At 37.9% G+C, this 72,089-nt stretch overlaps 4 protein-coding genes across 6 annotated transcripts in view; 3 read left to right on the plus strand and 1 right to left on the minus strand.

Annotated features, from left to right (window-relative positions):
• The first annotated feature begins 2,064 nt into the window (after positions 1-2,064).
• mapk11 (mitogen-activated protein kinase 11) lies at positions 2,065-14,745 on the plus strand. 2 transcript variants are annotated; one of them, XM_027006816.3, is made up of 12 exons: positions 2,065-2,344; positions 4,963-5,092; positions 5,884-5,942; positions 6,244-6,355; positions 6,519-6,551; positions 6,963-7,010; positions 7,122-7,236; positions 10,165-10,236; positions 11,393-11,472; positions 12,062-12,140; positions 12,333-12,506; positions 12,726-14,745. In XM_027006816.3, exons 1-12 carry the CDS (start codon positions 2,232-2,234, stop codon positions 12,797-12,799), a joined length of 1,089 nt encoding a protein of 362 aa, XP_026862617.1. In that variant the 5' UTR covers positions 2,065-2,231; the 3' UTR covers positions 12,800-14,745. The 2 variants fall into 2 exon arrangements, with proteins under 2 accessions (XP_026862617.1, XP_026862618.1); XM_027006817.3 differs by having other exon boundaries at positions 6,522-6,551; positions 12,726-14,744.
• Positions 14,746-15,186: 441 nt separating this feature from the next.
• Positions 15,187-23,793, plus strand: mapk12b (mitogen-activated protein kinase 12b). 2 transcript variants are annotated; one of them, XM_027006815.3, is made up of 12 exons: positions 15,187-15,705; positions 16,590-16,719; positions 16,852-16,910; positions 17,029-17,140; positions 17,294-17,323; positions 17,622-17,669; positions 18,159-18,273; positions 18,771-18,842; positions 20,702-20,781; positions 20,874-20,952; positions 21,154-21,327; positions 21,541-23,793. In XM_027006815.3, the coding sequence occupies exons 1-12, from the start codon at positions 15,587-15,589 to the stop codon at positions 21,615-21,617; spliced, it is 1,095 nt and encodes a 364-aa protein (XP_026862616.2). In that variant the 5' UTR covers positions 15,187-15,586; the 3' UTR covers positions 21,618-23,793. The 2 variants fall into 2 exon arrangements, with proteins under 2 accessions (XP_026862616.2, XP_081568828.1); XM_081712702.1 differs by lacking the exon at positions 18,771-18,842.
• Positions 23,794-38,737: 14,944 nt separating this feature from the next.
• Positions 38,738-53,113, minus strand: zc3hc1 (zinc finger, C3HC-type containing 1). Its single transcript, XM_035523787.2, has 10 exons — positions 52,876-53,113; positions 50,761-50,863; positions 50,394-50,544; positions 50,215-50,298; positions 49,999-50,126; positions 47,880-48,016; positions 44,290-44,533; positions 44,003-44,191; positions 41,912-42,124; positions 38,738-39,103 (listed from the first exon to the last, which is right to left on the minus strand). The coding sequence occupies exons 1-10, from the start codon at positions 53,007-53,009 to the stop codon at positions 39,005-39,007; spliced, it is 1,482 nt and encodes a 493-aa protein (XP_035379680.1). The 5' UTR covers positions 53,010-53,113; the 3' UTR covers positions 38,738-39,004.
• A 4,218-nt stretch (positions 53,114-57,331) lies between these two features.
• The window catches only part of LOC113592158 (tubby-related protein 4-like), a 31,864-nt gene continuing 17,106 nt past the window's right edge, over positions 57,332-72,089 (plus strand). Inside the window, exons 1-2 of the mRNA XM_027032921.3 lie at positions 57,332-58,389; positions 64,988-65,400. Of these exons, the coding sequence (XP_026888722.2) occupies positions 65,149-65,400 (252 nt within the window). The 5' untranslated portion in view covers positions 57,332-58,389; positions 64,988-65,148. The remainder of the gene's footprint in view (positions 58,390-64,987; positions 65,401-72,089) is intronic.

The following is a 72,089-nucleotide window of genomic DNA, read 5'->3' on the forward strand; positions in this document are numbered from 1 at the left end:
TTTATTAAAGAACCTCCTACATCTGCATTCTGCCTCTAAACCTTGTCCCTGTAAATACGTTTCAATCAGAAATAATATATCTGGAGATGTCCTAGTTGTTCTCCAAAAAGCATGTCAATCTATAGTTGACTTATGTTACAACTAACATATTTAACCACATTCTTAGAGTTGGAGAAAGACTGCTACTAATTGACAAAACAGTGCATTTTGCTGCAAATAAAAAATCCAACCTAGCCTTCTTTAAGAACTCAGTCTAGTCACCATGTAATCTCATTAAGCAAATGTTTTGAATATTTTTGCACTGTGCTCCTCCTCGCATTATTCCCTTCAATTATTAGAAATATAAAATAACTTGTAAAAACAATTGAAATATAACACTTGAATTGCCTTGACATATTAGAATGGCCATAGTAAGTTGCTTTGTGCTACTTTTGAATGGATTTTAATAGGAGATACCATTTTCTTTTGCATAACCATGAAAATATGTGATTGTTTGCATTGGTTTGCACCAGAAAATATTTTTTTTCCAATTGTCAGATAATTTTAAAATAATGCATATTAATTTGGGAGTTCTATTTATTTGTTTTAAGTTTCTGATATTTTAATACATTTATCAAATTTTTTTATATAAAGATAGTAATAGCTTTTTGATGTACAATGTTAATCAAGCATAACCACTCTTCATTGTGTTTACAGGATTAGCCACTAGGAGTTGCTGCCTCCTCTGATGGTCAAACATAGACTTAGTGTGGGAAATCTGTACTAAAGGGCACATAAATTAATGTCCTTTACAGAAGTTCCTCTGGCTTTAAAATGACCTAATGGAGCCAAGCTTCAGAATGGATTTCAATCAAAGATATATCACTAAATAGAACACTAAATATTTGAATGCTGAATCTAAAACCAATACATCTCAATCTTACATTGTGTATATTCTTTTAAGCATCATTCAATTGAATTATGGTTTAAGTTTGAAACTTAAGTTTGTTTTAAATTTTAGCCTGTTTAACACATTTGATTGTTATGCTGTTTAAAAATATTCTTATGGGCCAATAATCTGTTTAGTTAATGCATATTAGATAGATGATACCACTTTATTATAGATAGATTGGATAATATAATCCACTGAGCACCTTTTTTAAGATGAATATTCCATTTAAATATTTAGATTTTTCAATTTTTGTACACTTATTATTTAATTATTAGAGATTTAGTTATATGTGTAGACTGAACACCCAGCTCTTTAGACCCACCTCTTTAATGACCCCTAATAACATTAACGCTCTCGATTAATCAATAATTATGCACGTATAATTTACACACCTATTTATAAAATTGTATTTGTTATTTGTATTTATTTTCTGGTTTGTATTATCTTCGTCAGGGTTCTAAGTTTATGGTATGCATAATGATTTTTCCATGGAAACAGCAAAGCACTTTTTTTTCAGTGAACAAGAGCATCTGCTAAATGCTTCAAATGTATAAATGGTATACTATATTATTCAGCAAATCCTGTGATTTATTCAGTAACTACACAAACTAATATTAAAGGCTTAAAGTGAGGAATGAGGGTCCGAGAATGAGGAATGAGGGTATAAAACCACTGGTGATTTCTTGGAGTGTATGTCATAATGTGAAATCTTTTTCTTTTTTTTTTCCACAACAGCTATATTTCACTCCTTCATTTACTTCTCGTCTAAACTATTCAGTTATAATTAAATTCTATCGGTTTGTCATTATCTGTTTATAATATTGCAACTAAGATTATCACACATTATTAAAAGACATATTTCAAAATTCAAAAATGCTAAATATCGTCTTGATCTTTTCCTTTAACTTTAAATAGTACCTAGTAAAATTTAACCGCTTTCTCAATTTAATTAATTGATCAGCCATTTGACATGTCGCTTCTAACTGAGATACATGCACTATCAACGTTAAAAGTAGATAGTGTTTATATAACTGCTTGTTCCATTTTTATAACACAGCATTTTTCACTTTCTAAGAAATGGTTATCTGAGCAAATGCAGCCCGAAATTGCAAACACCCACCACATCGTCTGTCTCACGTGCGCGCGCATACCCACAGACAGATGGTAAAACGGTGCTTCCTATTCTTCTAAATTGCGAGAAGAGAAACCCTAGGCTAATTCTCCGGAGTATCCTCCTAGTTTAAAGGCGAATATTACCACTGGATACGGTAGTTTAGTCTGGGATTATTTAGTGGAGATAATGTCTGCCAGACCGGGATTCTATCGCCAAGAGCTCAGCAAGACTGTATGGGAGGTGCCCGAACGCTACCAGAATCTCACACCGGTTGGCTCCGGGGCGTATGGCTCAGTATGGTGAGTTCAGATTAAAGATAGATGAGGCAGCTATGTGGCTCTCTTCAACACAATACGATCACTCCTAAAACAAATAAAACTATTAGCGATTAGCCCAAACGCTATAGGCTATGCCCATTGTAAGCCTATTGCTGATAGCAATTGTCCAACAAGCGGTAATGCACCGAGGTGCATTGATATCTTTTCACCGAGATGGGGTTTAACAGCCAGCTCTATAGCTTTCGTGTCAGGGTTCGACTTCTTCATGATCAAATGTAATGCACATCAGATTCCTTTAAGAAGCAGACTGGACCATGTTCGTTCGGTGTCGGTTCTGTGGTCTGAGGGGATAATCCATAGGTAAAGTGGATAACGAAAAACGGTTCCCTGGATTGATAATTACACTGGGTCAGGCCTGCTAAAACATCCCAACCTGTTTTTATCCATCCAGATCTTTCATTTAAGCCCCAGTAATCAAATACTGTACATTGGGCCATGGGTTTTCAGCCTTGATGTGAGCTCCTTTTTACATCCACTTGCAACTGGACTCACAGGTCTATGGAAACAACCAAAGAAATGACAGAAAAAACATTTAAAAAGAGCATGATCACACCCTTCCATCCAAATACAGCCTGAGTCTGTCAGTTGTGTAGGACTGCACATGAAAGATGTTGGGCTCTTTGGAATAACTTTTTACAAACAAGGTATTCTAGCCCAGGATATAGACCACAGAATCTGCTGGGTTAAATTGAACCAGTGCTCCCAATCATTGCCCATTGTCTTTCAGGAAAGTTGCCTAAACAACTAAATGAACTTTTACCATGCTGCCAATTTGCGTTTGTACCAAAGGGTGCTTTTAATGTGATTTTCCACATGGGTAACATAACCATAACAAAACATCTTCAAAAAATCGGACTACACATGTCACAAAATATTCAAGAGCACACATTTAATGAAAGGGAAACTGCATGCCGCAACACATATGATCATAATCTAGATGACTTAAAGTATATAGAGTGGTAATTTCTTGACTTTCTCTCTGGGTTCAATAAAGCGATCTATCTATTTATCCTAAAGAGGTGCAACATGTGTAAGTTATCACAGAAGAGTCATGGAGTGTTGAGACAGAAAGGGACAGTGAGCTAGGTGGTTGCAGCAGTGTTCAGGTTGCCACTGTAACAATGCGTGCACATGGTCTTTCTACAAAACTAGGCATTATCTTATATGTGTCATAATTATACCATTAGACACCTCACATCTTTGCCATTTGTTGCCATGATGAGCTGTCAAGTGATATAGCTTCTGAATATCTGGCTAGTCTTAACCAGTCTTAAAAAAATATATGTTAAAAAATTCTGTTTTGGATCTAATCATATGCCTTTTGCTTTAATGTAAAATGTTTATTTTTATAGCAAATCTTTAGCTTTTTTATTTGTACATTTATGTAGGCTTTTTAAAAAATCAATGTTCTAGTCTTAAATGTATTTCAATCTATACCTGTTATTAATACTACCAGTTTTTAGCTATATATTTAGACTATATATTTACTTATATTTTAACTATATATTTATATATTCATTACCAGATATATATTATGGTTATTATGGAAGCATTAAAGAGGGCTTCCAAAAAAATCTTTTTTAGAGCCTCCTGTGGCCTAGAGTCAGGATGATCTGTGAGAAGTCCCACCCTGTGGAGTTTAGTTCTAACATTAATAACATTTATAACATTAATAACAACTGATTCAGTTAATTAATATTCCAGTTAAGTATTATTCCAGGATTAGAGTCAGGCATGGTTGGAACTAAAATCTGTAGAGATTTTAGAGATGGCTTAGTGCTAGTGCTGGCTAGTGAGACAAAATTGTGACATGTTTCTGTCCCCCTGCAGCTCTGCTCCCTGCGGTAGATTTTCTTATTCTTGGTAAAAGTAAAGAACCTGCACCTTTTGATCTAAGCAGACATGGTGGGTCATAATGCACTAGGTACTGTGGGGCAAGACCATTCAGTGCTTTGTAGGTCTTAGAAGTATTTTATAATCGATGTGATATTTTACAGGATTGTAGGTTTCCAGCAAAATGGCAGATGCTGTATACAACATAATAATGTTACATTATTTGTCACTAGACAACACTCTTACAACAATGGTGAGAAGTTCAGTTATGGCTCTTGGCTCTTATTTCTGTGTTTATAAATATGCACACAACCAAGACCTGCCTAAGTCCAGTTATGGCAGTTGGCTTTTATTTCTGTGTTTATAAATATGCACACAACCAATACCTGCCTAAGTCCAGTTATGGCAGTTGGCTCTTATTTCTGTGTTTACGAATATGCACACAACCAAGACCTGCCTTTTGTCAAGAGTTAGTCAGTAATTGCTTGTGTTAAAGTTGAGCTGAATTGCTTAGCTTGGCCTTGTTTTACTGTTCAAAGTAAAAAAAAAAAAAAAAAGCTTAGTGAGCGCTCATGGTTTTGGTCAAGCTAAGTGGTGTCACTCTGTCCTTTTATTTTTCTTATTGATGCTTTCATGCTTTTTCATGCTAACTGCTAAATTCATGTTAGAATTTCTCATGTCTATGCACTGTAATGTCTCTATGTGCTGTCTCTAACATGACTGCTCTTCTGTTCTCTTCTCTTTAGCTCAGCATATGATGTGCTGCTCCGTCAGAAGGTTGCAGTTAAGAAACTCTCTCGTCCATTCCAGTCTCTCATCCATAGTAGGCGCTCTTATAGGGAACTGAGACTGCTCAAGCACATGAAACATGAGAATGTAAGTTGAAGCCATACTCCACACTCCCACTGTGAGTTACTCAGATGTGCATAGTACTGACTTACAGTTACAACTGCAGTTTTCAAGGCTGTTTGTGTTTATTTTTCACTAGCAGTGCTTTATATGTTACTGGAGTACATTTGTCAATAAAGAAACAGTAATTCAAAGAATTGTACCAATTTTTATTGGCCATCCAATTCCAACTGACATTTCTAAAAATAATGATAAAAAACATATAAAAAATTATTTTAAAAAGCCACACTGAGTCAACTGTTTTTACTCATTTTGGTGAGAGTCTGCTAGGGAAATATGTTAGCAGTGACTGTAGGGTAGTGTATTAAAACAATCATAGCAACCTGGATTCCATTCTACACATAAAACTCCATCAGGTTCAAATGGCACAGCTTAAGATGACTGTATTTAAGACTACTGTAGTTCCATACATTCCTGTATGTGACCCTGATATGTCAAACGTACTAATATAGTATACAGATGTGTACAGCATTTATGAAGAATGGATGTGCAATTGTTATCATTAGGTTTTATCTTCATGGCATGGCAGTATTCCAAGCATACAGAGTTCTGCCAGAGAACTGAATAACTTTATAATTAATCTAAGAAAAGCTCTATTTGGTTATTACATATGCTTGAAATATTAGACACCCTTTAATCGTCATCCAAAAGTCAATATTTTGATGTCAATACTTGTGTAATTATTTGTGTTATTATTTGTATTTGCATTTGTATCATATGTTCATCATTTGTGTTTGTGTGTGTGTGTGTTTTCTTAGGTTATTGGGTTGCTAGATGTTTTTTCACCTGCGGCATCTCTTGAAGAATTCAATGAGGTGTAGGTATCTACCTACAATTTTAGCCACAATTTTGGTTGTGTTATATTACATAAAATTTATGCAAGCCATTTCTTGTAGTAGGACTGTTTGCTAAAGAATATTAAAGAATAGCTGTCTTAGAATTAGTATCTGTATCTGGTATGTTAAAGGTATTTCAATGCTTTAACACTGGGATCAAATCTAAGCTACAAAAAGACATTTTTGACCAATGCTTATTTACAAATTATTGGTTACTGGACTATGAGGTGTGTCACCTGGCTCAGGAGTGTAAATTCTTCTCTTCCTGACCTTTTTTTGTAGCTACCTTGTCACTAATCTGATGGGAGCAGATCTCAACAACATAGTCAAGTTTCAGCGCCTTTCAGATGAACATGTGCAGTTTCTCATTTATCAGCTGCTCCGAGGCCTTAAGGTTTTTCAAGAAATGAAAGTTTATTGAGCCTTTCTCAGGAAAAACGCTTAAAAAATTGTATTATGCTCAGACATCTTTGAAATACATTTCTAACCTTTTTGGTATCTTGTCTTTGTCACCCTTCTTCCCCATGTTCCCATTCCTCTCTTCTCTTCATCCGAAGCAGTACATTCATTCTGCTGGACTGATACACAGAGTAAGTTTCTCTGCTTTTCCTCTGTTTTTCTCTTCTCGCTCAAAGCTGATCTGATGAATCATGTAGATACAAATGTACCATGTGTTTGTGTAAAACAGGTAACACATTCAGTAACTGCACAAGAATTTGTCATTAATTAATCACTGATAAAGCTATTGTCATTACATATAACAGTGGTATCAATATTTCTCTTTTAGCTATTTGACAAATAGTCCTGTAGTAGTAACGTGCTAGAGCAAGTTTTGTAATAGGAGAAGCTTCCAGTGTGATGTACAACGGAGGAAGTAGAAAACTAGGTAGAAAACTGAAAACCATGTTTACTTCTTTATGTATCATATCTCCATTACCCTGAGTGCATCTTTCTACATATGACTGTCCTGTCATGTAATATATATCATCTCTGTTTTATAGGATCTAAAGCCAAGCAATGTAGCTGTGAATGAAGACTGTGAGCTCAGGGTAATGCATTTATTATAGTTGGTAATGCTAAATAACAAAGATAAATATTAGATCTTGTATGTCCTACTACTACTATTGATTATGTAATCAGTCACTGGATTGTGTCATCAGATTCTGGACTTTGGATTGGCTAGACAGACAGATGACGAGATGACAGGGTATGTAGCAACGCGTTGGTACAGAGCACCAGAAATTATGCTCAACTGGATGCACTACAATCAAACAGGTGAGAATGCACTTACCAAAGGAGTCATTATTTATATACTTACACTTTTACTAGTATCTGATGTATCAAATTACAAACATATTTTTACGTTTTAAAATCTTTTTATGTCTGCATCTTAAGATCAGGTTTAGAGAAGCACTAAATTCTGTGTTTCTCTACGGTTCAACCCTTTCTCAACCCATATTAAATTTCAATGCATTCTCATTGCCAACACGCCATATGTTGATGCTTGGCCAGAACCCTTTGGCATTGGTACATTCATGCCGATGGTGCCCTTTTGAGACAGATTCCAACACATATGGCAGTCCCAGAGACTTCAAGCTAAATTCTACTGCATTCAGATTCAACGCTGATGACAAAATGCAACCCGATCCATTCATGTCTACAGTGAAATTTATTTAACAGCCTGTCAGGTGTTGGTTTGTTGAATGTCAAAATTCACTTGAACTCTGTCTTTATTCTACGTATGCTAAACCGGAAATGTCAATTTGCTTAGTGGTTAAGATACTTGACTTGTTATTGGAAGGTTTCTGGTTCAAACCCCACCACTGCCAAGTTGGCAATGTTGGGCCCCTGAGCAAGACCCTTAACCCTCAATTGCTCAAGCTGTACTCAGTCATAATTGTAATTTGTTTTGGATAAAAAGCGTCAGATAAATGTAAATTGTAGTTCCTTTCTCTTGGCCCAGACCAAAGCAGAAAAATGGTACATTATTGCATTTATTGGTTTGCTTAGCATCTATACTGACATAGTGACCATAAAACCTAAAGACATAAAACAAAAGTCATATGGATACTTCACATCCAGAATGAAAAACTTTATGATGTATAATTTGTAACAATAACTACATAACACCAACCAAACCTGAGCTAAACACATGGCGCTTGTGTATAGGGTGGTATTTCTACCAGTTGAAAACTGGTAAAAAGAACTGGCAAAAAAGAACAAAAACACTGCAAATCCAGTCACAAAACTAGGGAATTGTTGTTTCTAGGAGACATGAAGAAGGGATGGACAACCGAACAACTAGTAAAAATTTAGTTATATTTGTGATTACCACGGTTTTGTCATTGGCATTTGGTACACAATGAACAATTGGCCTATTCGTGGTTCGCATTCTTGTGTATTTTGTGGCAAGTTTGTAAAGAACAGATAAGACAAAATCCCATATAATCCATATCTAAACCTCACCCTGCCAGAAAAGATGTAGCTAGCTGGCTACATTCAGTGTTACTATTTCACAATCCAGTTCAACCTAATGAGATACTGTCTAATACAACTCAGTTTCTGTCTATATAGCTACATTTAGAGTGTTATTGATTTCAAACCATATTTTATATGCATGTAAAATTATCACACTTCAGATAACCAGCTGGCCATTCTAGCAGACCAGCTAACCAATCTGGTCATTGTAGCACACCAGCTAAACCATCAAATTTGAACGAAAATGTAACCTTTGCTGTAAATTAGTAACACACTCTGAATGTAGATAGCTATTTTAACAGGTATTAACACAGAAACTTAGTTGTGTTGAATGGGATTTTATCAGTGTTCTTTAAGGCTCTGTTCTGTACAACCTAGCAACAGTAAATATGCTGGAATACAGAGCATGAATAGGTCAGTTGTTCATTCTGTATCAGCCTAACCAACATTGATAAAACAGTGATAATCACAAGTATAATTTTTCATCAGCTACTTATTTACCACTGGTCTCATAGGAGTCTATCCCCTCTGCGTGTCCACCAGAAACACTTCCATTTTGTGGTGGCTGGATTTTCAGCGTTTCTGAAGTTGCATGTTTTTTTTACACCATGTTTTAGAAATGTAACATGTGGTTTCATTTGGATTAATTTGCTTTGTGTAATTGCAGTGTGTTTTTCCATTTGCATTGCGATGGGTCTTCATGGCCACTGTATAATACAGATAAGCTAGTTGGACTAAATATTAAATTAAGGCACTCCCTTATTGCTACTACTACTAGTTCTCTCATGCAGTGTTTAGGGTCGCATCTTGTGACATCATGTCCTGTGTTTGGTACATTTGGTGCCTTTGGTCCGTAGTGTGTTCATACCTCAAATGAACTGCACCAGAATTCGTTTTATAGAGGACCTAGACTGACCTGTTCAAGGGCTCTTCATCCACTTATATGGTGTGCAAGGCAGTGTTCTCAGTTGCTCTAACAAAAGGTACTAATACAGAAATTGTGGCAAGGTTTTATTAGAACCAGCTATCTAGTACACTGGAGAAATGCGGAAAATGCTGGTTTTTCGCTCTATTGATGCGTTTTGTAGTACTTTGCTTCTTTTTGAAAAATGCTAGAAATACCACCCTAGATTACAATTCTCATAAGTGTATTGAGTCCAGAGAAGTGTTCTGTTGGCATTTTTATATTGTTGAAAAATATATGCCATATAATCTGTTCAGTCAGGGTCTAACCGTAATTTTTGTGTACGGCTTTAGGTTCAGTGATAAATATGTCAGTGTGGATGCTAACCAGGACTAAATCACAAACACTTTAGCATTCAACAAACCAATGCCATACAGGCTGCTATATAAAACTGACTTTATTGGGCTTTATTTTGTCATCAGCATCGAATTTGGAGGCAGAATTTAGCTTGAAGTCTCTAAGACTGTGTCCTGTAGTTGATGACACTGTGGGATTTATATGAGCGTGGAGCAGGACAATTGCCTTATAAAACTAGTTTTCATCTGAAGGGTTATCTTAACAAAAAAAGAAAAGAAAAAATGTGGCAAGTGATAAGTGATAGGTAGATACTCAAACATTTAAAAATAATGTTAAGTAATTAGGGTTTACTGAAATCTTAAAATTGTAGTGTTTTAAAAATGTTTGATTACCGATTACAATTTACTCATATGGCCTGGATTAAAATCAAGGTGAATTTTTTTTTTTTATGTTTTTGTTTTTAGTGGATATCTGGTCTGTTGGGTGCATAATGGGAGAGCTTCTCAAAGGCAAGGTTTTGTTTCCAGGTAATGACTGTATCCTTTAGCCAGTACTAGAGCTGCACCTAGGCACCATCTTTGGGTAAGCTGCTTTCTCAGGGAAGACAAAAAGTTCATTAGAGTGGTTTAAATTATATTTCAGAATCCTATTGCAGTACGTAACATGACTATATAATAGAAAGTGATTTTCAAATATAACAAAGTTTGTTGACATATTGAAGTAAACCAAGAAGTATACTCCATATTTATTAATTTATAGATAATGAGGTTTAGGATTGGTACCTGAAATGTTGAGTCTTTGGCTAATGAAAAATATGAGACAGTTAAAAGGGAAGTTCACAATTGAGCCTAAATGGTTATGCTGGATGATTTCTAGTTACCTCAGACCATTTTTATGTCAGTACATGCAGTTTGTTGTGGGCTGAGAGCACAAATCAATGTTAACTTCCACATATTTCCCTTAACAAACAGCCTTATACAAATTATGGCAATACCTGAATATGGTGATGATACTGATATCAAGCTAATTGGAAAAAAATAGTTAAGGGTCTGCAGTAACCACTTTGATGCAGTGGACTACAGGGTAGACTGTCTTTTGTTTAACTTTTGGTTTTGTCCAATTTCGCTGACTCTATTAAGCTTGGTACAGACTTCCAGTTACCATTCTGGCAGATGAATGATTCTGGCATTCATATGATTCAACCATGCAAAAACAGTTAAAACAACTAGACACTTTAGCCTCTTCATAAATAAATGATTGAAGAATGTTGACAAAGTCATTACAAGGAACATTTTTGTCTGTAACAGCCAAGGTGTGCATGTACAGTGTTTGTGGAATGGATGTTGAAATTGAATGGAGTTCATTGGAAGTGGGGGATCTATCTTAATGAGTTTTAACAAATTATTCAAGCAATTGATATATCTGAGTTACCTAGCCATCACCATGTATGTGTATAGATATTAAAAATGTCCCTTTAAATGGAATATGGCATTTATCTTGTGAATTCAGTCCTATGTAGTGTTGAAAATGTTAGTCTTTATGGCACATTTTACATAGTATAAAAACAGGGAGAATGTATTTGACACATGTTCCTGATTCTCCATAATGTCAAGGCAGATTCTATTTCAATGACATGATGCTAGATACGAATTCATATTTCTATGATGGCGATCTTTTACACTGCCTCTTCAGATATAGATCAGCTTAAGAGAATCATGGAAGTAGTTGGCACTCCAACTCCTGATCTGCTCAAGAAGATTTCATCAGAGCATGTGAGAATGACTTTTTGTAGAGAGTATCATTTATGCAAGAATGATTGTTTAATAATCTCATAATTGCTAATTCATAAGAATTCATCAGTTCTAACATGTATAAAATGTTATGATTGGTAAAGTTATGGGCTAGGAGTTGCTTTAGTGACATTATTTACTGAAATGTTCCAGCAAAATGTTCATTGCTCATTTTTGAGCAATAATATATAATAGCAGATGATTTATATAAGTGCAATGCAAAGTTAGGAATGAGTAAACAGTCCTGGTTCAGACAATCGGTAAACAAAATGTAGAAGGAAGCCAGATCACTACTTGAATAGGGCAGAAATAGGTTAAAAACTTGAAAAGGTTCCAAATGACAATCTAAGTCATGGAATTTGTGAATGGGGATGAGAGACTTTGCAAGGACTAAGACAAAGTGTAGACTATTTGAAGGGGGAGTGAATCAAGAGACAGATGAAAGACTAATAGGGTGGGGCCTGTGATCAATATGGACTGTGATGATAAGAGCAGGAGGAACTGAGTATGGGAGTGTGACACCTCCACATGACAGCTGAACCTGAGCTAATTGTTAACTGTTTTTGTCTAGGCCCAGAAATACATTCAGTCCCTTCCATACATGCCCCAGCAGGATCTGGGGAAGATATTTAGAGGAGCCAATCCACTGGGTGAGACTGAATGGATACATTACACACAGCACTTTAATCTTTGCCTTTGAAGGCATTCCCAACAGGCCATAACAGCAGTCTGACATTTCTGATGTGATCAATATCTATTTACTGTAATCTCATACCTAATTTTAACTTAAGTGCTCTCTTAAAGTTCTCTTCTGTTCTCTTGTCTCACTCTCTCTCTGTTAGCGGTGGATTTGTTGAAGAGAATGTTGGTGTTGGACTGTGACAGGCGGATCTCTGCCAGCGAGGCCTTGTCACACCCATACTTCTCCCAGTACCACGATCCTGATGATGAACCTGAGGCATCACCCTATGACCAGACCCCAGAGAGCAAGGACCGCACCTTGGAAGAATGGAAGGGTCAGAGAAAGCAAGACAGGGACTGAGTGGTTTAAAGTTGATCACATAAACAGATGATGCTTTATAATATCATATGATGTAACTTAAATGGTTTCAGTAGCTTTGTCTTGTTTGGATCACTGTTTGAAGGTACACAAAATAATGTCAGTATTCTAAGGTATATAAAGTCTTTTTCATTATTCTGTGCATAAATTAACTATTCCTTCAATTTTTTCACAGAGCTGGTGTTTGAAGAAGTGAACAGTTTCAAAACACCTGTCAACAAAACAGACAGTCTCCCTGCTGAACAGTAAAAAGAACTATTAAGGCCTGCAAGACAGAGTATAACCAACTATCCAGGAAGGACTAATATTCTTATGTCTGTCAACCAGAACTCTAAGCATTTTGGGGGATGATTACAGAAGTGACAATGAATTCCCATTCCCTAGGCATGATGCCTTTTTTTTAAAATTGTGCGCATGTGTGTGTGTGTGTGTGTGTGTGTGTGTGTGTGTGTGTATGTGTGTGTGTGTGTGTGTGTGCGTGTATGTGTGTGTGTGTGTGTGTGTCTGCCTGCTTGTTTTCATGGATGCTGGAAAATAGCATGTGTCTAGATTTTAGGGCACATTATAAACACATACATGCACAGCCATTGCATTAACATTACAGGGAGCATGATGTGGTTTCTTCTCATAGTATTTTTATTTCAAGCCAGATAGAAATAAGTTGTAATTGGGATACAGGTGTTAGTCAAACCAAACTAAATGTGGCATGCAAGAAGGAATCTTGGAATCTGAAACACATTTGCAGGGTAGAAATGGCAGTAGGTAAACAAAACACTGGAAACACAAGATAAACAAGATCAAAGTAAATTATTTCAATGAAAGTATAAAAATATCTATGACATAACATGCAAATTGAAAGAGGATGAATGAGTGCCCTGTGTATGGGTATGGCCCAAGTTGCAAAAAGAGCAAAAAGGGGTAATGTCTTAGAAGAAGCAGTGTTTCAGTGAAATGTCCCAATCATAGTTAAAATAGTCTCAGGAAGGACAAACAGTGGCTGACTGCTGTAGCCCACAAATAGCAATACATGCTGTCCCTATATAAACACTAGAATTAAAAAACAGAAACCTCACATGCCATAACCAAATTGTATTATATCAACAAAGCTGATGTGTGATGGAGCTTTCACTGGGGAAAAAAATACAGTATATTATTTTTGTCTTCCAGCAATTATACTTGGAGTGGTTTCTTATTAGAAACTGTTTTCTTGTTAGAAATATTTCAAAACATGTATAACAGGATTCCTTAAAACACAAAAGACAAAGCCCAAATAATTACTGGTATGTCTGTATTACTTTGTGTTTCCATTCTTTTGTCAATCTTCTGCATTTACATTTTTAAGACTTAATATATAAATACAGCATGTCTAAAGTATATTAGCTCAATATTCAATATAATCCATCTTTTATTCACCATAGTGGGTGCATTATCGAAATCTTAAATACCTCAAGTGTTCAATTATGAATGACCAGACAAAAAAACCTTTGTGTTCAAATGCTGTATGTTGTTTGAAAATCTGTTTCTCCACAGCCTAAATGTCCACTTCAGAATTCAAAGGTGTGCAGTGAAAACCCATATGATGCAGAATGGGATTCCATTTTTTGTAATGCTTCATGTACCAAATGGATGGATCAGGATGCCTGCATATACAGAAATGGTTTAACTATATATTAATGCAGCAAGATCAGTTAATCTACTAGGCCCTGTCTAACATGTTATTAAAAACATCCAAAGAGCTCAGTCCTCGCTTGACCCAAATAGCATAAAACTGACTGAAATATTTGCTTTCTTAAGGATGTTTCAACATAGTTTCCATGTCTTTTTAATCACTGTAGTTGTTTCTCTTTATGGGTGGTGTTTATATATTTTACCAAATATGAAGAATGTTTTGCCTCGAAAGATATCTGATCTACACTGAATCTTTGATGTTGGTGGGGTATGTTTTGTATTTCAGAAAATATTAATGGATTTTTCTTTGCTGGTATTATGATTCACTGATTTATATACGAATATTTGTCATTTTATTACTTATATTATTTTCAATATTATAAAAAATAATTTTATTCGCCCAGTGCCCAGTGACTGCAGATCATAATAATAATCCCCACAGTAGTTATACGTGGTGCAATGCATGAGATTTAGATATATGAAATTTAGTTTTAACAAGTAAATACATAAATATGGTAGGTGGGGAGGGATTTTGAATGTATCTCCAAAATGAATGTATCTCCAAAACACGTAGGCTACACGAATTCATTTTTTTAATATTCACGGTTTTAAATAGAGGTTGGGTATGGTATCTCTAAAAGATCATATACACCAGGTTTATTTGACGCTTTGATGCAGCCGTGATAATGCAAAAGTGCTTTTGCATTACCAAATATAAGCTATTTGGGTATATAGCAATAATACGCTCGCTGAGTTTTCCATCTTCTCTACGGATCCTTGCTTTTGAAACATCGCCGTTCCGGTGTTCTGTTAGGAAAGGAGGAATTATCTCGCCTTTGTAACCAATCCAACGTGTTCGCCTGTGTTCTGTCCCACCCACCCCCTCAAAATGAAGTCAAGGGCTATTAGGCTGCAGACGCTAGTAAAGTGCCGTGAAGTGGTGTGTTAAATATATTAAACTAAAGGAAATTATTTGAAACGGATTTTGCCCCACATTCCAGATCCATCACAAATGGGGCTTGTTTGAATACTAAAATCGGATGTACTTTTTTCATAAGTGGGATGAAGTTTCATATTTGCATGAGCTACGTAAAAGTAACGACGCTCGAAATTCTATCATGGATAAATTATTATTTATTTATCATTTATTTAGTTTAGCTCTTTATTATCTAAAATGTTTTGAAAGGAATATCTAAGAATGCCAGAATGTCATAGTTTAAGATGTACATGTAAACTATAGGGGAAGTGAAACGCCCCCAGTGCCCGCAGTCATCGGTGTATGGGTGTCTGTTAGTTTGGGGTCAATAACTGTTTGAATGAATTCATGATACAGTACATAGTAAAAACCCAGACGTTCCTACGGGTAAAATGTCACTTCGTACCAGGACAGGATTCTACCGCCAAGATATAAATAAAACAGTTTGGAATGTTCCGGAAAGATATCGAGATCTAGTCCAAGTGGGCACAGGAGCGTATGGAACGGTTTGGTAAGTAAACGGATATATAATATAATGCAAATATTACTTTAAAGTGCGTGCTAGTAATTCACAGCTAACCTTTTTTAGTTTAAAGAAAAAAAAAACAAAGTTGAAGATTCTCTGCGTAATTACTCCGAATTTGCGTAATTACGTTGAACGTTAATGCTCAAGATTCTCATCGCAATTACGCAATAGATCGCCGAAGCCTTCGCTAGTTAACTGCAACTATTATGGACAATTCAAATCTGGGATTTTACTTTTAAGAGACGCTCTTTGAATTTCAGTACCCTGTAAAACTGTTTTCTGCAGTGTTTTTCCGACTGTCTTCAAGAATGTGGCGAATAACAAAGAGCCCCTTTCGATGGCATTGTTAACGTTTAACAAGCAGAAGCAGTAATTGAACACCCATTTATACACTGTTCACATTTTTCTTAGATGTTTACTTTTCAAACTTTTAACATTTCTAATGTTTATTAATAATTTAAACTTATAACATGTCTTTATTGGGTCTGATTAATTTCGCGTTTCAGACGCTGAATGAAGTTGTTCATCTCCTATTTATCAGGTCCAACAGGCCATTGAGCGTTTGAATGGCTGTATTAGTTGGGGTGGGGGTTCACTCCTTGAGGGGCCTCTTTTTCTTTCCACTGGATGGCTAACAAGTTTTTCTTCTTTCCATGCCTTACATAAACAACCAGTTATGAAACTGACATCCTACAACTGTATGAGTGGTTCCTTTGAAAAGTGTTACCTCAAATGTTCTAAACATTGGCTGCTTTGTGGCAGCAACACAACTTATATTAGTCCATGCTACATCTAATTATTTAATGGATAGTTGACCTTCTGATTTCTAGATCTTATTTGAGTTTGGAAAGTTCTTTTTCCTTTCACAGCTCTGCCACGGACCGAAAAACAGGTTTACAGGTGGCCATTAAGAAACTCCACCGTCCATTCCAGACTCGACTCTTTGCTAAGCGAGCTTACAGAGAGCTGAGACTGCTCAAGCACATGAAGCATGAAAATGTAGGTTAACAGAGTTGTATTGGCCAGAAATATTTGCAGTTGTCACAAGGGCAACTGCCACAATTTCCCAGTACTCTTATTACATGATATATCTCAATACCAAATTCTTCAACTGTATATTGACCAAAACAGGTGATAGGGCTGTTTGATGTCTTCACTGCTGAAATATCTCTGGACAGGTTTCAGGACTTGTGAGTTCATTTTATATTTAAAATTCCATGCTGAGAAAACAGTTTCTAATTATTATATTTAGTCCTCACTTTGCACAGGAATATCTTTAAGAGGTGTCTTTCTCATTCTCTCTGGCAGTTACTTGGTAATGCCATTCATGGGTACAGACCTTGGGAAACTGATGAAGATGGAAAAATTATCTGAAGACAGGGTGCAATTTCTGGTGTATCAAATACTGAGGGGGCTGAAGGTTAGACACACACACAGACACACACACATACACACACACAAGGTAATTCACTTTTGCAAACCTTTATAGAAGATTTAATTAATGTGTGCAAATGTGAAATTTATCTTTATATGTTCTCTTGCATTCTGACTTGTTGCTTTTCCTTCTTCACAGTATATTCATTCTTCTGGGATCATTCACAGAGTATGTGACCTCTGACATGTTAATTATATGCATGGGGGGCTGGGCAGTAGGATGGCCACTCCATTCAACGCCCGCACCCATTCTTTCTCTGTCCACAGCTCTTCTCTGTGTTCTTTTTTTGAGGGTGTCTTAAAGAATTTTCAGATATGAGTTTTTATATCTTGATCGAAGAAAACAAAAATAAAGTGAATGCCACTTTCACATATATGGATCTAGTAACATTTGACTTTGATTGTGATTGTGTGTATGTGAGAACAAGCATGAGTTTATAAGACTTATCTGTTTGGATCTTCGACAGGATCTCAAACCAGGAAATCTGGCTGTGAACCAAAACTGTGAGCTAAAGGTATTTAACATACATTCTGGACAAAATGTAAAAGTGTAAATTAAGTTAATCAAAAGTGCTTGTTTTTTTCCAAGATATTCTACAATAGTCAGTTTTAAGCATATACGTCAGAAAGACAATAATTTCATCATAGGAAAATATCTCAGTAGCCCCAAGTATATGATAAGTATATGATAATTATGTTGAACATTTAGTCATTTCTGATGCTTTTGACCAGCATTGTGAATGATGAAAGGGTCTGAATCAGTTGTGAAATGAAAATTTGAACACTGGGTTTAATTAATGCATGAAAAATGCATGAGTAAGTAATAATACATGACATTTTATGGATTAAAAAAAAGGAAGGCGGCAGGTTGTTTTCTGAGATATTAGGAAAATATTCCAAATGCAGTTGTTCTCTCTGTGATCTCAGCAAAAATAACCCCCAAAACTGCAGCTATATTCTGGTTATTGAGATTTATTGATAACCAGGTAATACTGTGTATGCAGATTCTAGATTTTGGGCTGGCCAGGCAAGCAGACTCTGAGATGACGGGTTATGTGGTGACTCGGTGGTACAGAGCACCTGAGGTCATACTTAACTGGATGCACTATTCACAGACAGGTGAAAGATATGTGCATGTGTACACATTACATCATGGTTTTGTTTTGTTTTTTGGTTGTTAAATATACAAATATGTGCTAATGAGAAGTGAGGAGATCATCTAAGGGACACTTTGGGCAATTATTAGTAATATTTTGGCTGGGCTCTCTGTTCCTGGCTGTCTTACTGAAAATGAAAAAAAGTGCAGAACAGAACAAGTAATAGAAAAAATATATAACAGGCAGACAGTTTTCAGTAATTACTCAGAGCTTTGAAACATTCTCCATTCTCCACTGTTTCTCTGAACTATGCATTTGACTGGTCCATCTACTAGCATTGCTATTCCCTGGGGGCAGCACTACAATATGTTGTGTACATTCCTTTTTGTATACATTTTGTTAGCACAAATTAAATTTAATGGCAGTATTTAACCATAAAGAGACTGTATAGCACAACCATTGCTTTTTAAAATAGTTTTTATTTATTTTGTTCTTGCTGTCTACATTTCTTTCATTTAGTTGATATCTGGTCTGTTGGCTGTATCATGGCAGAGATGCTTCTTGGGAGGCCACTCTTTAAAGGAAATGATCGTATCCTTTGTACATCCTGGAACACCAGTCAATGCAAACAAGTTCACATGCAACAAGTTCCTTGCTGTCTGACTCTATATATATATATATATAGTAACTGATAATATAGTATATAATATATAGTAACTGATAATCTCTCTCTCTCTCTCTCTCTCTCTCTCTCTCTCTATATATATATATATATATATATATATATATATATATATATATATATATAGAGAGAGAGAGAGAGAGAGAGAGAGAGAGAGAGAGAGAGAGAGAGAGAGAGAGAGAGAGAGAGAGAGAAAATAAGAGACCACTACAAAATTATCAGTTACTCTAGTTCATACCTCATATTCATTTACAAACAACACCTCATATTCATTTACAAACAACACAGAACTAATATTTCAAGTTAGGATGAGTCGAGAAATCAATATTTGGTGGAATAACCCTGATTTTTAATCACAGCTTTCATGCATCATGGCATGCTTTCCATCAGTCTTTCACATTGCTGTTTGGTAACTTTATGGCACTCCTGGCACAGAAATTCCAGGAGCTTGACTTTGTTTGATGGCTTACATTCCAAAGGTTGTCAATGGGGTTCAGGTCTGGAGATTGGGCTGGTCATGATAGGGTCTTGATCTGGTGGTCCCTCATCCACACTTTGATTGACCTGGCTGTGTGACATGGAGCATTGTCCTGTTGAAAAAAACAATCATCAGAGTTGGGGAACATTGTCAGAGCAGAAGGAATCAAGTTTTCTTCCAGAACAGTTTTGTAAGTGGCTTGATTCATGTGTCCTTCACAAAGACAAATCTGCTCGATTCTAGCCTTGCTGAAACACCCCAAGCTCATCACCGAACCTGCACCAAATTTCACAGTGGGTGCGAGATACATTGGCTTGTAGGCCTCTCTGGGTCTCCGTCTAACCATTACATGACAAGGTGTTGGACAAAGCTGAAAATTGCACTCATTGGAGATGACCTTACTCCAGTCTTCTACGGTCCAATCCTTATGGTCGCAAACTTCAGTCTGGCTCTTCTTTGCTTCTCACTGATGAAGGGCTTTTTTTCTAGCATGACTTCAGCCCTGCCTCCAGAAGCCTGTTTCAAACCGTCCTCGCTGTGCAATTCACCCCGGTTGCTGCATGCCATTCTTTTTGTAGGTCACTTGACGTCATCTTAAGGTTGTCAAGTGACTAGAATGAGGTCGCAATCATCACAGTCTGTAGAGAGTCATTTTCGACCTCTGTTGTTGTCCCATGTGTTTGCTGCTTGACCTTGTTCTTATGAACCACAGTTTTTGAAATTTTCAAGATAGAAACAACCTGATGCTCACTGTATCCCTCTGTCAGTAAAGCTACAATTGAACCCTTCTTTTTCTCATTAACCTTTCTTTTCAACTCTTTTGGCATGGTCTGTAGATGTATTTTGACTACCCTTACTTTTTGGGTAGTCCTAGCACTGCTTTTCCCATCCAGCTGCTTCTATAACAAGATAATAGTGATGACAGCAGCAGTGTTTTTTATACTGTTGCACATTAGAATAGGATTTTGGTTATAACCTATTCAGCATTTTATTAAGTAGAATGAGGTGTGTCTGTGAAGGAATTCAACAAACACTTGAATTGAATGGCTGCTTTATATGTGGAGATGCTGACATATATATTTCACATGACTGGAGAACATTTATTTTAGCATTTTAGTTGCAGAATTACCCATATCATACATCATCCTTGATAAACCTGCAATCTTCTGTGGCTCTCTTCTAATTATTAAATAAGTGGTTTGAATTTCTGCCAAGGTGAGCCATTATATTGGTGATATTGGCTATAACTGTGCTCCTTGTGTTCCTTGTTTCCCTGACCTTGTACATTAGATCTGGACCAGCTTAGAGAAATAATGAAAATTACAGGGACACCGTCACAGGATTTCATCATGAAGCTACAGAGTCAGGATGTGAGTGATGTAAAAACACACATGTGCACATATAGCATACAGCAGCACTCTTATTGCCACATCATATATATTCCCATCCATCACTTTCTCAGGCTAAAAACTACATTAGAAGTCTTCCAAAAGTGCCAAAGAAAGACTTGCACTCGATTTTCTTTAAAGCCAGCCCGGATGGTAAGCAGAACAGTTGTTGGACATTGGCAATAGTTAAATTGCTGACTTTCGAAAAGATTTTTTTATTTAGCTAAAAAAATTTTTTTTTAATGTTTTATAATGTTTTTGTAGTTTTATTTGTAGTATCTATCTATCTATCTATCTATCTATCTATCTATCTATCTATCTATCTATCTATCTATCTATCTATCTATCTATCAGTGGTGAGTGCTATGGAAAAGATGCTCGTGCTGGACCCTGACAGGCGTGTCAGTGCCACCATGGCGCTGGAGCTCTCAATGTTCTTTGAATTCCGAGAGCCTGAAGAAGAGATGGAGGCAATGCCCTATGACCACTCCATAGACAATGCAGACCTTCCTCTGGAGCAGTGGAAACGTAAGGGGGAGGTCAAGTAAAGGGAGCTGAAGAGGGATAAAAGATGGATATGTAGGGTAATGCTTGAATGAATAAGAACACAGAGATGAGTGTGGAAAAAGAGCCAGAGGGACGAAGGGGAAGGGGGGGGGAATGATTTACAGACTGCCAGAGTGAATTTTATTGTCACATCTATGAATATATGAATTGTCTTCTCTGTGTCTCTTTGTGCAGGTCACACCTTTACAGAGATCCTCTCCTTCCAGCCCCCCTTCATAGAGCCAAGAGATTCCAAAGGGACATCTGTTTGAATGAACACACACACACACACACACACACACACACACACACACACACACACACTCCTTTTCTCTGAGAGGTCTATGTTTGTCTTTGAAAGTACCTTTAAATTAATGCACTTCATCAGTAAGATTCTGACAAAGAAAAAGTCAAAACACTTTACATTTTTTCTTATATAGCTCAAAAAAGAAGGATCACTTGAAAAACATGAAAGTTTATAAATAAAATGTATTGAGTCAGGAAATTGGCTGACATAATCAAAATCCTAAAGTTAAATCTTTTCAAAATATTGGGTGAAATATCCCTTTCACTTTTATAGTTGTTACAGCATTATTCACTTTTTTTTCAGTTGGCCTTATTTATAAAACAAACAAGAAAGTGTTAGCAAAACAAAAAGGAAACTGGACAAAGAGATTATCTTGGACCAGGAAGATAATTGGCATAACGTGAAACTGGATTCAAACTAATGTGAAGCACTGTAGTTGAAGATCTAGTGTTTTAAGTGGGGAGGGGCATATTGTAAAGTGTATGTGATTAGCGACATGAGTGGAGTGGCTGGGAGGTGTTTGATGATCATGGTCTGTGATTGGCTCTCGTGTGGGTGCTGTCTCTGCTTTGTGTCTAGCTGGGTGCCAACTGGGATGTGATGAGGTGCAATTCATTTTAGTAGCTATCAGTCATCAAAACATGTATAAAGAGAGAAGAAAATTTATTTTACCAACTATGTTAAAAATGTAACAAGCAGACCAGAGACAACAGCCTGCAATTGCCAGAGGAAGTGGAGTCTGGATCTGTGGTGGACTTGTAAGAGGAAGAGGGGTTCACCAAGGATAAAGAGTCAGAAGGAGACAAAGGCACGACACTGTCTCAAAAGAGATACTGGATACAGTTTTAGACTATAGTATTCAACTATGTCTTAACTATGACAGAAAGTAGATGGAGAGTTCAGCCTAATGTGAGCCAGTCCCTAGTGTCCTCAATAATCCTAACATTCAGGAGGGAAACAGATATACATTCATATCATTGTCGTACAGAATTAATTTGTTTACTGAAACTGGTCATATATCAGATCTGCTTTTCATTGAATGGAAATGTATTTGCTGAATTATACAGGACTGAATGACTACCTCATGTTAGTGTCAGAAGAGCAGTTTTCATTCTTGGCCCAGAGGAGGCCGTCTGCAATATGGTGATAGCCAACAATGTCAATAAAGATCCAGAGTGCCAAGATGGCAATAACTTTCAAAGCATATCTGTCAGCTTATCATCTATAGGTAGGTAGCTAAAGAGATATCAAAAGAGCATGAGACAACTCTACAAAGTTCTATTTGAGAGGAATAGGAAAGAGCTGTGATACCATTATGTACAGGTAATGCAAGGAACAAATGTATACAGCATATATTTGTATGTATGTATGTATGTATGCAAATAGTTTTCTAAAATACATTAATATTTTACTGTACATTTTTGTGTATGTAGATGAAGTGGGCTTCAACCTGAATCTGAGCCTGAAGTCAGGAGACGTGGCCAAAACATCATAGGTCACAGAGCCAATGTGGATGTGCCAGGCCAGTGTGAAGCAAACATTACAATATGTGCTAAAATAACAGAATGGGGTAATTATTCACATCTCCCTCATTGGGCTCTACAACACATAACATCTAGCATTCTTATATGCACTTAATAGAGATATCATTCCTGAGAATAATAGATAACCAGAGAGGAATGACTTCCTAAAATGCTACATATTTTGGGATAATGTTTGCCTTTACTGTACAAATCTAAACAGGGAATGGTTTGACACACACAAAGTTTTTGATAGAGTTCTTCCACCCCAATTCCCTTTCCTCAATCTAATAGAGCATTTTTAGGGTGTCACCCTCATCATGGGTGTGAATCGTTTTATTCACTTTTTCCCCTCACTGTTCATGACTTCTTTTATACTCTTGTTCCTTACATAATATATTGTGTTTATTTTTGCATTTTTGACTCTTCTTCCACACTAAAGCTACAATATGAATATTTGGTTGCACAACCTGGGGCATCAGTGACAGCCTCCAAATGTTCTGTCCGCTTCTTGCATCAGTTTGTTTGTAGTTTCTCCCAATCTTTCACTGAAATTATTTTAAGGTCTACAGTGTTTACATGGTTCCTTATTCTAATAGCAGATTTTAGCTCTCTCCAAAGATTGAGATCATGAACTCATTGCTGGCCAGCATAAAACATTTTTTTCTTCTCAACCAATCATTTTGCATTTTTTCTTCTCAAACATTCTTGTCAGGATTTCAAGATCCTGTAACTGGATGTTTTTTTGGTCTTTATCCTGTTATAGGACCTGTTGTGTTAAACCCAAACCTAGTTCTCCTACACTTGGGAGCATTATTATTACACTTGAGATTTCATTATTCCTGCACTACATTCTAGGTATCCAGTCCCAAAGGCAGCAAAGCAGTCTAACAACATTATGAACCCTACACAATGTTTCAGTGGTGTCACCAGCCATGGTGTCATCAGTTGTTGCCTGAGGTGGAGAAAATGAGACAATTATAATGTGAGTCATGTGTTAATAGATCTATATTACATTCTAGTCCTATTTTTTCCTATGAGTGAGCCATCTCTTACAGTGGCACTGTCCAAATGTGACAACCAAGCTGCACTGCAAGATATATACATACATTCATATGTATGTGTGTGTGTGTGTGTGTGTGTGTGTGTGTGTGTGTGTATCCATTTATTTAACCATATATTTAACCATTGTAAAAATAAATAATAGATGACACTTAAGGTGACACCTATAAAAGTAAAATCACAAGAGCATTACAAATCCCATCCATTCTGTGTGTGTGCGCGCATGTGTACACAAGTACAGAGGTTTTAAAAACAGCATAAATTACTGAAAAAAGCTCAACAAAGTAAAGGTTATTTGGGAGAAAAAATTTCAGCAATGCAAGAAAATAAGTAAAAGATAAACAAACAGCAGCTAACAGGGGCTGGATATGGATACAGAGATGGGAAAAGATGAACATGAAACATAAAAGCTTAATCTTCATTCCAGCCATCAATCAAGGAATATCAAGGTAAGAACCTACAACAAACAAGAAACAAGAAAAGCTCCTGTGCTATTGTAACTAGTCACAGACTGAGCCATGGCTGATACAACTAACTGTAGGAAAATTCAGAGGAGGGGTGGGAAAACATCACAACATAGGACAGCCCAGCACAACACAGACAACAGAAGACACCATGCTCCAGCTAGAGGAAGCTTTTCTTTGCAGTAGATTGAGTTCATAGAACTCAAGCACCTTCTGCATTAGATCTGGACCAGCTTAGAGAAATAATGAAAATACAGGGACACCGTCACAGGCAATCAGCACTTAATCTTGCAGTTAGGAATATGAATACTATTTTTTATTACAAACTAATACAATGAAGGAACAAATTCTTGGAAAAGCAAGTGGTTTGACATTGAATGTCAAAAAACTAGGAAAGAATTTTAAAATATCAAAATCATACAAACACGCAAAAAATTGGTAAAAAAAAAAGTAGACTCAAAGTATACTAAACGTTATGCTAAAGCATCATAAAATGTAATTGAAGCTTCTCTAATCCATCATAAATTGCTAAACATTTTTGCACTTATACTTACAATCAGTACTTCGTTGAACACTCAATGATGTTGCTCCACTTAAGAATAAAAAAACTGGGGACAAAAAATCAGCACCATGGTTTGATCACATTTGCAGTTTAAAACAGAACACACAAAAGATGGTGCAACACTAAAGTTGTAGTCTTCCAGTTTGCATTGAAGGACAGTCTTCTTAAGTATAGAAAGGCACTTATTACTGCTTGAACAGTTTACCTCTCAAACCTAATAGAAAATTACAAAAATAATCCTAGATTCTTATTTACTACAATTACATATCTAACTAGAAGTAAAACTGACACCAAAGCTGAGATTACACCACCATGTAAAAATTAGTTCTTTTTTTTTTTCAATGAAAAAAAATAAGCACATTAGAAATAACATTCAGAGTATTAATGTGACACTGATGTCACCGTACTTACATAGAGATCAGAAGAGCCACACTAAAGACTCTCAAATCCTTTACTCCCATTTAAGAGCCTGAACTAACTCTGATTTCACACTCAAAATCTTCCACCTTCTTACTAGATTCACCACCCACACACTTAAATCATTCAAATTAACAGTAATCAGACCACTTACCAAAAAAACTAACCTTGACCCATGTCAGCTGCCAAACTACAGGACGATCACAAAGCATCTCTTTATTTCTGAGATTTTAGAAAAAGCTGTAGCTCATCAACTATTCTCTTATCTGAATCAGAACCACATGCATGAAGTCTTTCAATTAGGGTTTAGGTCTCATCATAGTACAAAGAATTACTTTTAAAGTTTAAAGTAGTTAACAATCTGTTGTTGGCTTCCAAGCAAGGTTTGTTTTCTTTGATTATATTGCTTGATGTCATTGCAGTATTTGACACCATAGATCATAACATTTTACTAGGTAGACTCCAAAAAGTTCAACATACACCAAAGTTAGTTTTGTATCCCACAAGGATCGGTTCAAGCGACCTTGCTTTTTTCTTTATATATGCTATCCATAGATGACATTACATGTAAACACTTAGTTTCAACTGCTATGCTGATGACACTCAGTTATGTGTATCAGCCAAATCAGAAGACAAATATGATCTTAAGGAATGAAGAATAGAAGGAAGGAATTGAGGAATGTGTAAAGGACATCAGACACTGGATGATGAGAATCTCTCTCACTTAATCCTTACAAAACATAAGTGCTTTTATTAAGACCACAATCAAAAAGATCCCAGTCTCTCGATTGAAGCTCATGTAAATAATATTTTTAGGACAGCATTTACATACTATCTTCACATGATGCTGAAAGCTAGCCCACACATATACTACTCCAAGACTGGACTACTGTAATACCTTACAATCTGGCTGTACCACTAATGCTTAAACAAACTCCAGCTAGTTTAAAACACAGCAGCCAGAGTTCTTACTAGAACTCCTGTGTCCAGGAAGACACTAAGGAGTGTCTTCAAGAGAGGGGACAACAAAAGCAGAAAAGATGAGAAGCCAAGATGAGAGAGAACAAAAAGAAAGCAGTGATACAGATGGAGAGATGAAACAAGAAGAGGGAGCAACAAAAGTCATGATCCAGGAGTAGAGAGAAGGGGAAAAGAGCACGACCTCCAGAGGACCTCCAGCTAAAGCTCAACAAGATAATTTATTTCCTTATTTTGCACTGGGCAAAATATTTACATATGTACCATATGAACTATTAAATTATATTCTCCAGCTGAAGAATTTTAAAAAATGTTTTTTTAAAACCTATACCATAAAAGATTTTAGGTGTTATGGAGCTGGTTTCCCAGACAGCGTTTATGCCTGGTTCTGGACTACACAGCATTCTGAAAGGAGATTTTCCATTGAATATGGTGTTATTGTTACGGTACGGCCCCTCATACCCTCAAGTCTGTGTGCGCGCGTCTGTATGTGTGCGCACATCTGTGTGTCTGTATTGCCACGCCCTCTTGTGTCGTTCACCTGATCCCTGTTGTGTGTAATTGTCATGTGTGTATATAAGTCTTGTTTTGTATTGTCAAAGTTGTCGGTGTTTGATCCAAGCAGTCTGTGTTAAGACGTGTATGTTTCATGTGTAAAGAAAACGTATGTTTATGTTCGACGTGCCTCGTCCCCACATCCTGCTTAACCCTCGTCCGTCACAGAAACACCAACCTACCAAGGATGCCTGGGAAAGGCAAAAAGAAGAAGGGAAAGAAGGGAAGTCAACGCCCTCCCACAGCATGCGCAGCGAGGTCTCCCGTGGTCTTGGGCACCCTCCTGACGCCAGGTGCGGAAGCAGGGGGGGCGTATGGAACCCTGGCGGGTGACCTGGACTGGTACAGCGACATCCAGTACTCGGAGTTGGACTCTGTGGACTCATACTGTCAAGCAGAGAGTCTTTCCCTCATCCTGGCCTCGCTCCAAGGAACTATCGGGAGGGAGGAACCCGCTGAACAATTTTGGGGGGGCCCTGCGTACGGCCCGGGATCGGACATTGCAGAGTGCTACGGGGAACAGTCAGACCAAGAGGACCGGTACTCGGAGATGGACTCTGCTGGGTCCTATGACCCATGCCTGGATGTTCATAGGGGCTACACGGATTACAGAGAGACAGAGGAGTGCAGCGACATCTGTCTGTGGTCGGAAAGGGGTTCCGATCGTGAGGAGGAAGCTCCAATGGAGGTAGGAGAGGACCCTCATAGGGATCTGCCCTCCCACAGTGATGCCAAAAGCTCACAGAGCAAGGAGCCTCCAGCACCTAAGGCACTGCCCAGGGCACGCCGCCCAGGAGCGAGCAGGTTAACCGAGCGAGTTGGCTAGCAGCGAGGTGGCATTGTCGGAGGAGGACATCCCCCCCCCCTTAAGGCAAAGAGCCCTAGAGTGCATGTGCCTAAGCCGAAGCCTTGTGAAGGCAAAAGGGCAGCGGCACCAGTACCCGCACCAGAACCAGCCATCACAGCTGGTGCGTGTCCTGATATACATGCACCGAAACCAGGACAGTCACCGCTACCTAAGATGGCGAGGGACACTCCCCGCCAGGCCGGTCGGTCTCCAACCCAGTCGACGACTGGGGGACTGGCTGGAGTTCCTTCCCCGGACTATTGAATGTGTGTGGTGGTGTTCATGTGCCTGTCCCTGTCACCGTGTCTGTCCCGATTACACTAAATGTACCGGTCGCTTTGTTCCCCTTTGTGTCTGTACCCGTACCCGTTAGTGTGTGCGTCCCTGTCTGTCATCATCTTGGTCCCTGTCCTTCCCCCCACTACCCTGTTTGTGCTGGCCCATAGCGGGTTGTCTGGTCCTCCAACGTCACCTTTTGGTGTTGTTCTCTGGGCCACAGTCCAGTAGGCTGGCGCGCTGGGAGTCACGCCCTTGAGGGAGGGCACGGTACGGCCCCTCCCCCCTCAAGTCTGTGTGTGCGCGCGCGTCTGTGTGTGTGCGCGTACGTTTGTGTCCTGCTTAACCCTTGTCCGTCACAGTTGTATACAAATGTGAACATTTGTTAATTATGTTTTCTATCACAGGTACAACTGTGTACCCTGGTGCTCAGCTCACAAAAGCATAGAGCCTTCTGATCATGTTATGTGCTGAGGAACAATGTGGCAGGTGTAGCTCTCCAACATCTAAACATTTCTAATGAACACATTCCTGGGTATACTTTCACACACCCCCAATCCCATTAATCACCTTCCTTGTGCCACTTGTTCCATGGTCCATATAAATATCCTTTTGCTTCTCTTTCTGTTGTTGAGATCACTTTTTGTAATGTTTGTTTATATTCCTGATTCCTGTTTGTGTGTCTCATCACATCTTTACTTTTGTTTAGGTGTACCTCACCAGAAAGAGAAACTAGATTATTAGGCATGTCCAGTTATCAGGGTGTGTAAATTAGGGAACTATAATGTGCAAAGAGACTCCAGCAGATCTAGCTATGGCAGCACAGCTCCAGAAGGAAACACAGGCATTAGGACACCCTGGAACCTCAGCACTCCACCACTCTCAGTCAGCAAATTTGAGTGACAAAAGAGAGATGAAGTGACAGCATCATAACCTCCCAGTTTACCATAACTCTCATTGCCTATGGACCCCCAGATCTACACCTTTACCTAAGATGGGATGTAGTTAATAAAATGCTTGACTGTACAGTTTGGTTTTCAGTCTAGCCTTAAATGTTGAGACCATTTGAGTCTCGAACATTTACAGGAAGGTTATTCCATAGTGTGGGAGCTTTATATGAAAAGGCTCTCTCCCCTGTGGTAGATTTTCTTATTCTTGATACTAATAAAGAGCCTGCACCTTTTGATCTAAGCAGACGTGGTGGGTCGTAATGCATTAGGAGTTCTCTAAGGTACTGTGGGGCAAGACCATTAAACCAGGAAAAGGCTATTCCACTAATCCCAACATTTTCAAGTATATCTAGTGAATGCTGCACTCAAATCAAGCAATATAAGCAAAGAGACATAGTCCTGGTCAGAAGCCAACATCAGGTCATTAACTACTTTAATCAGTGCTGTCTCTGTGCTATGATGAAGCCTAAATCTTGATTGAAAGACTTCATGCATCTGGTTCTGATTCAGATATGAGCTTAGCCGCTGAGCTAAAGCATTTACTAGGATCTTGGAAATAAATGGAAGGTTTAAGATCGGCATGTAGTTTAACAGCTGACATGGGTTGAGGTTAGGTTTTTTGATAAGTGGTCTGATTACTGTTAATTTGAATGATTTAGGAAATTTGGTAAAGGTTCAATTACTTCAGATAAGATTTCCATAAGAATGTGTGAGCACTGAATCTAGTAAACAAGTGGAAGACTTTGAATGCAAGACCATAGGTGTAGGTTCTGGCTCTTGGATAGGTGTAAAGAATTCTAGAGTAATTTATAGGCTTGGTTGTTCTGATGCGCAATTGTACTAAAAAGAAAGCTAGTGTAACGTGGGCTTGAACCCATGTCAGATGGGTGATGACACCAACAGCTTACTGGGTGATCAACCACGCTCTAATGATGGTGTGCACGTGTGCAGAACAATTAGATCTTGGATCAGGTAAACCAAGAAGAAAAACTAAACACCCACGCCGAGCGTGGAAAAAGGGAGAACAAAGGATGCCACAGGAAAAATGGCAAACCTGATGTGCTGGGGGAAAACCAAATTAAAACTTAAAACAGGAAAGAACTTTAATGGCTAAGGGAAGCCTCGGGAGAGAGACAGACTTGAGAGGGAAAACTGGAGGGGGGGGGACATGTAAAAACACAAACACCCTCGCAGTGCAGAAGTGAGGTAAAGCACAAGGGCTCACAGACCTCAATACCCAAAGCTATTGGCTAGGAGCTTGGCTCAGAACTTTGGCAAAAACCCAGCACTGAATGACTGGGCCACTGGGCTTTTATAGATCTAGCCCAGCTGTTGGGCATCAAGCCTGATTAGTAGTGTAGTTGACTTGAGGCCTCCCTCTGGTGGCTGGTGGGGGCCTCAGCCTGGTGCCAACCCTTACAGCTAGGATTATTTTTGTTATTTTCTCTTATGGAGATAAGCTGTTCGAGTAGTAATAAGTGACTTTCTATACTTGAGAATGCTCTCCTTCCATGCAAGCTGGAAGATTACAACTTTAGTGTGGCTCCATTTACATTCTATTTTTCAAGTGTTTTGTTTTAAATTGTGAATGTGATGATTATACCAAGGTACTAATTTTTTTGTCCCTAATTTATTATTCTTAAGTGGAGCAACATCACTGAGTGTGCAGCAGAATACTGATTCTAAGCATTCAGTTATTTGATCAAGTTCTGTGGGGTTTGAGGGTATCCTAGTCACAAATGATAAGTCTGGGAGATTTGCAATAAATCTAGATAAGTTGACGTGATCGTGCATCTGGTGTCTTAGCAAGGCAAGGTCACTATATTGTGGCTCATATGTAGTTCAAATGAAATGAGGGAATGGTCTGAGATGGCATCCAACTGGGGTAGTATAACTACGTTCTCTATGTCTACACCATATATCAGTACTAAATCAAGCATATGTCCACCAGAGTGTGTCAGTTCTCTACATTGGGTAAAACAAATTGATTCTACTATAAAACTAAAGGCTCATTTCAAAGGCTCTTGGGCACTATCAAAGTGAATGTTTAAACCTCAAAAAATATATTCTTGTCAATTTGTAGTACATTCTAAATAAACTCAGTGTAATAATAATGCAATCATAATTTTTATAAAGTATATATAAATTTATATAAATGTGAAGCACAGATTAAAAATACATGCAATATGTTTGAACTATATTAAACTTAAGATTTTGTTCGATTTGTATAATTAAAATATAATTGCAAAAATGTTTAGCAATTTAAGATGGATTAGTGATTAGAGACGCTGCAAGTACATTTTATGGTGCTTTAGCATAATAAAGTTTAGTATACTTTGAGTCTACATTCTTTTACAAGTTTTTTGTGTGTTTGTGTGGTTTTGATTTAAAACATTTTTTAATTCTTTCCTAATTTTTTGACATTCAATGTCAAACCACTTGCTTTTCCAAGAATTTGTTCCTTCATTGTATTAGTTTGTAATAAAAAATAGTATTCATATTCCTAACTGCAAGCTTAAGTGCTGATTGCTTTGTTTTTTTATTTACTAATTTGTCATTAGAATCAATTAAAATTACTGCATCTGCCAGCACATTTGTGCATGTGTTTGTGTTCAAGCTGTCTCAATGGAGGTTTGGTGTGGCTCTTGATGAGCATGGCAGGCCTTTTGCTGTGTTGGGTGGGAATCAGACTGGGAAGGACTGTGCTCTGGATGGATTTGATGGGGCTTTCAGGCTCTGTAGCTCTTCACTCAGGCTGATCACAGTACTGTCTTGAAGATATAGCACCTCTCTTATTGCAGTGACCTTCATCCTAAGGGCTTCTCTGTCCTCCTGAAGGTCATACACTTAACTTCTGTCTGGTAGTGAGTTGCTTAATTGGTCCAGCTGTTCTTCAGCTGCTGGGAGTCTTCACTGGATGGTGGGTCGGAAAATAGAAGGTGCTTGAGTTCTATGAACTCAATCTACTGCAAAAAAAAGCTTCCTCTAGCTGGGGCATGGTGTCTTCTGTTGTCTGTGTTGTGCTGGGCTGTCCTATGTTGTGGTGTTTTCCCACCCCTCCTCTGAATTTTCCCACAGTTGTCTTGGGCACTATCAAAGTGAATATTGAAATCACCAACAATAATGGCTCTTTCTACTAGATTGACTAGATTAGAGAGGAAATCTACAAATTCGTTAATAAATTCTGAGTAGGATCCTGGTGGCCTGTAGATGCCAATTAGTTGAAGGCTGAGTGGGCTAATATTGCTGGCTACAACATTTATACTAGTAAAAATTATTTCAAAGGACTCGACATCATAACCAGCTTTAAGCTTTATGCCTAATATTTCAGTATAAATAACTGCAATGCCGCCTCCATTGCCAGTTAGATGAGAATGGTGTACATAGCTGTAGCCAGAAGGGCATGCTTCATTTAAAGCCATGTACTCATTTGGCTTGATGCATGTTTCTGTTAGACAAAGTATATTAAATCTATGATCTGTTAGGATTTCACTTATCATGAGCACTTTATATGTTAAGGATATAATATTTAGTAAACCCAGCTTTAGATAAAAGGTGTTCTGTTGCAGTGTTCTGTGAATCAGTTACTTTAATACTAATTAGGTTATTAAGACATGTTTTTCTTTGTTTTATGTATTTCTGCTTAGCTCAGGGAACAAGCACAGTGTCAATATAATGAACCTCGGGTGACGTCACATAGCAACAAACAGGCGGTTGGTTTAGCCTCATTGTCTGCTGCCTGGCTTCTGCTCTAGATTGTCATTGGTTAACTAGGTCTGTCATATGACTATGGCTTATGTTACAGGAAAGGAGGGCAGCGCCCTCCCTGATAAGATGGATACCATCCTGCCCTAAAAGGCCAGGCTTGCCCTTGAATGTGTTTCAATCTTCTATAAACCCCCGTTGTTTCATGAGCACCACTTGGACATCCAGCAGTTGAGCAAAGATAACCGGCTGTATGTTATATCACCACGCCGCATTGGGATGGGACCAGAACATACTACATCATCGGACATCGCCTTCGTTAATTGACACACCTCTTCAGTATTATTTTTAGTAATCTCTGACTGGCGAAGGTGCCCTAGCCCCTGGTATGCAACTAACTACTACTGCCGGTGTCCCTAAAGGCCTAGCTAATTTCACGTGTCACAAAATATAGTCCCCTCTAACCAGAGCGCTTTCTACAGGCTTCTCAACTGGTGGTGTATAGTGCTCCTGTGGGTGAGACAAAGCTTGGCTATTTCACTGTAATGTCACCCATTCGCCCTGCTGCAGGGGCTGTAGTGCCAAACAAGGGTTGTAGTGTCAGACAGCTATTTAACTTCCCCTAAGGTATCCAGAGCTTGTACGATTCCTCAATAGGTCTAACACTTTCTAAGGTCTGGATGCACACTTCTAGTGCTAGAATCTTCTCTGTCAGACTATCAATTAATCTACATTTCTCACAGATAAAACAGATTGCTAATGACAGATGAAGAATAACTGAACATGTTGCACTCAGCGCACTGAAGGAGAATGAAAGCAGCCATGATAGAAAACATTTTTTTAACATTGCTTACGTTTTTGGTAGTTCTTTGGCTGTAGTTTATGATGATAAAGTAGTCTTTGATGTCTGATGAAAATTGTTGCTTTCCAGGTAGACTGTAGTTAAGTCCAAGGAAAAAGTTGATAAACAGCTAGAGAGCAGTAAGGGCTACAGATAAACCTGCCAGAGCTACATACTTGTCACTGGCACATCTACTCTATAAGGACTGTTTATGAGGTGTTCATCTTTACAGACCTAGCCTACAGCTTTCTTTTTTATTTGCATGCTACTGCGGAGATGATGCCAACAATGTACTAGACTTGCTCATCAGTGACAAAGTAAGAAAATATCTGGGTTCCTCCTGTAGATGAACTGATGATGCCAGTATATGAACTGATACTACCAAGTCAGAAAGAGCCCACCCAACCTAGACTCAATAGAGTATCTTAGGCTCCAACATCTACAATGTAATCTAATAAAGCATGGACTAGTTACTAGTTGGGCTGCCCAATGAAAGATTGGTTCACTCTTGAGTCTTGGTCCTTCTAAGTTTTGTTCCTTAATTCTGTCCAGGGAGTTTTTCCTTGCCACTGTCACAGCTTGCTCATTAGGGATATGGACCCATACATTTGTAACATGAGCTACATTGTGATTGTGTTGTAAATAAATGTGAATAAATTTGACACTGAATTTGTAGAAATTCTAAATAGGTTATGTCATGGAAATCTCCAGTCCTATAATAATGATGAGCTGAAGACCAATGGGTAAAGCAAAAGCAAATCGTATTTATTGTTCATCTCAGCCTGAGGGCATCTCAGTTACACACACACACACACACAGTAAGGCACCTTCTGTAAGGCACCTTCCCTCTGCGTTTCTTATGCTTCTCTCAACACTCACAAGCAACCTCCAAAAAGGAGTTGTTTGGCTCCCTGTCGGATTAGCAAATTATACTAGGTATGGTTGTTATGATATTCTAGCAATGCGCACAGTTTACAAAGAGGAAGTGACATCTGTAAGAGTGAGCGGTAAGGAGGTGGACGCATGTGCGGAGAAGAGCGAGATTTATTAGGGGCAAATCCAGAGTCGTAGTCATCAGTGTAGTCCAGGGTCAATTTACCAATATGGAGAGTATGAGGACACATGATTAGAACAAGGTCTAGGGTACACGAACAACTAATAAACACAAACAGTGGCTACAATGAAACAAATGGAGGCTTGAAGAAACGAAGGCAAGAATTAACATACAGGCTAGGATAAATAAACATGACTTACATACATAGAGGTTAGACTTTGATAAACAATAAACCTACTGACATACATCCAATGAACAGCAAAGACACAGGGAACAAGTGTTTCAATACATTACCTTAACAAGACTAGAAATGAGGAATAGGTGTAGAAAACCAAACAAGGGGTGGGGTAAATGAAACTACGGAATGGAGCCAAAACAATACACAAGACAGGGAAACCATGGAACATGGAAGCGAGGAGGGAGCAACCGTGACATCTGCTCCATGTTCTTGTGACACAAATGCAACTCTCATGGGATGGCCCCTCTCCCCAAATGTCTACCCATGTGTTTCACACCTGTTCCTCGTTGTGTTAATGTGAGCGTATATATGTCCTGGGTGTAAGTGTTGGTATTGTCAGTGTTTGATCTCACAATAGCCGTAGTGCTACCTTGTCTTCAGTGTTGCAAATAAATGTCGTTGTGTGTATCATGGCTCCTCTTCGTGTCTTGCTCAGCCTCCCACATTATAGCAATGTAATTTCCATTACATTTACCTGGTGGCCTGTAAGTACTAATTAGTGAAAAATTATAAGTAAACTATTTTTTGCTGGCTACATAATATGTCAGTATGTGAGGTTAGTTTGCAGCAGGGATGATATACATGAAAACAATCAGAAGCTTAATGCATTACAATGTTTATTTGATAAGCGCTTAGAGGTTAATGCTAACAGGGATACAAAAAAAAAGAGGTTAGGTTTGTGCATGAGGGGCAGGGTATTGGAGAGCGAGTGCAGGCTATAAATACTGGTAGATGGGTTGAAGCACATGAATGGAAATTGCTAGCGGATGTAACCAAAAAACTACTGGTCCCTGAGTGTATTGCTACTCTGAGACTGGACATGGGTTTGTAGTGGAAGCTGCAGCAGCTCCTGCAATTAAACTTAAGGTAACCCAACATCCCTCACAGAAATTTCTTTATCAAGGTGCTCTAGAATACCATTTGCTGCCCTATGGAGCAACCAGACCTTCACCCCTGGGACAACTCATAACACCACTCTAAGAGGCCTTGTTTTATGAATACCAAAACTCCTTTGGCTCAGCTGGCTCAGTTCCCCAAACCACTCTGTAAGGAAGGTTTATTACCCCATCAGGACACATGGCCCAAACTTTACTTTTTAAGTGGTTAAAAGTGATGAAAGTTGGATCCAGAAAAGAAGTTAGAACTTCTCGCGAGAAGAATTAAGTACTTAGCATAGTGTCTTATTTTATGTTTATCTTATATCTAGTGTGTTAGTCTGTCATAAAGTTTAATTTGTTTTCCACTACTCTGTAAATGGAGTGAAATTTTTGTTTTTGCCTCATTGGTAACATCTCATTGGCCACATCTAGGATACTCTCACATTGAAACCTGTAAAGTCAATGAATCGTCCATCTCAGCTCTACACTTGAAGCTCAGGCTCCCTGTTTCAGGACAACCTTTGATACTGGGTCATAAGCAGCGCATCAGAAATTCAGGATCAGGTATTATTTCCAGCCGAACATGCCCACACCTAAACTTCAGTGACCCCTTTTGCACAGACGGACCGGCCAAATTAATCATTGTCCCTGGAAACTGATGTAAGAGCAATATTTGTTCCATTCATGTTCATATAAAGTTGGAACCTCTTGTGAGAAGAATTAAGTACTTAGAATAGTGTCATATTTTATGCGTCTTGTATCTAGTGTGTTAGTCTGTCGTAAACCATTTGATTTGCTTTCCTCTACTCTGTAAATGGAATGAAATTTTTGTTTTTGCCTCATTGGTAAAATTTGAATCAATCCTGTTTGGCCAACAGTAATTAGTGTCAAGTAGCCGGCCTTAGAGTTTTACAAAGCTACATCTAGGATATGCTCTCGAATTGACATCTACAAAGTCAAGGAACTCTCCATCTCAGCGAAGCCCAGGCGCACCAGTTCGGAACAACCTTTTGTGCAGGATCGTCAACGGAGCAGAGAAGATCAGGGATCGGGTGTTATGTCCAGCCGACCATGGCCACACCTAAGCTTCAGCCTTTCTACAACTGTCCCTTGAAATAAAAGTAAGAGCTATATTTTCCATTCATATAAAACAGCTAAGGAGATTGCTGAAACTACTAAAATCGGGTTAAGAACTGTCCAACGCATTATTAAAAAGTGGAAGGACAGTGGGGAAACATCATCTTCAAGGAAGGAATGTAGTCTGAAAAAAAAAATCTTGAATGATCGTGATCGGCGATCACTTAAACATGTGGTGAAATCAAATTGTAGAAAAGCAGTAGAACTCAGGGATATGTTTAATAGTGAAAGAGCATTTCCATACACACAATGTGAAGAGAACTCAAGGGATTGGGATTAAACAGCTGTGTAGCCTTAAGAAAACCACTTGTCAGTGAGGCTAACTGGCAAAAATGGCTTCAATTTGCTAGGGAACATACAAATTGCACTCTCGAGCAATGGAAGAAGGTCATGTGGTCTGATGAGTCCAGATTTACCGTTCCAGAGTGATGGGCGCATCAGGGTTAGAAGGGAGGTGGCTGAATTGATGCACCCATCATGCCTAGTGCCTACCGTACAAGCCTGTGGGGGCAGTGCTATTATCTGGGGTTGCTGCAGTTGGTCAGGTCTAGGTTCAGCAACGTTATGTGCCCAAAGAATGAGGTCAATGACTACCTGAATATACTGAATGACCAGGTTACTCCATCAATGGATTTTTTCTTCCCTGATGGCACAAGCATATTCCAAGATGACAATGCCAGGATTCATTGGGTTCAAATTGTGAAAGAGTGGTTCAGGGAGCATGAGACATCATTTTCACACATGGATTGACCACCACAGAGTCCAGACCTGAACCCCATTGAAAATCTTTGGGATGTGCTGCAGAAGACTGCGCAGTGGTCCAAATCTTCCATGAATACAAGACCTTGGGGTAAAATGTATGCAACACTGGACAGAAATAAATGTGACATTGCAGAAGCTTGTGTGCCACAGCAAATGCATGCCGTAATCAAAGCTAAAGACGGTCCAACGAAATATTAATGTGTGACCTTTTTTTTTGGCTAGGCAATGTATAATAGAAATGGGAACCTTCTCCCTTTTAGGCAACCCTTCAGTAGTTACGCTATCCCGCTTGGCATTACGATAGGCTAGTTTTAGCTGAGTTAGCACCATAGTTAGAGTTCTCTGGCTTTTGAAAAGTTCTACCCCTTTCTTTTCTCCCTCAGTTATCATTCGATAGGGATTCTGTACACCTGAGCCAAGTCCACCATAGTAGTCAATAACACCTGTCTCACAACCTCAATATGTATATTCATTCATTCAAATAAACTTCACATTTACTTATCAAGTTAGTCGTTGTGGCATATATATTTGAAGCAATGGTATTCGGTAACTGCACAAAATTTGAGCTAATTTAGAAATGATACTGATGTTTAATAAACCGTTGGTACCGCTCAAGTACGAGTTGACATTTTCCCTATATTTCACGGTGATGCCTCCTTTCAATAACTCAAAATTGTGTTTTTGCTACACAAAACACAAATTGCTGTTGTTCCATGGAATATGATAACTTGTGTTCTATTGGATGGTAAGTGGATGGGTTTTAAAAGCAGTCTAAACATAAATATACAGTGGAGGAAAGCAAACTTGATGCTGTCACACAAAAGGGGAGAGACTTTACTATATTACAAAAGACATTTTATTATTTTATTGGGGGAGCACCACATACAATCAACTTTCAAGTACACTACACATTGCCAGACTAGTAGGTTGACATGTCCTGTATTGTGAGCATAAAACGTCAGAAATACCTTTTCAAAGAAGGTGCGATGTCAATTTCTTTGAAATTAGTCAAAATTGGTATTACACAGAGCTCTAATAGCATACTAAACACACAGATGAAACAATACTACTACCATTTTTAATAAGAACAGAACATTTGATTGCAGTCAGCAACATATTTTGGAATCCTTTTTCTCCTCCTCAGAAGATCTAGTGGAAAGGTGTTGAAATATTGAGGATACCCTTTTTGACTTGTCCTCAGGACCCTGGAGGAGACAAAAGAATGAGGAAATCAAAGTAAAAGCACATGCAATAATGTGAATAGTGCTGTTTTGTTGACAAAAAGTAAAGGAATAAACTTCTGAGTAAATGGCAATACCAATATGCATATATTTATATTTTGACCATTTTGAAAATAAACCATCCATGTCTTCCAAACTGAGACTTATACCATTAAATCATATTTTAGTCTGACATTATTTTAATATTATAAAGCACAAAAATATTTTGTGCATTTATACCTCAAAAGGCCGTAGTGGTCGTTTTAACGATATTTATTATGAATGGCATCTCATCTCCTTAAATCAGCTACTTTTCCCCTATTCCAGCATGTCGGTCGTTACCTTGATAACGTGGATTCAGTTTAACTCAGAAAACAGCTGGTAAAAACCTGATGAATAGCTCCTAGTTTACCAAGTAAAATGGAATCAATAGGATAACATGACATCAGCAGAAAAGTCCAAATAACAATAATTAAAAAAAAAGTTATGAAAGAGAAAAATGACCGCTGCTAATGTTTTATTGATGCTTTAGAGGAGTAGTGCTTCGTCTGACTTCAGACACTGCGAACGATTCAGAGACAATTTACCACTGTATGCCATATCTGGGTAAAGAGAAGTCCCAAAGCATCAAATAGTGACTTGGAGAAATGGTGGTGGTGAAGATTGATGAGCCTTACCCAGGAAAGAAGAAAAACTTCACCACCAACAACTTTTCAACTTAAAACAACAACAACAACTTCACTTAATCTGGTCAGGGCACCACAAATAAGAACAGATGGGAATGGTCACCATCCATAAAAAAGGGCAGTGCTGCAAACTGCAAAAAAGTACTGCAATTCAAACCAGACAATAATGTGCATATTCTAAGCACTGCCCACCAAATTGTTGTCATTATTGATAGGCACAAAGTTAAACGCAAAACACACACTACTGCACCACAAAGACTGGCAGAGGTATGCTTCACCAAATGGCAAAGAGGTACTCTCTTAAAGGAGGAATATACAGATGGCCAGTGGCTTTTAGATCACATTACATTTTTTGCTTGAAGCAACTTGCGGCATCTTTCCAACTCCGCAAAACTTTGGACAGTTGGTAGATAAAAATCCTAGTTGTAAATTACATCAGGGGCTGGGATAGTGAAGCATATATTTTTTCAGCATGTTAGGTTAGTTTACTGCAGGGACACTGTGCTTGTATCTCAATTTATAAAAAGGTTCACTTTATGCCCATTAGTGTCAGTAGTAGAGCAATTAGGTTTGTGCATGACGGCCAGTGTAGTGGAAAGTGAGGAGAAGCTAGAAATATCAGCAGATGGGTTGAAGTGTGGGTTCGGAAATTGGTAGAAAGCTTCAGGTTCCACAGTGTATTGCATCAACAATGCCTAGGCCATATATGGTGCCGTATTCAAAGTAAATGGACAGATGAATGCTATAGTTAACAATTCCATTTTAGGAAGCAGTTGATGGTCCAGTACAGTTGTGCCATCATATTTGTGTCATCTTCCTGGGTCAGTAAAAGGAGCTATACATGTGCACGTCCAGCCAGCCTAGAGTCCACTTGCACTTTTGATTCATGGTTTGCTATTTCATTGTTTGTTCTGTATTTCTGTTGTACTGGTTTTTGCTTGCTATTCGGCTTCTGTGTCTGATTTGCTGGTTATATAGTGTACATAGTGATTGTATTTAGCTAACCATTTGTATGTGTCCCTTTTGTACAATCACTGTATATAAAGCAACACATCAGGTGTAAGGTTTTTGTATAGTTAGTGAGTTAGAGAAGTGACTGTCTTTTTTGCTTGCTCAAAGCCTAGACTGGACTTAGTCTTTTGCCATCATATCAAAAGCTTAGTCCATGTACATGTAGGAGTGCCAGCAAGACAATCCTGCCATTCTATAAAAAAAAAACAAAAACAACTTTATAAATAGAAAGAATTTGTGGCCAAATTTGCCACATCTTTGCTTGTGCAATTTTGGTTAAAGTTTGAAGTACTGGTTCAGGCACCGTTTAGGCAATGGCACCATTTTAAAAGTATCATTTAGTAGCAGTATTGGTCATAAGCCGCCCAAACAAATTCTTAGTGGTAGCCATATTAAGTCATTCAAACCTCATAGACAGATCATGTAGAAACATTTTTAACTTGGATTTGCCAGCCAAGATTTACTGAAAGGAACCAAATCTTGCATGCAAAGATCTATAGTATTTTGTGCAAGACATTTTAAAGGTTTACATTTTTAAACTAGTGCCATTTTGGACATGATCATTGAAAGTGTACATTTATGGCATTTAGCTGATGCTTTTATCCAAAATGATTTACAAATGTGACTGATCACAACTTGAGCAATTAAGGATTAAGTGCCTTGTTCAGGGCCCAACAGTGGCAACTTGCCGGTGATGGGGCTTGAACTGGGGCAACCTTCTGATTACTAGTTAAGTATCGTAACCACTGAGCTACCACGGCCTCCAGATTTACAATTCACAAACAGTAATAGGTGTGGTATTAATTTTAAATACACCTGTAAAAGGCAAAATAACATTGTGCACTCAATGTAAGCCAAGACAGAAGTAATCTTACAGTTGTTTAAGAGGCTTAAGAATTCCTGGTAGAAATATTCAGTGCCAGAGAATGCTACAGGCAGCATTTTCATTTGCTGTTTTCTCCCATCTTTTGTTTCTGAGTAAGGGATAAACTGGCATTGTGTTCCAAATATAGAATAATGTTTGGACTAATGAAAGTTTGAATGCAACACAAAGAGCTATTCTTGGAAAAAAAGGAAAATACTGTAAAGTGCTCACCTGAGCTGTATTGGACGCTACTGGGCTAATGCTCCTTTTCATCGTTAGGAGGAGTTGGAGTGCCATTCTCCAACCAGACTGAGGAAGCTCCGTTTCACATTCTACAGACAGTGTCGTATCCAGGCTCCAATTATCACCAACTACATTCACCCATGGACACCAGTTTCTATGCTGAGCAACTGGGTCAAACAAATTCCTGTGCAAGAGCCCTTCCTGCAACAAAAGACCAAATGACTTTAGCACCTGGTAAAAAGAATCAGCAAAAACTACTTACCATAAGTCAAATATGAGTTTAGAGGTAATACTTTACAACTAAGTTGTCAGCTTTCTTGCAGACCACAGAATCTGATTTTGTTGTCAGTCAGTGATCTACATTAAGCTCCCAGCTCATGCAGCTGGGCAATGATGCAGTAAATGTCTTAATTACTTTTTAATGTTGTGAATGGGTTATTAATGCTGAAATAAGTTATTAATGTTAACTCAGTCAATGTTTGTTAAGGGACCTGTAATGTAAGACATTACCTCAGAAGAACGGGACATAAATCCCAGTCACAAAACTAAAATAAATAAATAACTCGAAATTAATTTGGATTTTAGCTGGTAACCTTAGTTGACAGCATGATGGAATTTGTTTTCCAACAAAAAAACAACCCCCCCCCCCCCCAAAATAAATAAATAAATAAATAAATAAATAAAATATTATATATATATATATATATATATATATATATATATATATATATATATATATATATAGCTTGCATTATATTGACAACATTGACAACTAAAACACCAGTATTATACTGTGAAAACCAGTGGTTCTCACACTTCTTTAACCAAGTACCACCTCTCATCAAACTAAGCATCTAACTGATTAGCTGATAAGCTCGTTATCCACCCACCTCAGATATCATTAGAACTTTCTAATGAAAATAGTGATGAATTTGCAGAATTCTTACATTTATCTGATGTTTTTTATCCAAAGTGACTTACAATTATGACTGAATACAACTTGAGCAACTGAGGGTTAAAGGCCTTGCTCAGGGGCCCAATAGTGGCCACTTGGCAGTGGTGGGCTTGAACTGGCAACCTTCTGATTACTGGTCAAGTACCTTAACCTCCGAGCTACCATTGCCCTGTAGTGAAATATCTTCCATTAGGAAGAGCATTACATGCTGCCAAGAGTCATAGTGTACCACTGTACACCAATGTACAGTCACTGGCCGTTCTATTAGGAACAACAGTTTGAGAATCACTGGTTTAAACATTAAATCTAACATGTTATGCAAAATGTTGTTAAAGACAGTAACACTAACTCCATCACGATTTAGAACAGTGATGTACACAGGAACATGGCTGCTAAATTGCTACTTGATTTTCAGAAGTCAGGTAATGCAAAATATAATTCCTGTTTGTGTGCAACCACAAGGAATCACCAAATACAACTTTATGATCTGGAGAAGTTTTTAAATATTTTAGTATTTAGTCAAATGTAAATGTAAACAGTATTTACTCTATAAAGAAATGCTCTATAGCATTATTTTACAAATATTGCAAAATATTTTACAAAAAGTTGGATCTTCAGTCACTTTCACCTTTTGGCATTTGTAGTCAGTGTAAATTCATAGAAATTCACTTCTCGTACGCTTGTGAATAACAACCAGAATGAAATGAATTTGAATTACTTATTTTTGCCACCAAAAAACCCAACCAAAAAAAAACAAAAAAACAAACCCCACCCAAAACAACTGGCTCCACCCTAATGCAAAAATTCTGGCTGCTCCCCTGGCAGTAAGTCATCCTTACAGACAGGAAAAAAGCAAGGAGAATGTCAAGAAAAACAGCTGGGAAGCATGTGTGTATACATACAGTTATGACAGCCTTCCTTTTTTTTTTTTTTTTTTTTTTTTTTGAACAGCTCATTTTTACTACTGCCTATACAAACATTCAGTTGGAATTCAGTCTTCTGAGGTACAATTAAAAATTAATGTATACACTTTAGCCTTAATTCGTACAAAAATTATGCAACAGTTTACTGAGATTAAAATTGTCTTGATTGTCATGGAAATACATTGACAAAACTGTTCTTACAGGACTACTAGCAGAGGAGAGTCGTGGACGTTTTGTCTTTCTCTGGGGACTGGAGGGCATTTCTGCCATCAGGCCGTCTCCATGTCCTCGGCTACGGGTCACAGGCCTTTTGCCCCTCATCTCCTCACTGGGGCTAGGAGAGTCCCTGCTCCGAGTTCGAACCACCAGGGGGGACGAGGAACTCTCAGACTATATTCAAACACAGGATTACAACTGGGCATTAGTGCCAGTATCAAAACACTTCACTTATAATTTAAGATGATAAATTTAATACCGGTGTGCATCACCTGCTCTGTGCGCGTAGTGTCCTGGCTACGCAGCTTCATTCGACATGGGGTTGGTGACTGAGAGGGGGAGGTAGGAGTTAATCTATCCCCACTTCGGCCCTCCTGCACTGGAGTTGTGGATTGGTAGAATGAGAAGTTATCCCCGTCACCGACACCATCCAACTGGTAGAAGTTCCACAGCCCTACTTTCCTCATGCAGTATGTGCAGGTGAGAATGGGGAGATTCATTGCACATAGACTGGGGCTAAACAAAAACAGGTAAACATGCACAGCCATTAAGAAATCCTTTCAAAAGATACCAAACAATACACAAATCATCGAGCTGAGATCTACATAAGGTCATAAGTATCACAAGGAAACTACAAAATTTGAACATACTACAGTGGTGCATGAAAGTTTCTATATTTCTTCATAAATTTGACCTAAAACCTAATCAGATTTTTACAAGTCGATAAAGTAAACCAAATCAAACAAATGAGACAAAAAATAAATGACTCCGTCATTTATTTATTGATAAATTATCCAATATTACATACATGTGTTGAAAAAGCATCTGAACCTTTCAGTAGGTGTTTTGATCCCCTTGTGTAGCAATAACTCCAACTAAACATTTCCAGCAATGGTTTATTAGTCCTGCACATCATTTTAGAGGAATATTAGCCCATTCCTACATACAAAACAGCTTCAGCTCAGTTGTTGGTGGGTTTCCTCCCATGGACTGCTTGCTTCAGGTCCTTCCACAACATATCTATAGTGTTAAGGTTAGGACTTTGACATGGCTATTCCAAAAGCTTAACTTTAATCTTCTTCAACCATTCTTTGGTAGATTGACTTTGGTGCTTAGGGTGTTTGTCTTGCTGCATGACTTATGTTTTCTTGAGATTCTGCTCAATGACGGCCAGCTGTCCTAGCCCAGATGCAGCAAACCAGGCCCAAACTACAATTATAATAGTTAATGACCTGTTGCTAGCTTTCAGGGTTATGTCTCTTTGCATATAATGCTTGATCCCAGTGCAGTATTTGACACTATAGATCACAAAATTTACTAGACAGACTCAAAAATGTTTGGGATTAGAGGAATAGTCCTTTCCTGTTTGTCAACATAAATTGAGTCTTTTCATCTTAGCATTATTGAGGAATGCATGGATGCAGGATGTCAGATACTGGATGTCGAGAAACTCTCCCTCACTTAACCCTGACAAAACAGAAGTGATATATATATATATATATATATATAAATAAAAACACATTACAGGTGATTTGATCCTTGTATTTAGTGTGGGTATTGGACTCTACCAAGGGTGTGCCTTATCTCCCAGAAAAGGCACCTGTAAAGGTGATTTTAAATGTACTCATATTTGCTTTGTTTACTACTTGTTCTTGAATTGTGTTTTATTTAACAGCAGACTGATACCGTAGCTCTCTCTCTAGATTTCAGCACAGACACTTGGTTTTGGTGGTAGCAGTTAAGGGTATTTCTGGACAAACCTATTTATGCTAGCTAAGGAGACTAAGTAGCATCTGTTAAATAAATGTAAATCTAAAATAATGGCAAGATCCCTCCAGGTAGAAGGTAAGAAATCTCCCCAAGTGGATGAGTTTAAATATCTTGGGGTCTTGTTCATGAGATGATGGGAAGCAGGATCATGAGATTGACTACAGATCAAGTGCAGTTACTGCAGTAATGCAGTCATTGTATTGGACTGTAGTGATGAAGTTTGAGCTGAGCTATAAAGCGAAACTCAAATTTACCAGTTAATTTATGATCACACCCTCACCTATGATTATGAACTGTGGAGATCATTAGATCACGGATATAAGCGGCCAGAATTAGCATTCTTTGCAAGGTAGCAGGACTCAGACTCCCTGATGGGATGGGGAGCTCAGCTATTTAGAAAGAGCTCAGAGTTGAGCTGCTTCTCTGTATTGAGAATTGTCAACTGAGGTGGTTCAAGCATCTGATAAGGTCTACTCCCACTGGAGGTCTACCAAGAGGGTCAACTAGGATGAGACTTATTTTTCCATCATTTCCATTTGAGCTCATCTAATACAGGAGGAAATGTCAAAGGAAAAAACGCACCTTTTATTTTTGGGGTTTATAATGTGTACTTGGATGCTGGAGATTAATTTTTTGTCATGCTCTACATTTCCTGATTCACCAGGGTCTTATCATATAAAGAACAATTTTGAGCATAAACATGAAATTATTTAGGAGCTACACAGTATTTCACTAGGCATGCTAGACATCTCCCAAGTGCCCAAAAACCTCTCCGCATGCACAGTCATTAGTCACTATACATAGAGTGAGCAAGACTTTTGCTAAAACATCACAATGTTCAACAACTTACTAAAAGACAATATTAGCTTCTTTATAGCATCATCTTATACTGGAAGTATGTTTTAAGGCCATTTAAAAGGACAGCCACAATTGTGGTGGGTAAAAAACACACACACACACACACACACACACACACACACACACACACACACACACACACACAGTGTGTGCAGCAAGGGATTTCTGGTGAACGGTTGCACATAGATGGCTGAACATTGGTAAGCAGGTACCTATATTTTTCCTAAGAAACTGAGTATGCCAGATCAGGTCCACCTGCTGAATGATTGAACCACCAGGCCGTTGGTAATTTCTTAAATCTTTGTTAATTTCTTAAAGCAGTCAGAGGGAGGGGTACTCAATCATATCTCAAAGTATGATTTTATTGAATAAGCTGGGCGCACTGCTCCAAACATAATGCTCCCAAAAAAAGAAAAGCAGACAGAAGAGAGACAGACAGAGATAGGTGAAACAGCAGAATGGGAGCAGCTTTGCAGGGATGGCCAATCACACAAAATGATTGGCAGGGAGTAGTAGGTCTTCAGTATATCATCTAATAACTGATGTTAAACAATTATTTCAACACAGTATTCAAACACTGAATAAAAGTATGCTTGAAACAGCTTATCTGAATTTTAACCACTCAATTGCTCATACATGTATCGTACACTTTGGGTTCAGGAGAAACAGCTCACTACCACACACTGTATTTGACTGTTGACAAAGATCTATCTGACATGACTGCTAACAAAACCTTGCTGTCATTCATGGCAAAATCTATTTATTAGAGCTGGGTAAACATACTTTGATTTATGGAATTAATAATCCATGCAATCCAATATGGATTATTAAAAATAAAAAAATTGATATTTAATCCATTTATTTCTGCTGTAGTTCAGCAGTGAATTGTTCCCTGAGGTGATGCATTTGTTAGTATGTTATTGTGCATCCCTAATCAGATTAGTCCCAATATGAATTTCAATGAAAAAGTGACAAATGACATTGAGGGCTTTTCAAATGCGTTTGTCATTTGCAGCCATTCATGTTTGCATTTATTTTGTCTTGTGACTGGGGCTGTTTATGATTTGTCATTTTTGGACTTACCATGGTATCCATATGGCAAAATCCATGTGTCAAATACTGTGTCATACCAGTATTTAGTTTAACACTACTTAGCCCTTCAAGCAACATGTAGTAACTACCTGAAATATTCTACAACAGTTTGTCAATTTCAGCAACTCAATGTGCTTCCTACCTTGCTCCCCAGCCACATAGGGCCACCGTACAAGCAGCCATTTGTATGCAGAGTGGATCTGATGAAGATTCATCCCGTATCTTCTGCTCAACCTCAACCAATTGCAAAAGACTGCTGATTACATCCTCAGTCAGTGTCTGCAATTACAAATAAAAAGTTGAAAAACAACCAGGAGACATAAGTCAACTTGTATGAGAGAGATTTTTATATATACATACATATATATATATACATATATACATATACATACATACACACACACACATTTTTTACCTTTACATTTATATATCTAAATGCAAATGAGTCAAAAGATTCTGCTTTTGATGAACACATTAATCTGCAAAATCAGGCATCTTACTCCAGCCTCATTAGCAGATGTTTTTACAAATCCATTTTTTTTTCCTTTTACAAATCCTTTCTCCTTTTTGTTTTTCAACTGAAGACATTGTTTTCAGTTAACACTCACAGGTCATCATTATCATGATATCTAGCAGACAATCACACAGCAGATTTCTGTGCCTCATTTCAGTGCCGTTTAAAGGGATAGTTTCACAGAAAGAAATTTACATGGGTTTTCCACATACCCCAGGTGATGAGTCATGTTTGGAATGCACACAGTCATACTGTATCCTAAAACACACCCAATAGTCTCTGAGACCTTTATTAAAACCATGATGATCTTGAAAGAAGATTATGGACATGTATTTATTCTGAATGCTATTTGGGTTGTGGTTAACTTTCATTTCTTGTTAGCAATGTTTGCAGTCGTCAACTTTAGTGCTAAACTAATGAAACAAAATATGGGCTCCAAACAGGTCTTGGCCAATTGTCCACAGCTAGTGTAAGTGGAAAATATTGCAAATTTCATTTTTCGATAAAGTACTGCTTTAGGTTCCTGAGCTGTCTATTGAAATATGTACCCTCTGGTGCTCCTAAACTGACACTAAAAGTATCAAAAAGCATTACTGCATATCATGTTGCCATCAGTATTTAACATCACACTTGCTCAGATGGCAGCAGCTGGTTATCGTTTGCTAGTAGCTAGTACCTTAGACACAGTTAAAATGCCTAAAGATCAACTGATTAAAGTGCAGTGGTGTGGAAGTTCAGATTTGCCTTAGAAATATAAAAAGGAATTATTTAATGTCATCAGCCATTTCTGGTTATATATATATATATATATATATATATATATATATATATATATATATATATATATATATATATATATATATATATATATATAGTGTGTGTATGTAAGTATGAGAGAGAGAGAGAAATTAAAAAGGCACTTTTGAGCACTTTTTTTTTTTTTTTTTTTTTTTTGAGCACAGCTGATGAAGGACCTCTGGCTGAAACATTGTTTCTCTGGAAACTGTGTACTTTTGAATTTAAAAACAGAGTAAAAGTTTGAAGTACTGGTTCAGACACTGTTTAGGCACCGGCACTATTTTAAAAGTATCATTTAGTAGTAGTATTGATCATTGGTCATAAGGCACCAAAACAAATTCTTAGTGGTAGCCATATTAAGTAATTCAAACCACATAGACTGATCATGTAGAAACATTTTTAATTTGGATTTCTCGGGCAGGATTTACTGAAAGACAACAAATTAACCTTGCATGCAAAGATTTGTTATATTAAATCTATAGTCTTTTGTGCAAGCAGTTTTAAAGGTTTACATTTTAAAACCATCATATTAAAGTACCATTTTGGACATGATCACTGAAAGTGTACATTTATGATATTTAGCTGATGCTTTTGTCCAAAGCAACTTAATCATGACTGAATACAACTTTGAGCAATTGAGGGTTAAGGGCCTTCCTCAAGGGCCCAACAGTAGAAACCTGGCAGTGGGGGGGGGGGGGTGGGGGTGAACTGGCAACCTTCTAATTACTAGTGAAGTATCTTAACCACTGAGCTACCACTGTTTAGAAGCCACTGCTCAGAAGCTCCTTAGAGCAATAGGAAATTGTTGTTTTTTATGTTTGTTCAGTGTTCTTGTCTACTTCAACAATTCCCTAAAGCAAGGTAATTTATCTTTGGCAAGCTGTTTGCATTATTGTGTACTTTTCTTGCTTCAGGGAAATTACTGAAAAGAGCATAAAAATCATCTCACCATAGCTTTGAGTTGCTCTGACTTCATGGTAGGAAGCTGTTGTTGAAGCAAACAAGCACTCCTGAAACGCTCCAAGAAATCATTAAACAGTTCTTCAGGTTCACTGACTGGAACCATCCAGAATCTTTCTAAAAGAGAAAAAGACAACTGACATACTGGAAATTTTAAAAAGCCTATAAAAATGACCAACAGAAATCTCAGGAGCATGGAAAATACCAGGGCATGGAAAATCCGGCCATGAACAAAATTTTTTATGCTGTGTCTGAAGTTGCCTCGTCAACTCCAAAATACGTTCTTCATCTGTAAAAGGAAACAAGATGGAGCATATTTATCAATGTTATCAGCTGATCTTAACTGAAGCTTACATTTAAAAAAGGCTTTTGATTCTAACTTACATTTCTGGAAGTCTAGTGTTGGTTGAAGGGATGCACAAAGAAATGTCTGACAACTGGAACACTTCAGCATGTCACAGTCTACATTTATCCAGCCATACTGAGCACATCTCAAAGGAGAGAGAACGAAGGGCTTTCCAGTCCATTTCAAACAGTTTGCAAGTTAAGAAATATTTACAAAGAAAATGAAAGGTAAATGCTTAATATTTTTAAGTTATCATTGTAATTTTACTTAAAATATCTGACAAATATACAACTAGTATTGCCTTTATAAAATTTGCTTGTAGTATTGCATTACCATGTCTAGAAATCGATTCATATCTGCACAGTCAATTTCCAAGAAGAATTTATAAAAGTCAGTAAAGGATATAGAGTATGATTCCACTCTGGCAAAGAAAGCATCTTTGTTTGTAGCCTCACAATGTGCTTCACTGATAAATTCTGGACCCAGCGAGTTTGAAATTTGAGAAGAGCTAAAAACACAAAAACAAGACAGGTCACACCACCAAATTAACCATAAATGTGTGTGGGTGTGTGTGTGTGTCCCTTTTCAAATTTCATTTGAGTAGCTAAATAGTTTGATTACTAAACTGACTCCAGCTGTTTTACAGGTACCTAGTTGCTCTGACTAGTTGTAAACAACAGTTAGGTACAGCCACATCATCTGATTTAATTCTGGTTAAATATTCCATCTATGCTTTGTATCTGTGAGGGCTACTGTTTGTGCAGTAGCTTGCTAACCAGATATATAACAGTTTACATAAAGTGGTTAGCTGTGAAGACAGGAATAAGCACCTTGTCTGTGATGCATGGCCTTAGGCAATTAGTTAAACAAATATAGGTGGACTGCATTCAAGGAATGATTTTTTGATTAAACTTAACTAGCAGCTTTGTTTAGAGAGTTTAAGAAAAAAACTAAGTTTAGGAGGTCATAACTGCATAATATTATTAACCTACTTTGTCATTTACTATTATAAATGTATACAAATTTCTGGTATGCTATGTTTTGAGTTAATATCCTCATCACTATTAACCTCACCATGAACATCCCACATTACACATAAGCAAGCGAGATAGCTAGAACCAAAACCAACTCAAACAAATCCACTAGGTAGCATAAGTGAAATATAATTGTTGGATGTAATCCAATCACATAACTACATAATTACAATGAAAAATAGGATAAGACTATTTACAAACAAGGTGCTTATTTCTTGTCTTCAGTGCTGACCATTTTGTATGTGCTGCAAACTGGTACAGCTACTACAGAAATGGGTCAAAACCTTTTTCATGTGCATTCCAGCAATGTGTCTCAGTCTGTCAGTGAGCACAAATGCCATCTTCTAGGCTGGTTCACTAAACAGAAAAAAACTGCAGTAACATTTATTATCTTTTATTATTATCTATTAATTGCTTTTAGAGAATTGATCATCTCTTTGTGAAGAAATAAGTTCTCTGGAGTGATGAAACATGCTTCACTGTCTGGGAGTCTGATGGACAAATCTGGGTTTGGTTGATGCCAGAACACTGCCCACTGGAATGCTCAGTGCTGAACAAGTTTTGTTAAGTTTCCTGATCCGGTATGACTATGCACCTCTGCACCAAGCAAGGTCTATAAAGACATGGTTTGACTAGTTTAGTGTGGATGGTTGCAAAGAACTCTGACTTCCAGCTCATCCCAAATGTGTTTATTGGAGTTGAACATCGACTGCAAACTAGGCATTCTCGTCAAGGATCAGTCAGTGACCTCACAGACGCTCTTCACTGAGCGGGTACAAATTCCCACAGACGCACTCCAGAATTCTGTAGAACGCCCTGCCAAAAACGTGGAGGCTGTTATAGCCAGGCACAAATGAGGGACAACTCTATACACATGTCCATGTTGTTCGAACGTGACATCCAACAAGCTCACAGAGCTATGACGGTCAGGTGTCCACAAACTTTTAGACATATAACTAGCTAGATAGGGTAGCCAACCACTTAACTTATATAACCTATACATCATCCTGCTTGTATGTTTATATGGCTAGCTAGCAGTAGTTGTTTAGTGCTTCCGGTGCCACCGATTCCAGGCTTCTATAGCAATTTAGGCGAAGTGACCATTTATGGAATCCAACTAACCTAGCTATCTAGGTTAGTAGACGGTTGGTACTATTGACATGTAACAGCTAGGTTAACGCTAGTGTAGTGGACCTCGAAATATAGCTAGCTAGCTATGAATATAAAGAAAATGTATTTTCACCTACTGCTAATATTAATTGCTGCAGTACAACATAGACTAGACATCTGGTTATCTGGCTAGCTAGGTTAGGTAACTAGTGGCCAATCGTTATTGCGACAGTTACCCTAATTTAGTTTGAAATAGTTTAGGTGAGCAGCTAAATAGTTCCCTAGCTATTTTTTACTAGTTCTCTAGAACTTACCTAGGTTAACTAGCTAGCTAGCTAGCTAGCTAACATTTCTTTCCATGGCAAAACGCACTTACCGATTTGACACGTTATCCTCATTGTCTTCCGGGGCAAAACCCTCACTGAGGAGTTGTCTGATTTTTAAAGGAGATATTAATAGGCTTTTTGCTGGTTTATCCTTATGTTCAATTCGACTTCCTGCCATTGCCATGTTCAAACTTCGGTTGTCGAGAAAAGTGCTGTACCGTAGCTCGTGCTCCGTACAACCGCGCTGTTCCGGACAAAGATTGTAAATGAGGAGAATTAGAAGGTAATGACGACACCAACGTGGAGCATGCTCACTGTGATAGTTGAACAGTGTCAAAAGTAGCACGTTCGTTTGCTCCGGGATTAGATGCTATTCCGAGCGGGTTATACTGGTCCACTATAATACAGCATCAGAAACAACCTAAGTAAAACGTTGAGAAATACGACATGATTTTTGCTATGTGGAGTGAACCTATGGTTTGCTTCGGAAAAACATTAAGAAGTATACAGCGTCTTAGGAAAAAAATGTAAGGATTTTGTTAAAATACTTGAGAAACCTAAAGAGAGGAAGTGGAGGAGAAACTAGTTATTTACTATGTGAAAAATAAATGATAGTACAGACTTTGAATTTTGAAAATTTTGAAAGTTTTTCACAATTGCTTACACACATTTCAAGACAAATGTAAAAAATTGAAAATCTAAAATAACCTAAGACGTTTTTAGTCTGAATGCTGGGACCAAAATGAAAAACTCACTTTAAAAACAAACGTTCTCCCCAAAATTAAATATTCACATCACATCAGAGTGACAGTTTTGTCATAGCTAAATGTTTTTAATCAATATGTATTACATGTATGTTCTGTGATAGCTGATTGGCTGTCCATCTGTTTTCCTTGTGTTAAATCCTAATGTATACTAAAAGTCTTTGAACTTGTATACAATTTTCAGTAGCCTTTGTCATTTTATTTCTTTTATAATTAATTCAGTAAAAATTCAGTAGAATTTGATATATTCTTCACTTTGTACCTGGACCAATTTAACATCTTTTGTCAATTTGAAGTAGAGATTTTTGGATAGGGTCTAATAGGTCACTCTGTACTGCTCATTGGGCTGCCTAGGCTTTGTGGTTTGAGTAGTATTGTTTTTAAATTGGTCTGAGCTCCATGATTGAAAGTGCTCAATGCCATGCTAGCCACTGTATTGTGCAGGTGAATTTATTTACACAAAACTGCCCAGCAGGCCTTACTGCTATAAAGTGAATTGCACAGGTGAATGGTCCACCCTGTGCAGCCCTCATGGGTGGTGTAAGATCTAAATGATTTTAGGCTGTTTGGCTTACTATACACAAGACAGCTAGTGCCAATATACCAATAGAGCTATGACAAACTATGAGGCCACCAAGGTCCAGACCTCAATAGTTTTAGAAGGATTTTTCCCCCATCCTAAAAGTGATTGCGGAATCAGCAATGCTCTGATATTATATTCTGATATTGTTATATATACACTGCAGTAAATCTTGTGTCAGCAAGGACACAGTTGCTTTTTAGCTGTTTTCAGAGCAGCTGGTAGCTAGTGATTTAAATTAGACTTCTAATTGTCATACTTTTGTTTGTTGTATGTAACTGATAAACTAGAAATATCCTAACGGCAAACAACATTCCCATAATATAATCTATTCAATCAGTTGATTTGTAAGAATTGTAAAATGTTTGATAGCATTAATGCCTACTGTTAAATTCAGTGGTTTATTAACACCAAATCCAACATGAAACTATAAAGTGATTCAGTGTAGACCTTGACATTTATTTTAGTTTAAAACATGAACTAGTAAATAATGAAACAATTAATTTACAAAAGTTAAGATAGCCTCTTCAACTCAGCCATGGCCTTTTCTTATTGTTCATCAAATTTCATATTTATCATATCTTTAATATATGTGGGATCCAGATTTACACACAATCTCTCTAAAGCTATGGTCATGCACAATAAACAGAAACTAGAAATGCTTTGCAATGAAATCAGCAAGAGGCTCTGGCTTTTTTCCCCTTATTTTCCCATGTGGACAATGCACTGAAAAAAATTTAGAGTGAGATTTACTTAAAAAACAAGGGAAGGATTTCCACATAAAAACTGCTATTAAATTTAACAGACCATATCTTCAAATAAAGGTTACTCAGTTTTATGGTGGTTTTAATTAGATATCCATCAGTAAAGGGTACATTGCACTACCCTGAATTCAAGTTTATTGTAATTGTATATCTTAGTAAAATTTACTCATACAATGTAGCACTACATTAAGCCATGGCTTTTAAAATGTACGAGCATGTCCTCTTTTTGGGACATAAAAATGTGCCCAGCTTGTATGTCTAAAATGCCTAAAATGATTTGTCTTTCTTGTTGACAGTTGCTCTGTAGAATCCCCATACACTGCAGTTTTGACTATTCTTTATAGGTCCCACCTTTTCACATTCCACAACTGATCAATCATATACACGCAATTGTTAGTCAGACTGCTTCTCAGCATGTGTGTAGGGGCTTCACAGAAGCATATGGTCAGAGAGGATACATCGGGTTGTTGTTTTTTTTGTGATGTCCATTTTGTAAGTGTACAGAATGCATGTGACAAAACCATCCAGGTATTATCCTATTTCCTAGCACCTATCTCTGCTGGCCTAATATGGATCTGTCACCAACATCCTCTCACCTTAGTCACCAAATCAGCATATTTCACTATTTTCCTTTTTAATATTTCATCAACCACATCCTCCAATGGAATTATTAACCCTATAACATAGGCACAGTTTGTGGTGAGGGGCACTGCTCACACTCATATGTGGTTGGGTGGTGTGAGCAGTGTTGCCCTTTCCTTCACCAAAAGTTGAAATGAAACCTATGCCACTGTTCTATAAAATAATACTGTCTATTTAAACTGTCTATAATAAACTGTTTATTTTCTGAGTACAACACCATATCTGACATCAGTGTAGTTAATGCAGTTAATGAGCAAAGAGTGAACCTGTTTGCTTATTATCAAAGAAACACGCAGAGCTAAGCACCTGATAACAATTACACAACATAATTAACAACTAGAATCTTTATCTCAATCAGTCTCCTTATGTTCACACCACATTAACTACATTGTGGTTAAATGACTTTTTAGTCTTTTAAGCATAATAAAACAGGGATTAAACACAAATCTTCCAGAATTATAGATGTGAAGTGGCCAGTCTGTGTGAAAATCTGTATTACTTGTTTTCCATATGTGGATTGCACAGTAATCTTGTTAAAATAGCATTTTTGTATCTAAAACAGACAGATATTCAGGAAAGTATACCTGGGTACATCAGAACTACTGAAAAGTGTCTCATAAAGTAGTGTATTTATTTGTCAGGAACAGCTCAGCTGAAAGCCCCCCTCCTTTTTGAAAACCAAAATATCATTTTTTCTTAGTTTCTAGAATTAGTAAGATTACAGCCAAGGGAAGAGCTCCTCCTATAAAGGAGGATAAAGACCATAAGTTATGGAACAGTCTTCCAGTTTAAATTTGGGGCTCAGACACACTGCCAATTTATAAATCTAGGTTAAAGTGTTATTTACTCAAGCTTTTGGTTCATTTCCTGAGCATATAAAGGTGCAGCACCTGGGGCCCTCCTTAAGAGAATTTTCTGGTAATATGAGGTGTTGATGCTGTCATGCTGCCACTTCATTCATTCACTTGGTTTTGTGACAATGATTTGGGTGGAATGTAATGTCTCAGAGAGCCCCCAGGACTGAGGTCACCCTCTGGCTCTCCCTTTGAGTTATGCTGTTACATATAGACCTGCCAGAGGTGCATGTTGATCACTGACACAACTACTGTTTATGTGTTGATGCTGTCATGCTGCCACTTCATTCATTCACTTGGTTTTGTGACAATGATTTGGGTGGAATGTAATGTCTCAGAGAGCCCCCAGGACTGAGGTCACCCTCTGGCTCTCCCTTTGAGTTATGCTGTTACATATAGACCTGCCAGAGGTGCATGTTGATCACTGACACAACTACTGTTTATGGACTGTTCCTTTGTTGTTCATCTTAACAGAGCTACATCTTTCTGGTTTATCTGCATGGAGCTGTGGAGATAATCCAACACTGAATAATTTATAAAGCCACGTTGTGACTATGTATGCTGTAAAAAGCACTACATGAATAAACTTTGACTTTTGGGCCCTATTATTAGGTACTGAACACATTCAAAGACAGGCCTATCAATTTCTAAACAGACAAGAGTCTGATATAACAATTAGCGTTCGATAAGGCCCAAACAAGACACTTTTAATAGAATGCCTGCTAGCACACCTATGTGTACTTACTTATGTCAGTACTTATTATAGTACTGACTTATTATTAAGTATTAAAGTGCTAACAAAGCGCCAGGAGTGATTATATGAAAACTGTGTAGGGACTATTATTTTGACAGTTTACCTCGCTCTTGTTGCCAAGTGTAACAGCATATGTTAGCTTCTTGTTCGGAAAATGTGCAATGAGAGCAACGTAGAGATGTAAAGATAGCTAACGCTAGCTGGACCAAAGCAGGTCGTGATTTTTTGGGATTCAACAAGAATGTTTTGCTCGTTTGCGTGTATATTAACTACAAGGCAAAGATCTATTTTTGGTTTGAGGCATACACTTTTCGTGTAGTCCTTTGCTTTCAAACTGGTTACTTAAGTTAATTAACCTAGCTAACGTTAACTAAACTTAGCTAACCTAGCTAAACTACTGCACTATTTGAGGAGCAGCAAGCTAGCCCGCGCTAACGAGTTTGGCTTCAAACTAATAGGCTGTATGAAGAAGCTAGGTAGCTAAATACGTTTATTTTGGTGTCGACTGTTGCAGTTAATGTTTTGTGTACATACCACATTTAAAATCTCAAAACATTTAAATTAACTGTTAATTTACCTAGCCCCCTTTCTGAGGTTAGTCTGTGTGGTTAGTTAACTACCTACCCACCTATTTTAGCTAGGAGTGTTCTGACTTCAACAAGATTAATTTAGCTAACTAGCAAACAAGCTAGGATATCTGAGAAGTTCGTTCAAAACGTGCTTGTGGTTTAGTTATAAATAGCGAAACATGATAGTTTTAAGGGTAGCTGGATAGCTACCTATAGAATATATATATCTGATGATTGCATCGAAGATTTCTATTTCTGCTTTAATATATCCAGCTATCTACATTCCATTGTTGACGCTTACTGTGCTCACAAGTAAGCTAAATAAACTAAATACCAAACAACGTATCTAACCAGTTAGTCAATTATCTAGGGTTAGGCAGGTTTAGTAGCTAACGCTATGTTGCTGTTGGCTACTGTGCGGACTAGCCACACGAGCAAGAAATTATAAACTGCACTTTTCATGTCGTTATAAACATATTTAAAACAGAAAACATCTCCAACATTGTTAGGGTTTCTCCGTTCGAAGCTATTTTGTTTTGAATCATTTCATCAAGCGTTCTGAAGTGGAATATCGCCCTGTAACTGAAGTTGTTTTGTTTCTACACCTGGAGATAATCAATCCTTGCCTGGATTACAGGTGAATGCATTTTACATATTTACAAAACCTCACTGATTAGGTTTTCAGTCTATGTTAACTTGATGGACAATCCGTAAGTAATTATAGTGACAGCTCCTCTAGGACATCCTATTTGAAACGAAACAAGAACTACTGGATGAAACACGACACTGAAGTTAAGTTACTTATTCGCAGCTTCTTATTCAGTGGCTGAAATTGGTTCCTTATTCATAAGTGTGTTCACGATACATATTTGCAGCACACTTTATGATTTACAGACACAGATGAGCTAAATGAAGAAGTGATCATAAATTTGTTAACACTCGATTGTTTTTCATTCTGATATTGTGAATGTAAAAATTAGATTCAAATATAAAACATTTATTTTGTAAAATATTTATTTCAGTTAATTCCAAGGCTCACGATGAGAAACACAATAAATTCTTAACAAATTCATGATCACATTTTCATTTAGCTCATCGCGAGGCAAATATACGTCATGAACACCCCTTTATGAATAAGGAATCAAACGAAGCAGGTGCTAATATGTAACTAACTTCAGCGTCGTGGATGAAACGTACTTAGACTAGTTATATGAGGAGATGGTATGGATCCCTGATTGTCGTTGTACCTTTGTGAAACCCTCAGCTAACCATATTATAAATTGCCATCCTGTTTGAACAGTAAATGAAAACTGGACCCAGATTCCGCACAACAGTCAACTAGACCTGTGTATGTTTCATGTACGCTCATATTTTAATCTTTTTTTTTTAACCGACATAGCAAGCTAGTTAACGTCTCATCTGCGTTTCAATGCGTTTTAGTACTGGCTAATGTTAGTAGGTAAATTAACAAAATGAGTCGCCGTACACCCTCCCACTGCATGTCAGAACAGTTTAGGAAAAATATGTGGTTTTGCTATAGAACTGTTAAAACAGTTATTAATATTTCAGAACAGTCAAAGCTCGGATAAAATTATACTGTAAATGTGTTGACCTTTTGTATTTATTAGACTTTCGCCAACTTTGAACATTAATCGGTCCTAAAAATGTCGAGGTACTTGCCTCATGTCTTAATAGAATGATATAGGATATTGAGAAATGCAACGCATATGCCTTATTTTTTATCATTCAACTGAATTTAAAAAGGTTAATGCGCTATATTTAGCCTCTTTCGCGAGTTGGATCCTCGTCAAAGAGACAGTTGACACTGACACTGAGATGTCAAATATCCTATTAACTAGCACTTATCTCTGCTGGCCTAATAGACACCTGCCGCCAACATTCTCTCACCTCAGTCACCAAATCAGCATATTTCACTATTTTCCTTTTGAATATTTAATCAACCGCATCCTCCAATAGAATTGTTAACTCTATAACATAGCTGCAGTTTGTGGTGGGTTGAAATGAAACCTATGCTACTGCTCTATAAACTTTATTTTCTGAGTATATCTGACACCATATCTGGCATCAGTGTAGTTAATGGGCAAAGACAGAACCTCTATTTGCTTATTATCATATAAACATGCAGAGCTAAGAACCTGTTAAAAATTACACAACATAATTAACAACTAGAGTCTTCATCTACCCAATGACCAGTTTTGCAGGGTTGGAGCGACACAAAGTTGCTTTAAGCAAAAATTTAATTTGCGTCACATTCATCACCCATATTTCTCAACAGGTGATCCTCTGCTTCTCTAAATTCTCTAATCTGAGCCATTGGGTGCATATCATAACGGTTTATCCTTGTTTCCTTTCCATGCCTCCTTTCCTCACGTCTTAGCTCTGCTCCTCTCTCTGAGGAAACAAGGAAAGCATGTGAGGACAAAGGTATCAGCGCTAAATGGATTTACAAATTGAGATCTCCTTATTCACTCTATGGTCACTTTCATGTGACATCAATTGTTGATGTGATCTACAGCTGTATCATCTGTCACTGGACATTTATGGATCTCCTAATAGCCAAAGGTGTTATTTTAATCACACACCTGCCTTGTGGTTCTGTTGCATCACAAAATGCATGCTGCATTGATAGTTTTAGTCTGAAAACATGCACGCATAACAGGATTCATTTACAAATGTGCACATTGAAAGTGAAAACTTGAATGGGACAAATAAAAGATCAGTATGAAATACAAATAAAACATGGAAATGCAACATAAGATGTCAGGATGTAGAACAGAGGAACCGAGGATGCAGCGATTAGACTTACGAGATACACCTATTGTTCCTGTTTTCTTTGTGAGATTGCTGTTCTTGCAGTGCTTCCTCTTTATGAATAAAACTAATAATCATTTGCCTTTTCTCTGGCATTGCAGCCTTACTAAACACTTTCCATGAATCACCTGACTCAATCCCTATCTTCCACCTTTGCACCTGCACTACAGTTACTTAAGAGAAGATTGGGGGATAAGGATGTGATATGTAACTGTAACAGCTCACAGATTGCTTTATCCTTGCTTAATCAGCTCATGATAAGATCATCTAAATTTCTCAGAAGTAGCTCCACCTCCCCTCTCCCATACTATGCCACACTACTTAGACAGCACAGTACCCCTAGCCACTTCCTTATTCATAATCTTCTAGACTCTTTATTTTTGTAATTACAACTTCATAAACCATCAGAGGACACCTAATACAAGGAAGCAAGCCACACTGTAGATACCTCAATTTCAATTCAAATAGCAAAAATGACTTACCAGCCCCACAACTTGCTGTTTATGGTTCAGTACTGCTTTATATCAGCTACCTGAAATCCCTGCCTTTTAAACTGATGTGTCAATTAACTTATTTACTTTCAAATATTCAGACAGTTTCTGAATGATCACACTAAAGAAAATCTTGTTGTCCAAATTAAGGTTTATAGGTCTAAACTGCTCAATATCCACAGCATCTTTCTCATTTGGTATAAGAATACTCCCTGCTTTTTGCCACTATGGCATAATCTGTTTCTTCCACACTCTGACCAACATACTCCATAAAAATTCAAAACATCAGATGCGTTTTTATACGGAACCCCATTAGGCCCTGCTGCAGAACCTGTCTTTGCATGATGCAACAAGTCTTGCACCTCACTCCAGTTTGGGTTGATATCTATTTGCTATTCTCTTAACCAGTATTTATAATTTATTTTATATTGTAGGCTATAATTTGCTTCAAATAGTACTGAAATACAAAAATGTAAAAATTAATCTGAAATGTGCATCACATCAACAGTGATCCCTAATGCAACACACAGGAAGCTTTAAACTGCTTAGCTATAAATTCTGTTGAAATTATGTAAAATAAGACATATGCTGCACTCCATATTGTAGTTCATTCTATTACAAATTTAGCCATGTTCAACTTTTTGAAGTTCAATGTTGGCAAATGTCTAGCCAGAATGAAATGTCAAATAGCAAGCTAACTTTATACTGGTGTATCATCATCGTCAGGTATTGCTGTCAAATACCTCATCATGATGTCCTTTAAATATCATAACTTATAAAATATATCAGTCATGAAGAAAAGTAGTAGGCAAATATTTCCGGCAAATAAACCTGTAGAAAAGTTTTTAAAACAATTTTATAACTAAGAAATAGTTTGGCTTGTGCTCATTAACATAAACTGAATGGCTACTTTATTAGAGACACCTGCCCTTTCACAATTGAAGCTTTCTTCTATGGAAATCAGACACATGATCCAGGCATGCAGTATAAAATGAGGTCAGCAAGTTGTCCATGGATCAGTTTCATTGTGAATCTACATTAGAATGGGGCAATTTAGTGATTTGAGCAACTTCAAATGAGGCATGTTCATTGGTGCTAGATTGGAGAGGGCCAGTATTTCAAAAACTTGATCCTTGTTGGGTTTTCTTGTGTAATAGTGCTGAGAGTATACAGAGAATGGTGTAATCTGGGAAAATGTCCAGCAAAAGAAGATCCTGCGGACTTCAACAATTCATACACGAAAGGGGACAGAAGAGAATGGGTTCTATATTCATAGATTGGTTCCAGGAGGATGACAGGAGGTTTTCCTTGTTTCCCTGGCCTTCACAGTCCCCAGATCTTAATCCTATAGATCATCTCTGGGACGAAGTAAAACAGGCCTTGCAGAACGTGTCAGTCCTTTCATCTAATTTGCGGCAACTGCAAGAAGCTACCCTGTGTGCATGGGCCAAGAGTCCTGCAAAATGATTTCAACACCTAGTGGAATCTAAGGCGTAATAAATTGCTGTGGTACTGAAGCCCAAATGAGTTCCAATGCAATACTAGATGGGTGTATCTAATAAAGTGACCATTCAAAGTATATTGATGTGGTGGGGTTAAAAATTGTAATCAAAATATTTGAGTTGACTTTTCCAGTTACATTGTATTTTTGGGTAACACAGATTTACATTTAGGAGCTAGTTTCTGGTAGAAGAATAGACACTTTGCATTTTAAACTAAAATGTGAGTTTATCCAGTGAGCAGTAAGGCTTAGCAATGACATTGGGCAAACATCTGAACTCCAAATCTCAGTAGTCAAATGGATTGCAGTCACATCTTGTAGATGGACAGAAAATTGTAAAGCTCCGGTATAGCTTTGTGTGAAATGGAATTGCTCGTATAAAGTAAATTTGAAATGGATAATCCATTACAGAGACATTATTATGTTTTCAGCCTGCTAAAAGGTTTCTCCCATGTCTCCTACTGACTGTTCAAATGTGCTTGTTTTAAATTTTTTCCGGAGAAGAATGGACTACTATAGGATAATGTTGGCCTAATGATTAAACATATCGCAAAGCTATAGTGTGAAGCAATTACCTCAGGGGGAGGATTCATATATTGTGGATATATGCATAAAGTGTAAAACTGGGGGGTTGAATATGCAAGTCAAGCATATTAGCCATTTATCACTTTTTACTTCCCCCACCTGTTCACCCACCTGTTCACAATTTTAGGTCAATCAAAAGTTGGCAAGCAACATAAAATACAAAGTACAGGTGGAAGACACATTAATGTTGAGTCTAACAGGAACAGGAGTGTCTGGTTTTGTCTTATTGAAATGGTGGCAACCCTTATTAGTAAGCTGTGCTGTTAATTCTAACTTTTTATTAGTTTTCTTGGACAATTGGTATAAATACATATTCCCACCTAAGAATTTTCTGTGTGTGTACAAGAATGGATATATATCATAACTGTGTGTCAAGGCTATACTATAGCCTATTTAGCTGAGTGTGAATGTTTCACAACTAAACATCATTGTCACACAATATAGCTCTCTGTCATGCTTAATGAGTGAAGTCAGACTTTGATGTAATTGTTGTTGCAGCTAAAATATTCCATACATTTAGCTATCTAAGGGCTGTTTGGTTATATATCTGGCTAACAAATCCTACATACATAAACTTAGAGAGTCTAGTCCTTAATTAATTTGCCATTTAATTCTACTGTCATCTAAATGCTGGCTGCCAATACTAATTACTCCAATGTGGTAAAACTTGTCTTGGATCAAGAGTATGTTTAATTATAATTATTAATTGTAAAAGTAAAACTTACTACCAAGCATATTCATAAGAAACATGGAATTTTGAATGCTTGATGCTGTCAAATGCAACAGTCCTTTCCACATAGACATTGGCTAGCTCATACACTGTATGCAGCTCATACATCATATGCACTACATACAACATACACTATATAGCATATAGTGTACAGCATATGCACTAGTGAATAATATGGACAAAAGGGCACCTACACATTACACTTACATGAGCTTTTATGACATTCCATTATAAATCCATAGGCATTAATATGAATTTGGTCCCCCCTTTGCAGCTATAACAGCTTTCACTCTTATGGGAAGGTTTTCTACAAGTTTTGGAGTGTGTCTGTGGGAATTTTTGCTCATTCTTCCAGAAGAGCATTTGTGAGTTCAGACCCTGATGTTGGATGTGGGGGCCTGGCTCGCAATCTTCGTTCTATTCATCCCAAAGGTGTTCAGAGGGGTTGAGGTCCAGGCTCTGTGTGCCAGTCAAATTCTTAAAGCCTCTATAGTGCGGTTATAGCCTAGCTTGCTTAAATACATGTGGAGCAAATTCCAAACAATCTTGCAATTAGAGCATATTTTCTGGCTTGGGCAGTGACAAAGATGATATGTGCAGTATGATATAAGCTGTTGAGTACACATCAAGATGCATTACCCTGCATTACCATTCACACTACAGATGTAATGTGACCTGATGTGGACCTTTGTCACTGGCAATTTTCATTCTAGGTTTTCCTCCCAAAATGAGGGCCAAAGTGTTTCTTCCAAAGCAGAAAACAAAACAAAAATATTAGTGCTTGAAAAGAGTCCTTGAAAGTCTTGGAAAATTCCAAGACATCTGAATACATTTGTATGGGGTCTTCCCCTTGCAATTCAGCAGCACACTACTGGTCAAGAAATGTGTGTAGGCAATGCTTAAAGGCTGTATATAGATGTAAATACATTCACATTAAGGCATTGTGCATTTTGTTTTGTTTTGTCATGGTTATTGCTTTCAATCCAAAGAAATTGTCATTGCCACTGTGAAATTACTTATGGACTACACTGTATGAAAGGATATGTTTGCTTTTATAATAAACTATTTTGGTATTTATTGTTTTCTGTTTTGTCAGGGACCTGGATCCTGGTCTTATCCTCAGCAAACCACAAATGCGAGGGAATGTGAAGCTCTTACTTAATTGGAGTCTTAGGAACAGGGAAATCATCTAGTGACCTCTACAGGCTCACAGTGTGGACCTAAATTCCAAGTGATTTTTTAGAAGTGTAGACAGGAATGTTTGCAGCAGTTGAGCATGGCCCTGTTCTCTATAGTGACTCCAACATCCTCTGCTTGTCATGGAAGGGCTGTGTGCCCAAGCATGAGAAAGATAAGCCATTGTGTAGGAGGAGGTACTATGAAGAAGGCTGGCTGGCCACTGGGAATGGGAGAGGTGTGGTAGGGGTTACCTTCACCTCTAGCCACTGCAAGAGGGATTGTATCACTCCACAGCGCATCAACTTCAATCTGAGAGGACATAACAGCGAGGTGAGAATTCTTGAAATAGATTTATACCTTTTGCTTACTTTTTTTTATAAGTGAAGTTCCCATGGCACTGATAATGTGATGTTTGTTCTAAATACAGCCTTATTTAAGTTAATAAAACATTTATCTGTGCTTACAAGGATTAATTATGAGTGTACACTGTGCCATTCCTGGTGTCACTGTTCAAATGTAATACTACACTAAGGAAAATACCCTCATTAAGAGATAGTGGATAAAGCACTAGTATACTGTGTTTCCACCTAAAGCTCTGTTGTGTCAATACTATTGTCTTTGGCTTCTCTTCCATATGTTTGGTCTTGAAAGCATTACTTTTGCTGCAGCAGTTTTCTTGAATTTGTTTCCCCTATATTTGCTGTAATCATTGATGGACAGAAACAAAGTACATGTACTTGGTACCTGTACTGTAGTGCAGTCTTCAATTAGTTTAACTATATTGTAGTGTCTCTGTTTTTGGGAACTTTTTACTTTCACTCCACTACATTTCACAGTTGAAAATCTTTTTGCTTCACTACATCTATACAACTATCATTACTTTTTGAGTGAAAAGAAATTTTAGAAATAATGTACAATGATAATGCAATAATGATGCACTTTCAAACTGAATGACACAACTTAGAGCATGCATTTTAATTGACTCAATTTCTTTAAAATATTTAAATGCTTAAAGAACACAAGACACAAAAGCAGAGTGTGGCTCTGAAGACCCTGAATTACTTAATCCTTCAAGATTTCATTTTAGAATTTGTTAACACTTATAGGTATGCATATTTTTAACTCTAGCCAGTTAGCTCATGTTTTTAAGTAATGTAATCTATTGCCAAACAGTTAGCCAAACTTTGGACAAAAACACATGAAATTGCTTTAGAGAGAGATTGCCCCCTTATCTCTTATGACACTAGTGAGAGACTGTATTAGGTGATGGAAGATATCCAGAGGCACTCATGAACATTCCAACTGCAACAGAGCACTGAGTTCCCTTAGATTGTGTGTTTATGGATCAGGACGGTGAACCTGACAAACCAAGAGTTCCCAGATGCGCTCCACTGGATTGAGATTGGTGAGTTAGCAGGCCAGGGAAGGACACCAAAATCACTGCTGTGCTTCTTAAAGCACTCATGCACCACCCTTGCATAGTGAGTTGGGCAATTTTCCTGTTGCTAGATACCATCAGGGATGAATGTCAACATGTATGGTTGCCAACACTAAGATTGCCAAGTACCTTTTGGCATTCAGAGACTCATAAAGTGATATTAGGGTCCAAGATCATGCCAGGAAAACATCCCCCAGAGCTGTACTCTGCCACCACAATACTGCATTTGGCCCACAGTTGACTCTTGGAGGCAGTTCTTGTGTGTTTGGTGCCCAATGCACTACACTACCCAGGATTCATCCATGAAGGCAATGTTTTCCAATCCTGGAGGTGATGTTGATGAACCTTGGTTAACATTGGTGTCTTAACCATGCATGTGATTCACAGGCCCAGACATAACAGCTTTTGCTCCGTGGTGATCCCTTACATTTTCCTTGCTGCTCCAGTATTCATTACAGAGGTTAACTGGTCCACTGCGGCGTGTAGATTGCTCTGTACCACTTGCTGGAGTTGGTTCCCTCTGACATCAATGGACTGTGGGGCACCCTTGTTATACTGTTAGGAGGCACTTAATGTTCAAAAAGTCCATCCTAGGCACACGTTCAGTATGCAGCTCTAGAACATAGAGGTTACTGAGATTGCTACCACCCTTTGCTCGGTACCCTATGATCACACCCTTGTGGAGTTCATTGCATCCTCTGCTCATGACAATCATTTTGCACACTGGAACAACTAAGTGCTAGTGCTTGCAGATTCATATGTGCATCAAATATATACACAGTCATATGAGAAAATTCAGAGCACACCTAGTTGGTAATGAAGTTGGCCTGAGATAGATAGATAGAGAGAGAGAGAGAGAGAGAGAGAGAGAGAGTGAGAGAGAGAGCTATATCTTAATAATTAAAAAAATTAAATAATATTTAAGTGGTGTGTGTGTATATATTGCTGAGCTCCAACATAACACTAACACCACCTGCCTAATATTGTGTAGGTCCCAGCTCTGTTCCATCAAGGCATGGACTCCACAAGACCTCTGAAGGTGTCCTGTGGTATCTGGTACCAAGATGTGAGCAGCACAACCTTTAAGTACATCAGATTGCAAGGTGGGGTCTCCATGGATCAGATTTGTTTTTTCAGCAGAATACCATATATGCTCAATTAGATTGAGATCTGGAGAATTTGGAGACGAAGTCAACACCTTGAACCCATTTGTCATGTTCCTCAATCCATTTCTGAACAATTTTTGCAGTGTGACAGGGCAGATTATTGTTATAAAAGAGGCCAGTGTCATTAGGGAATACCATTGCCATGACGGGGTGTACTTAGTCTGCAACAATATTTAAGTATGTTATGTGCTAAAGAAACATCTACGTCAGTGCCAAGATCCAAGGTTTCCCAGCATAACCTTTCCCTAAACATCACACTGACTTTGCCGGCTTCCTTTCTTCCCATAGTACATCGTGGTGCCATGTCTTCCCACATGCCTAGCTGTCCATATGATGTAAAAGAAAATGTGATTCATCAAATCAGACCACCACATATTGCTTCATGGTCCAGTTCTGATGCTCTTGTGCCCATTCTAGGTTGTGGACAGGGCACTCTGACCAGTCTGCACAGCCCTATGCCCTGTGTGTTCTGACACCTTTCTTTCATAGCCAGCATTAATTCTTCAGGAATTTGTGCTATAGTAGCTCTTCTTTGGGATTGGACCAGTATCCACGTGCATCACTGAGCCTTGGGCACCCTTGACCCTGTTGCTGATTCACCTGTTGTCCTTCTTTGGACCACTTTTGGTAGATACTTTTATGCATACTGAAGACAATCCACAAGACATGCTGTTTTGGAGATGCCTCATCTATCATCTAGCCGTCTCAATTTGGCCTTTGTCAGAGTTACTCAGATCCTTACACTTGCCAGTTTTTATGACTTCAAACATCAACATCAAGAGCTGACTGTTCAATTGCTGCCTCGTATATCCTATCCTTGACAGGCGTTATTGTGATGATATAATGTTATTCACTTATATATAAATCTAAAGAAAACTTGAATTTGTTAGTGTTAGCTAACATTATCTTACACTGACCAGTTTAGCAGCTGAAAACAAGTGGAGCAGTGTATTCCACAAGATACCCACATTGGAACCAACAGACCTCCATATACAAAGATAGTTCAGAAATCAACAATTCTTAAAATAATTACCATTATTCACAGGTTATGCTAATGTATTTTACTAAGTCTCTTTTTTGTTAATAATTTGGTATCTGATTAGTTACTAGTTAATTAGTTGATTTATTATTTATATTATTAGATAATATTAGTTAATATCTATTTATTTGTATATAGTTAGTTAATATATTCGTTATTTTGTTAAGATTTTGGCATCTGATTAGTTTAATCTTACACTGATTAATTTTATAGCCTCAGTGCCCTGCTTTAAACTTCTGTTAGGACTTTGTTAGCTTTTTTGTGCATGACCTGATGCTGTAGTGACATAGATTTACCCAAGAAACTGCATTCAGTGGCTGATTCAGTCCAATGATTTTTGTTCTCCTAAATGTATAAAAGGGCTGCAATTCCTACACATTCAAACTGACATAGATGTATGTGCTGTAAAAATTAGACAGATAGTTTACACTCATTATTTTTCAGCCATTTTTCAGGTCTGCTTGAGTATATGAGCACCTAAATAGCAACCATAGCTGGCCTCTGTCCAAATATTTACATACTTCTCTGTGTAAAACAGTAATGGTGCTAAAACACAGCCTTGTGGAACAGTGTATCTTTGATAATTTATTGCTTACCTTTACAAACCACTAGTGTTAAGCAACTTATTTTAATCTCACACTTTGTTTGGATTTTTGGGGTTTTTCTTTTGTTTTCAATACATTCATTTCCCAGACATTAACCTATATTTAACAAAATATTGAACACTTGCATTCAGAGCAACAACAAATTAATAACAGCACAGTACTCTGCTCATCTATGACCAAGAACAGAAATAGGTAAGTAATATTATACCAAGAAACCTTTTGGTCTTTTTTTCTTTCTTTGAGACAAGTGCAATTAGTTTTGTTATTCTATACCAGCCATGTTGGATTCTCTTCTTTGCCATTCTTTGGACACATGCATTTGTTTTTGTTGTGAGGACTGTCCTGGTGTTGAAAGATTTGTAGCAGTGGTCTGTGGGTTGTGATACTCTTGCAGGAGAGCCAGCGTCATAACCTACAATGTGTAAACAATCAAGCTTGATCTCAACTAGGAGAGTCTTACGACATTTTAGCTTATCTTGCTGTCAGATGCTACACTCAGATCCATTAGCAAGACAGATCAGTATATTTGTTAATTAACTAGTATAACTTTTCCACTAGATTAAAATGTTATGAACTTGGCTACAGGTTCAGCAGCGAAGGAAGGTTTGAAACATGCTGCAGTCAGAGAACTGGCTGAGATCAAGGTTAGGTTTCTTGATCAGAGGTTTATAACCTTTAGCACTTTTAGTAGAAAATAAATAAAATTAAAAAAATTAAATAATTAACAGAAGTTCTGATTATTTCACTTGGACTAAATTCTTAGATGTAGAGTTAAAGAGTGTATAGTGGGTATAGAAAGAATGTTTATTAAAAAACAACAGCCAAATATTGTGATTTATCATCAAGGCTCTTGAAATGGATTTTATAGGACTTGTCAACTTTCAGTAGACCTGGCCACCAAAGCAGCCCAGCTTCACCCTTCAATGTTTGCCCTCTTTTGAAATTATTCCCAAAGCCCCTCCCTCCAACGACATGAATCCTGAGCACTACCTAGCTTACCCTTCTTTGTACAGTACTACATGTGCATGCAAAATCACTGAAAGCAAGGGAGGGCCACCTTATTGTAGAAAATGTTGTAGAGTGGGTAATACAGCAGACCATGCTGAAATGTATGGATACTAACTACAGAGCACAAGACAGTCATGGAGTCCTTCCCCACAGCATCTTTTCTAAGCATATCTATCAGGATGTAAGAAAGGTTCAGGCTATGTGCTATTTAAAAAATGTTGCATTCAATTTTTAGGCACATATGTGTATCTTGTTTTTCAAAAGATTACATTAAAAAGAAATCACCAGGTCTGCCAAAGTTGGTGTGGAATTACATACACTCTATTGTCAAAAGTATTTGCTCGTCTGCCTTCGCACGCCTATGAATTTGAGTGACATCCCAATCTTAATCCATAGGGTTTAATATGATGTTGGCCCTCCCTTTGCAGCTATAACAGCTTCAATTGTTCTTTGAAGGCTTTCTGTAAGGTTTAGGAGTGTGTTTATGGTAGTTTTTGACCATTCTTCCAGAAGCACATTTGTGAGGTCAGATACTGATGTAGGACGAGAAGGCCTGGTTTACAGTCACTGCACTAATTCATCCCAAAGGTGTTCTCTGTCGGGTTGAGGTTGGGATACTGTGCAGGCCAGTCAAGTTCTTTCACACCAAACTTGCTCATCCATGTCTTTATGGACCTTGCTTTATGCACTGGTGTGCAGTCATGTTGGAACAGGAAGGGGCCATCCCCAAACTGTTCCCACAAAGTTGATAGCATGAAATTGTCCAAAATGCTGAATCATTAACAGTTCCTTTCGCTGGAACTAAGGGGCTGAGTCCAAATCCTGAAAAACAACCCCACACCATAATCCCCTCTCCACCAAACTTTACACTTGGCACAATGCAGCCAGACAAGTACCGTTCTCCTGGGAACTGGCAAACCCACTCATCCATCGGATTGCCAGACGTAGAAGTGTAATTTGTCACTCCAGAGAACACGTCGCCACTGCTCTAGAGTCCAATGGTGGTGTGCTTTACACCACTGCATCCAACACTTTGCATTGCACTTGGTGAACTAAGGTTTGAATGCAGCTGCTCGGCCATGGAAACCCATTCCATGAAGTGCTCTATGCACTGTTCTTGAGCTAATCTGAAGGCCACATGAAGTTTGGAGGTCTATAGTGATTGACTCTGCAGAAAGTTGGCAGCCTCTGCGCACTACACGCCTCAGCATCTGCTGACCCTGCTCTGTCATTTGACGTGGCCTACCACTTCATGGCTGAGTTGCCGTTGTTCCCAAACATTTCCACTTTGTTATAATACCACTGACAGTTGACTGTGGAATATTTAGTAGCGAGGAAATTTCACGACTGGACTTGTTGCACAGGTGGCATCCTATCACGTTACCACACTGGAATTCACTGAGCTCCTGAGAGCGACCCATTCTTTCACAAATGTTTGTAGAAGCAGTCTGGATGGCTAGGTGCTTGGTTTTATACACCCTTGGCCATGGAAGTGATTGAAACACCTGAATTCAATGATTTGGATGCGTGAGTGAATACTTTTGGCAACATAGTGTAGCTGCCAGTGGAAATTGCTCGCCTCCACAGTGAGATCAGGTCATAAGTCAGAAAATCATTCTTCACCTTGCAGTGAAACAATACAACTAAAGTACCTATGGAGATTTTCAAGGACAAAAAGTGTAATTTTTCAGACTGGCCAAATCTGATCTAATCTCCAATGAGAAGACTTAAGACCAAAAACCCCTGAAATAAGCAAAAAATTT

Source organism: Electrophorus electricus, chromosome 4 (genome assembly GCF_041902795.1).
Source record: "Electrophorus electricus isolate QZ-2024a chromosome 4, ASM4190279v1, whole genome shotgun sequence".
NCBI classification, from domain to species: domain Eukaryota; kingdom Metazoa; phylum Chordata; class Actinopteri; order Gymnotiformes; family Gymnotidae; genus Electrophorus; species Electrophorus electricus.

Bases quoted from the DNA above. Each gene is read 5' to 3' on its own strand.
- mapk11 (XM_027006816.3), top strand. From the start codon at position 2,232: ATGTCTGCCAGACCGGGATTCTATCGCCAAGAGCTCAGCAAGACTGTA. The intron at 7,237-10,164 runs GTGAGAATGCAC...TTTTGTTTTTAG, and splicing joins GATGCACTACAATCAAACAG to TGGATATCTGGTCTGTTGGG. The intron at 10,237-11,392 runs GTATCCTTTAGC...CTGCCTCTTCAG, and splicing joins TTTGTTTCCAGGTAATGACT to ATATAGATCAGCTTAAGAGA.
- mapk12b (XM_027006815.3), top strand. From the start codon at position 15,587: ATGTCACTTCGTACCAGGACAGGATTCTACCGCCAAGATATAAATAAA. The intron at 17,324-17,621 runs GTATGTGACCTC...GATCTTCGACAG, and splicing joins CTTCTGGGATCATTCACAGA to GATCTCAAACCAGGAAATCT. The intron at 21,328-21,540 runs GTAAGGGGGAGG...CTCTTTGTGCAG, and splicing joins TCCTCTGGAGCAGTGGAAAC to GTCACACCTTTACAGAGATC.
- zc3hc1 (XM_035523787.2), bottom strand. From the start codon at position 53,009: ATGGCAATGGCAGGAAGTCGAATTGAACATAAGGATAAACCAGCAAAA. The intron at 44,534-47,879 runs GTAGGAAGCACA...GTTTTTGTTTAG, and splicing joins CTATGTGGCTGGGGAGCAAG to CCCCAGTCTATGTGCAATGA. The intron at 39,104-41,911 runs GTGAGCACTTTA...TGTCTCCTCCAG, and splicing joins TAGCGTCCAATACAGCTCAG to GGTCCTGAGGACAAGTCAAA.